This window comes from Lolium rigidum, chromosome 1 (genome assembly GCF_022539505.1).
Source record: "Lolium rigidum isolate FL_2022 chromosome 1, APGP_CSIRO_Lrig_0.1, whole genome shotgun sequence".
Taxonomy (NCBI): Eukaryota; Viridiplantae; Streptophyta; class Magnoliopsida; order Poales; family Poaceae; genus Lolium; species Lolium rigidum.
In genome coordinates, this window is record NC_061508.1 from 301,940,165 (window position 1) to 302,012,253 (window position 72,089).

The 72,089-nt window shown below is 41.6% G+C and overlaps 1 protein-coding gene across 2 annotated transcripts; it reads right to left on the minus strand.

Annotated features, from left to right (window-relative positions):
• Window positions 1-26,614: 26,614 nt before the first annotated feature.
• Window positions 26,615-33,821, minus strand: LOC124696969 (BRISC and BRCA1-A complex member 2). 2 transcript variants are annotated; one of them, XM_047229628.1, is made up of 14 exons: window positions 33,686-33,821; window positions 33,528-33,615; window positions 33,260-33,440; window positions 31,735-31,825; window positions 31,455-31,490; window positions 31,272-31,370; window positions 29,912-30,042; window positions 29,673-29,721; window positions 29,078-29,167; window positions 28,951-29,004; window positions 27,568-27,633; window positions 27,292-27,389; window positions 27,141-27,206; window positions 26,615-27,066 (listed from the first exon to the last, which is right to left on the minus strand). In XM_047229628.1, the coding sequence occupies exons 1-14, from the start codon at window positions 33,797-33,799 to the stop codon at window positions 27,027-27,029; spliced, it is 1,203 nt and encodes a 400-aa protein (XP_047085584.1). In that variant the 5' UTR covers window positions 33,800-33,821; the 3' UTR covers window positions 26,615-27,026. The 2 variants fall into 2 exon arrangements, with proteins under 2 accessions (XP_047085584.1, XP_047085590.1); XM_047229634.1 differs by having other exon boundaries at window positions 26,615-27,026; window positions 27,129-27,206; window positions 33,686-33,818.
• Between the last annotated feature and the right edge of the window lie 38,268 nt (window positions 33,822-72,089).

The following is a 72,089-nucleotide window of genomic DNA, read 5'->3' on the forward strand; positions in this document are numbered from 1 at the left end:
ACCGCTTGCCCCGACGGATACAAGTGTCTACGGTAAAGCGCATCCGTTGATGAACGAGAGGTGGAAACACTTTTGACTATTCCGTCCCACTCCGGATCTTATGGTTAACACGGGTATTACGGCACAAGAATCACTTGGCGACATTTGTTGTTTAATCCTAGATGGATATAACCCGTGCAATGGAACCTCCACCATATCAACACAATCCATGGTTCCATTGCCCACCACATAGTCATATTCATAATTATGAAAGTAGTGGTTTTGATTTTTGTGCAATAGTGATAACCATAATACTTTGCAAGTAATTTGATAAAAATACTTCAAATGACATGAGCAAGTGATGAACTTGCCTGAACACTGCAAAGTGCTGCAGTTGGATGGTGTGGACTGACCCTTGTCCTCTTGTTCTGAAAAATAGCATCATTGTCCGATAAGGGCAATGGTTAAAGAAGCAATTATGCATGATTCAGCTTTTAGGGTTTGTTTTCCCCCCTTCCGATGTCGTTATTATTTCATGTAAGAGGTTATTACTAAGAATAATTTGGAGATACTATATTTAGTGTAAATACAACCTTGAAATATTGTCAAGGTGTTTTGAAGTCCAAATGCATTAATGGACTTATTTTTATTATTGAAAATTATATGTGTGATTTAAATGATTATTTAAATCCTCAAATTAAGACTTATTCTTAATTGTCTTAAAAATTCTCTTTGATATTTTATTTAGATAGAGAATTTTATGCTGATCTATTTTCATATTTTTAATTATTTTTTTAGAGCTTTGAATCATTTTCTATTTATTTTCAAAGTTTCTTGTTTATTTAAAATGTGAAATGACACATTTACTCCTGGGCCCACCTGTCAGGGTGGCCCAGTGGGGTTAATCCTAACCCGAGCCACACTTGGGCTCGGTCGGCCCACTCGCCCCTTTCTGCCCCGCGTAGAACCCTAATCCCCCTCATCCTCTCGCGATGCTGCGGTCGCCTCGCCGCCGCCGCCCCTAATCCGACCGCCACCGGCCTTTCCCGTCGGCGAGGTCGGTATCAATCGAGCCTCCGCTCGACGGCGCATCTCTGGGTCCGCGTCGATTTGGCGTTCGCCGCCGTTCCTACTCGCCCCCAACCCTACTGCGCCTCCGTCGCCTGGATCCGTGGAGATCCGCTGTTCACCGGCGTCCCTGGTGCCGTGACGCCGCTGTGATGAAGCAGACGTTGCGGCGGGGTGATGGCCTGGCCTGGCTTGGCCTGGCGCCGCCGCTAGCCCGGCGTGTGCCGCCGTGCCGCCATGGTTGCGCGTCTGCTCGCCGCCTGGCTTGTAAGTTCTTACCGCCTCCTTCTCTCTCTCCTTCTGTTCCTGTTCGACTAGCTCCGCCACCGGCCTACTCTCCCTGTAGAGAAGCTTGCCGTGCAGAAGCGCTGCTGTTGCGCCTTGCTAGCCTGCGCCTATGCTGCTGTGTCTTTGTGTTGCTTTGTCTTGCTGCTTGCGCTCTTCTTGCTTGTGCTAGCCATGGATGCGCGTGTCTTGCTTCTTTGTGATGCTGCTTCTGTGTATCTTGCTGCCATTATTCCTAGCTTCTGCGTTGTGTCTGTTCTTCTTTATCGATTCTCTGTTGCAATTCATGAGCCCTAGCTCATGAGCTTACTGTGGTGTTGTGCTCAATTTTTACTTGTTACTGTTGCTGCTATCTTGCTCCTGCCTCTCCTGTGGATACCTCCACTTGCCTCTGGTTTGTGCATGATCCTTGCCTTTGGCAAGTGCCAGTGCCTGCGGTGTGCTATATCTTGTGCTTGATTTCATGAACATGCTCAATTGAGCATGGTTATTGGCTTAACAACACTATCCCGTGCTGAGTGATGTGTGCTCTCTTTGGGTAACTTGATTTAGTGGTACATCATGCCTTTGATGTGCTTCTGGATACAATTGTAAATGATTTATGTAATTGTCTGTGATATAACTGTTGCTTAACTGTGGCTATTTTATTTATATGATTCATGGATTGCTGCCAGGCTTGCCCTTGTCAAGTTTTTGTATGCTAAGGTAAGCCCTGATGATCATATAATCATCAGTGCTTGATGATTTTCTGCTGTCCTATGGCTTGTGTTTCACTGATGCTTTTACTTGACCTGTGTGGCACTCAAGCATGTGCTGGTGCATGCTCTTGCTTACCCCCAGCACCTGCTGTGGCTTGCAGTGATCTTCTAGATCATGAGCAAGTGTATGTATTACTTGGTTGCTTGTGTATTTCAATTATCTGTCTAGTTTGGCTTAATCACATGGATAATTGATGTGAAGCTGCTCTGCGAGTTATGATCATTTCATTGAGTTTGGTAGGGTTAGATGGATGCCAACACTTGGTTGTGTACCCTAGCCCTCCTTTTGAACCCTACTGGGTGATGATATCTGTGCATGGTTTCTTTGTTGGAATTGGTTAAGTGGTTGAGGTGATCCTGGCAGTATTCATGTGCTGCCCTGGGATGGCTCCCACCTATGTTGGCTTTCTGTGATGGATAGATGCTCACTGGCTAGTCACTTGGTGAATTTCCAGTAGCTTTGATGATGATACACAAAATAGGCACATGTTGCCTATCAATCTGATGGTTTAGCTAGGCTAATGGGTGCTTTGTGACTACGAATGGCTGCAAGGAGTAAATCCATGCTGGATTTCTCCGGTGGTGACATCTGTGTTGTCACAACCGAGTGTTCCCTGGTTTGATTTCCTTCGGCTATTCATTCTTTTTGCTTGCACCACATGGCTTGGTAGCCGGATGATGATACAAATTGGGTTTCTCCCCTTTTACGTTCGTTGTGATGAATGCATGTGCTTATGATTTGAGCAAAGCTGTGGCTTGCTCATGATTATCTGTGTATACCTCACTCCAGCTCCTAGAAAGTTTGTTGGTTTAGAGGGTTTGCTTCTGTGATGATCTTATGCCTGCCCTGCTCCTCCTGACTTGCTGGTGATGCTTGATTGATTTCTGGTGATGGGGAATAGGTGAGACAGCTCTAGTTGTTCACCTGTTCTTGGTGTTCTTGGCTGTTCTTGGTGCCTGGTGACTTACCACTGCTGCTTGGTCGATGAATGAGCTAGGGTTTGTTGTGGAAAAGTTTTTATATGGCTGGCCCTAGCTTCTATGGTCGACAGCTCTTGCTTGTCACTTTGGTGACTCCTCCCTGTGTTGTGTGTGTGTGCTGCATGCACACAGCCTTGTGAGCAGGCTGTGTGTGTGTGTACACCAGGTACTATGCACTTGGACTTTGGGTGGATTGGCTCGGCAGAAACTTGATCATATCCTCTTCATTTCCATTATTTGCTAACCTGCCAAGTGGCAATGCCACTTGGCATAATTTCTTTCTTTGTTGTGCTTGTGTGCAGGAACAAAGTGATGACCAAGATGATCTTCAAGATCATCAGGATCAATGAATTCATGAAAATCACAATGTAGTTTAGGTCATTTAGATATCTTGTAATTTTCCTTTTTCTGTTTCTATTTATCCCATTCTTGTAATGTGTTGTAATTTCTTAATTCAAATCTGAATATTGTAAATGACATTGTATCTTGTGTGATTATTAATAAAGCTCAAAGTTTCCCTAATGAGCTTTACTAAATAAATGTAATGTTTATATCCTTTGATTATTCATATTTGTTTAATGAATTACCTCAATTTTGAATTATGGGATATTCATATTATGTTTAAATTTGAAATTCAAAAGTTCTTGTGTTTGAATTCAATCATGCAACTTAAGTTGTAATGCAATACTCTCCTCTCTTCTCAAAACCCTAGTTCAATTAGGTGAGTTACAAGTTTGTCGCACTCTCGAAACCCTAACCCTGTAAGGTGTCGAGAGAGAAACTTGTCCCCCTTCGATGCAGTTTTTGTTTAAAAGCGCGAAATTTCCCCAGAATTTACTATGCAATGCACATCCCTTTCTAAAATCTACCCCTCGATCGTCTCTAAACCTGGGACATTACACTATTTAAGCAAATTGGAGCTTGTTTGACCAAACATGCCACATAGGAGAGAGATAATTTACGATATCAATTCTATGTGACACAACCTCAAATGTTCACATTTTATAGGCTTGTAATATGCACAAAGCTTATTACTCCCCCATAATGTGATAAGGAATTTATTTTCACAAGAGGCAAATAAGATCCAACTAGAGATATTAATGGACAATAGAATTTGAATTTCTCATGAATATGACATACCACATAGAGACTAGATAATCTTGCAATATCAATTCTAAGTGATATTCCTCATGTACACACATTGTTAGGATCATGAAATTCCGAAAGGAATATCACTTCCCCGAAACGGGATAGTCCATTAATTGCTCATAAGAGCCATATAAGATACAACAAGATGCAAAGAGGCTCCAACACAAACACAAATACATGGTGTGCAACCCAACGTGCATAGACTTGATTTCTCAAGAAAAACAAGTAGGAAGCACAACATATACAAACACATGTTAGGAACAAAACTAACACATGCAAAGGGGCGAGTAACTTTCAATATAAATGAGTTGAGCACATGTTACCGCAAGGAGGAACATTGAATATATGATAGAAGCAAGATAACCAAGACTTGTCTTGAGATAATATAAATGATGAAGATCCCTTAATTCTTCATGATGTAGCCAAGTCTCCAATGCCCTCCAAAAAGCACCTATTGATCAAGTTTTGGATTGTTGGTCCCCAACTAAGTTGGGTCCTAAGAGGTTAGTGACAATAGGCTTGGCAACCCAAATGGTTCTTTTCTTGACACCACTTTGAGCACCAACAAATTTGGCAAACACATTGCCACCCTCATCCTTACGAAGAGAATAAACATCATCAATGGAGATAGAGTTGGATGAGGTACCAGTAGTGCAAAAGAAGGAGATGTGGCCCTTCTCGCGGCATATGTAGCAAGTTCTTTTCTTCTCCTTCTTCTCACTAGATTTCTCCACAATGGGAGCATTGGCTTGATTCTTCTTAGGAAGTGACATTTCTTCAACTTGAGGTTGAATATGAGTTTGAGCTTGAGGCCGCTCCCCTTTTTTGCTTCTTCTTCAAAGGGCAAGATCTAACATGATGCCCTTCAATTTTGCACTTGAAGCAAACAATCTTGGCCGGGTCTTTGACTTGTAATTGGCCCTTCTTAATCTTGTTGTTCTTGGACTTGATCTTGTTGTTGGAGTTGAATCCAAGTCCACTCTTGTCATTGGGGGATTGTTGCACACTTAACATCTTATCAAGTTTGCATTTCCCTTCATGACCCTTTACCAAGTCGTTCTTCAAAGAAGAGACTTGAGCCTTGAGCTCTTTGATTTCCTCTACATGGTTAGTAACAACACAAGTACTAGAGGAAGTAGAACCTTCATTGTTTGAGCAACAAGGCAAGGAAGATAATTCATCACAAGATTTAGCAATATTATGAGTGGATGAATTACTAGGACTAGCACATGGCAATATAACATTTTGAGTAGTAGTGCTAGTACCCACATGAGGCTCACAAGGTGTTGCCTTAGATATTATAGCCTCATGATCTAACTTTAGCCTATCATGAGAGGCTAGAAGATCCTCATATGAGCTAGAAAGCTTTCCATGATTTTCTTCCAATTTCCCATAATTGCTAGTTAGCAATTTAAGTTGAGCCCTTAGCTCATCATTCTCCTTCAAGATAGATGCTTCACAAGAATTAGAGTTAGTAGCACAAGCATCATTATTAATAGAAACGGGAGAAGGCAAGTTGTCATGCTCTTTTAGATAAGAAGCTTTAAGTTGCTCATGCGACTCGGTGAGTTTGGTGAGCGCACTCTCAATAACCCTTGAGCCCTTTTTGAGTTGCTCAAAATCCTCAAGGAGTTTAGCATTAACAAACACAAGCTTATCATTTTTTAGCTTTAGTTCATTTGCCACCTCAAGAGCTCTATCATGGTTTTCCTTTTCTCTAGACAATTCTAGAGCAAAGGTTTCCTCAAGAGCTTCCTTGGTGGTTTGTTCTTCTTCAAGTTCATCCTTTAGAGATGCCACATCATTGGCATACTCTCGTTCAAGAGCAACCATTTTATCAATGGTGTTCTCATGCATCCAAATAAGTTTTTGGCTCTCAATAGCGGTAGTCAAGATTTCAAAGAAGTGAGTGCTAGCAATTTTATCTTTGCAAATAACCTTGAATAAGCTCTTAACCTTATCGCGTAGAGAGACAACCCAATCCTCTTCTTCATATTCATCCTCATCCTTATCACCACGAGACATATTAGGTTCCATGGTAGGAGGTACCGTGGAACCCTTGGCCATAAGGCATATATGAGGACCGTGAGATAAAGATGAGGAGTTACTTGAGGCTCCTTTCAAGATCTTGTCTTGACCAATAGCATCTTTGGTTTCCTCTACATTGTTAGACACACAACAACTAGAGGAAATAGAAGCATTTTTATCATGGCCACAAGACAATGCAAGCATATCATCATTAGATTTATTCAAGCAACTTACACATGATATGCAAGGACTATCAACACAAGCATGTAAATCATTTCTAGTGCTAGATGTGTTTGAGTCCGTAGATGAAGCATTGCAATGAGATAGAGATGAAGAATCATCAATAGTAAGCTCAATATCAACATTGCAATTTTCATCACCACTCACCATATCATTACCTTGTGTCTTGACACACTTTGGTGAAGTGGATGAAGATGAGAACTCATCACGGCCGGAAGTGGAAGCAATACAATCATCCTCAATAATATTGGACACATCATATTTATCTTGAAGCTTAGTCCATAATTCATGAGAGCTCCCAAAAGGCATGATTGACGAAGTAACTACATTGCTCACAACAATGGAAAACACATGAGAAGCAAGAGCATCGAGGCAAGAGTTTTTGTCCTCCTCAAGAGATAAATTTTGAGGATCCTTAGGAGAAGAAAAACCCATGCCAAGAAATCGCTCCATGTCCGGGGACATACCCCGTAAGATTTTAAGCACATAAATTTTCCATATGTCATAATTTGTGCCATCAAATATAAACAAGTTATTGTGCGCTAATCCCCTAACCGACATCTTTACTCTCAAGGCAGTGAAGCCTAAGAATGAGAGACCTTGCTCTGATACCAATTGAAAGGACACGGATGTCGCCTAGAGGGGGGTGAATAGGCGGTTTAAAACTTTTACGAGATGGGCTTAACAAATGCGGAATAAAACTAGCATTTACTTTGTCAAGCCCAAAGCCTATATACTATGGTTCACCTATGTGCACCAACAACTTATTCTAAGCAAAGGTTCACCTATGTGCACCAACAACTTAAGCTAAGCAATACAAGCAAGTAAGTGATAGCAAGATATATATATATATAACTTCAAGCACGATGGCTATCACAAGGTAAAGTGCATAAGTAAAGAGCTCGGGTATCGAGATAACCGAGGCACGCGGGAGACGATGATTTATCCCGGAGTTCACACTCTTGCGAGTGCTAATCTCCGGTGGAGAGGTGCGGTTGCTTAGTGCTCCCGAACGCCACAAGAGGCTCACCTTGAGGTGTGGTTGCTCGATGCACACCAACGCCACAAAGGCCTCACCCCAAGATGCGGTACTCACACCACACACCGAACGCCACGAAGGCGCCTCACCTAAATCTCCGGTGACCCTCGCCACAAAGGCCTAGGTCACGGTTCCACTAAGGGATTTCCTCCGAGGCGGAAACCGGGCCTTAAACAAAGATTGGGGCACACATCCACAACTTAATTGGAGGCTCCCAACAAACCGCCACAAAGGCATAGAATCCGTCTAGGGTTCCAAGAACCCAAGAGTAACAACCTTCTTGTTTTCACCACCACGAATCACCGTGGAGAACTCAAACCGATGCACCAAATGCAATGGCAAGAACACCACAAAGATGCTCAAGTCCTTCTCTCTCAAATTCCAACAAAGCTACAAAAGCTATTGGGGAATAAGAGAGGAAGAACAAAGGAATTCACAAAGAACACCAAGATCAAGATCTAGAGAGTTCCACTCACAAAGAGATGGATTTGATTGGTAGAAATGTAGATCTAGATCTCCTCTCTCTTTTCCCTCAAATGGGGGCAAGAATCATGGAGGGATTGAGAGAAAGTGCAAGCTTCTCTAGTTCAACAATGGAGGAGAGAGAGAGAGAGAGAGAGAGAGAGAGAGGGAGAGAAGCCCCTTGTTCCAATGGGGAAGAAAGGTATTTATATGAGAAGGTGCTCCAGATCTGACCGTTATGCACATTTCTGAGTAACACCGGAAGTTCCGGCCAGGAGGGCCGGAAGTTCCGGCTGGCACCGGAAGTACCGGCCGGGAGGGCCAGAACTTCCGCCAAGAAGATTCTGCGTCAGACGACCTGGTCAAAAAAGATTGGGGCGGAACTAGGGCGGAACTTCCGGCGACCGCAAGTTCCGGCCAAGTTCCGGAATTGCGAGAAAACCATACTGGAACTATCTGCGAGTAAAAACGACGTTTCCGGAACTTGCCCGGAAGTTGGGCGGAAGTTCCGCTGACCGGAACTTCCGGCCAACAGCACCGGAACTTCCGACCAACGAACGACGAGCTTCAACGTAATAGTGGGGGTGATTTTCTATTATTTTTAGAGGTTCAATACCTCAACATGAGAAACCGAGAAAATCACCAAACTCGAAAACGCAACAAGTGATCTATGCAAAATCCGTTTTCGATGAACTAGGGCTTGTCATGAGAATAAGCACAAGCTCTAAGACATCCCATGGATAAGATCCAAATAACAACCAAGAAATATGATGCAAGGATGCAAAGGTTTGAGCTCTCTCTGAACGATACGCTCGAGTTACTCACTCGAGAGCCCTCTTGATAGTACGACAACTAAACTATAAACCGGTCTCCAACTACACTATGAGACAGGTAGAAAGAAACCCTATCAAGAGCAAACCTTATACTTGCGCATTCCACTTGAGCTCGATGATGACGATCTTGACCTCAACAAGATGGAACGCCTTTCTTGATTGTGCTTGCTTGATGAAGTCTTGTGGATTGCTCCCCCATAATCCACCATGGGAGAGCTTCTTCTTTGACGCCACTTCACATATCCATGATCACCATATGGATGGCAAGCTTCAAGCATATTATCTCTTCGAGATGGCTCATCTTGAACTTGCACTTCATTTCGTTGATGTCTTGAAGTAACTTGAGGGCTCACTTCATCTTCATCTTCAAGACATACTTGACACTTGATATCTTTCATCAATTTCTTCTTATTGCAACCTTGAAGCCAACAAATGGTTCAAGCATTGCCTATGGAAAACACCTACAAATATAACTCAATGCAAACATTAGTCCATAGGGATTGTCATTAATTACCAAAACCACACATGGGGGCTCCATGCACTTTCAACTGGCAGCGGGTCAAGGTGGTGTTCGACGAGCGCAAACTCGTTGACCCGTACTTCAACAGGACGGTGATGGATCACGTCGACAAGGCAATGGGCACCAATTGGGGGATCGTCCAGGCGGCGTGCAACAAGTGGTACGGCGTACAGGAGGAGATCGACAAACATGCCATGAGCGGCGAGGACTTTGAAGCAAAGGTATACTCACTCGCCGTGGTTCCTCCGTCGACCCTACATCGCCTAATTGTCGGCCTGTTTTTGCAGATGCGGCGGGCGCTCGACTTGTACGCGGCAGACAACGGCGGCCAGATGTTCAAGTACCTCAACGTATTCGCCCGCATCTCGGAGTGCGACAAGTGGAAGGTGGTGCGCAAGAATCTCGCCAACAACAAGGGCGAGCAGTAAAACCCCGACACTCCAGCCCCTGCCGCGTCGGCGGGCCACCCCGAGCTTGGATAGAAGAAGCTCAAAGAGCAGAAGAAGGCCGGCCATCCAGCCGACATGTTGCAGGCGTCCTTCGACAAGTGCTGGGTCGACGCCAGGGCGCACGCCGCCGGGAGGGACGAATAGCAGGCCGTGCGGTGGAAGGCGATGCTCGCCAACCAGGGCGTCCGGATTGCCTTGCTCAAGGAAACAGCCGCGGCGAAGAAGAGGAACACCGACCTGGCGTTCCTGATCGGCGGTAACAACGCCAACATGGACGAGGAGACGAGGGCTTGGTACGACGCCCATCGCCAAGACATCCTCTGGCCACCGTCGGCTCCTTCGTCCTCCGCAACGACGTCTACTCCCGCCGCTTCGATAACTGCAGACGCCGATGCTTCGCCTGACAATGCCGATGCGATGCCTGACGCCGATGCTTCGCCTGACGGGACCGCCGATGAGCCTGTAGTCATCTAGTTTCGATCCCCGGAATGTGACTAATCCGATCGCCGGACAAAGGCGATTCTTTTGTGTAGCGGGAAGACAATGTTTTGAATCTATCACTGATGAGCGAAAGCTAGGGATGCGACTGGTAAAATGTTGCCCCCCACGCCCTTTTTACATCCAATCCAGCGTTTGTTAAATCCGGATTTACACCCAGGGCTCAAACGACTGGGATGCTCTTAGGCCAAATGAATGGTCAGAAAAGGAGCACAAATGAGCTCGGGACCAGAAACGCTCTTCCCTCTTATATTTTGTTAATCAAGTTGAACGTTTTCTACAAACTACACAGATTTTTGACATCCTATGAGTTTGAGGATGTTCCCCCGTTTTGCAATCCGGACATGGTAACTTCTTTTTGACAGATCGGACATGGCAGACATTTTGGGTGTGTTTGGTATCCAGAGCTCCCTTTGGCGCAATTTTTGGTCCATTCGATTTTCTAAGCTACCCACGTTGTAACATGGTTCTTAAAGCACCCTCAGGCCATGCTTAGGAGAAGCACCCTCAGGCCATGCCTAGGAGGAACACTCGAATCATCCGTTTCCAGCGAGCTACCCTCATCTCCGTAAAAAGCGACAACACCGCGTTCCACAGAGTCACCGAGGGGAGATGGCGCGAGCTTGAGCGGAACTGCGAAAAATTGGCGGGATGAACTGTCACCGCCCTCAAAATGGGCAACTCTCTCATCGTCAATTCCAAATCCCCCACCCCCTCCTCCATTTCGAACTCATCCAGATCTAGCGACAAGCCAGCTCGTCCTCGCCCGCAAGGTCGGCGAGGCTGCCGGCGGCGACTTTGGCTGTAGCGGCGGCGACTGGCCACTGCTTGTCGTCTTCTTCCTCTGCGTCGATCCCTCCGGTTATTGTAAGCTTTTGAAACCCTAGCCTTAGATCTGTTAGAACTTGTAGGTACACAGGGAGATCTGAGAGGCTCCATTGTAAGCAATTCCTTCGTCGTCGGTCCCCCTGACAGGATCTTCGTCTCACACTTTCATGGTTGTCGTGGTTGGATCTGACTCTAGCACGGAGACGGTTGTCGTGGTTGGATTTGACTCTAGCACGGGGACAATTGTGCTGCCTGCTTGTGAGCTAGGATCACTTTCTTCCCCGATCTGGTGCTGCGTGTGGATCCTCTGATTATAAGGAGGCTCATTATTTTGTGGTTGTAGCTTATGGTGGTTCATTGATGTGCAAATGCTTCCGGATGTTCATGTGGTAATTCATTCATGTGCTAATGCTTAGCTATGTTCGTCTGGTACTTGTCATGTAGGCGATCATACCACTGGGCTCTCCTGATCTTTCTACTCCATCCGCCAACCGTTATGATTCTCTGTTTGCACACAAACGTGCCATGGTTTGACAACCAAATTTGTGTTTAACCGCTTGGTTGAGCTCGTCAATATAAGCATCTGCTTTAACCTAGGATTCAAAGAGGCACAGATGTAGAAGGTAGCTGATGATGTTCTTGCATTCACTGGCATATATGTGAGCACTCTTCAAGTCGACAACCACATCAGAAAGTGAAGTACCAAGTGGAGCGTCATAAGCAAGATCAAATCTGATCGCAATATCCAATGGAGCGAACATGGTTGCTGCTTCTATCTTGGAGATGAAGAAATGCTGCAAGAGTATCTGAAGATAATAAGCTTCATGGAGTTCCTTTCTTGATCTTACATTAGGTCATTGTCATCCGCCCTTACACTTGTTCCTTGTGAATTGCAGTGCTACCCGAGGCATCGTGAGTACGTCAACAACCTAATCATGAACTATGCTCAACTGAAGACAATCTTCACGCCCCGGTTTGTCTACAAGGCGCAGTTGTACCAACCTCAATCACTTGTTGGTCACGACACTCAACTTCATTGCATACAACAAAGAAAAGTATGCCGAGTACCGTGAGCCGCAGCCATCAGAGAGGAGGACCCGGCTACACAAGCAGTTTCCTGCTTAGTGCTTCTACTTCGTTCTTCATCATCCTCTCGATGATGGTCATGATGTGCTGAAGAGTTCATGCATATTTTGGAAGATGGTCTCATATCTCTCCATTAGCTATGACTTATTTGAATCTGATCCCCGGTCTGTAATGATGAACTTGTTCGAGGTGGTATATACTAACCCATTGCATGATGAACCTGTGATGCATCACGAAGTATAGTTGTTTTACTCGTGATGCATCGCCCAGTAAGATAACTACTTATTGTGTATTACCATCATATTTTGATGAACTGAATGTTGCTAAATGTGTTATTATTCAGTTAGCACTAGTGGGTAACCTCACCACTGAAATGGAAGGTGTTACCACATCACGCTAATGACTACAACAATACAAAGTGTGCGTTGCACCACCACGGCAGAAAGATGTATGTGCAGGCACCCAAACAACGAGGATTGTCTTCCCTCTTCCTGGCCAGGAACCTCTTCCTGGCCAGGAACTATGAGCATAAAGCCTTCTTCCCTTTTAAGTCCCTTTTATTTAAGTTTTTGCTCCTGTCTCTTATGCTTTATTGTTGACCTTTGAAAGATTGAAATTCCCAATTTGTTCCTAGCAAACTTGATCATTTTGTAGGAAAACAAAACAAGATCCAGATCTACTTTTTCACCAAAATCGTATTTGATTTTTTAAAGAGTGCTTCTTACTTGATATTTTTGTTTAGAAAACTCTAGGCGGTTAGGAATCATCCGTAAGCTTCCAAATCGTTGTTTGTTGATAGAAGGATTGAAGAATTGGAGATCACCGATAGATTCACCGGCAATGAAAGGGATCTCACTTTGATGTGTGACACCTAAGTGAAAAAAGTTAAATCTAAGAGATGTTATTGTGGATTTCTATTTGGCACGGCCTCTATGTAAATTAGAGGGCTTCAAAGGGCTTGAATTTTTGGGATACATAGCAGAATTCATATTCTCTTTCCACCTTTGTTTACCCCATTTTCTTTTTTACCTGTGCTTGCTTTCTTCACAAAATTATTGTGAATATAAATATACTATTGGGATCTAAGGGCTTGTTTGATTCAAACAATTTCAAAATTATAGAAATAGAAAAAACACAGAAACAATTGTTATGTCCTGTGAAATACTACAAGAATGCAAAAACCAGAAATTAGGTAAAGAAGTTTGGTTGCACCATATAAAAAACACAGAAAATTTCTATTGAGTATATGTCATAGTAGTCATAAACACATAAAAAAACTACAATAGATTTAATCTCTGCTAGAAATACTATAAAATTGTAGTGTAGCAAAACAAACCATAGAAAATTTGAAGGGTTCAATCCTTCAAATCAAATATACTCTATAATGAAAATTTGATGGGACTCAAAATCCTATATTTCTTTTAAAATCCTTTGTAGAATTAATATCCAAAGGAAAACCTCCTTGAGGTTACTACCACCGTCCCATAGGACTTGTACACATTTTTAGTTTGTTATTTAGTCAACATAATATCAATTATACATGTAAATTTAATTTGGTACATGAAAGCATATACTGCCACCAAAAAAAATATTTTGAAATATCAAAAAATTACGAATAAAAATATCGTCTTTACATGGCACCCTATGTGCACACCAGGTTTCGTGAAAAAACAACATATTTTGTGCCTTGTGTACTACTACCTCTGCTTCAAGAAATAAAACACACACGTATTCCAAGACAAACTTTAACCATAAAAATGGTGCAACAAATTTTTAATTATATTATATAAAATTAGTATCATTAAACTCGTATTGAAGACACATGTTTAATGATACTAGTTTCATACAAAAAACATTTATCTATTTGAAGTAATTCTTAGTCAAACAAATAACTCATAAAACAAGGACGCTTTACAAAACATGTCAATTTCCCGTGGAACTTTGCGAGTCAAACGCTAAATTCGTTATCATTTATTGACAAAAAATATATTTAAAACAAATTTTTAAAACAGGAAGCATATGCCCCTGGATAAACAGCACTTGCAATTGTATAACACAAAAATAATGTATTATCTGATTAAATTTACACTTACAATATATATCATGTATTATGTTGGTCAAATTTACAACCATAGGGATATGTGCAAACCCGATGAACACGATGAACCGATACAGAGGGGTAAGGCCCTGTTATTGGTTAGGATAGAAGTACTCATACATTTTAGTTCAGATTCACGGATCCTGAGATACATCCACACAAACAATTGGCCATAGCGTGACGATTCTTCTTGTAACTATATTAAGATAAAAAAAATCAGGCAAACAATATAAAACTCAAAAAACGCATAAAGAAAAATCAAAAAACACGCAGATCCAGGACCCTGGAACTCAAAAACACGAAGAATAATGTGACTGCACAAAATTTCAGTTACAGATAGACGATTTATTCACAAGCCAAGACAGAAAGATTCCAAGATATTGGAGGGAGATAATAAGTATGATGCATCAGAGTCATGGAAGTAGAGCAACACGGCTTGCTTCGCAAAGCCAGCTTCTGCTCCTTAAGCAGGATATGTGTGTCGTCATCTGCACCAACTCCTCCCAATAAACTCACAAAACACAAATCATAGAAAACACGCAAGTTGATCCAGAGAGTAAATAAACGCAAGTGGATGCAAGCAAGTTGATTCTTTAGATCAACAATTCTTCTTCAATCTTCAAGAAGAGAGATAAAGTACTGGTAAAGAAAGATTAGAGAGAGGGCACAGGGATGGTTGGGGAAACAAACAGCGGCGGCGGCCGTGAGGAATTCCATGGATGGGGTGTGGTATTTATTGACAGGAGTGTCAGCTAGGGTTAAGAGGGTGGCCTCTCTCAGCCGTCCGATCATAGATGTTTTGCGGTTGAAATTAACTCTGTATCGGCCACACTCGCCCGCACTCACGCAGCACGTGACCGATCGTGTCCCGCGAGCTCCTATTTTCCAAAATATACCTACAAGCTCCTAAATATTCTCAACAGTCAAAGCACTAGGATAGGATGGGAAAATACATAAATGCTCATCCCATGCACCCTGTAAGTTCAAAAAAATGTTAATTATTTTTGAATCTTTTTGGAAACCAAAAATGGTCAAGCATTGTACTTGTATACAAATATTTCACGAGGAAATTATTATCATTATATCCTACGTAAAAGAGACAAAGTCAAACAATCTCCATGTGCGTAAACTTGTCTTTTTGCCCAACATACCATGGGAATTATTTCGAATCTAAACATTTTTATACGAGTACAATACTTAATCATATCTTTTGTTTTTCAGGAGGATTCAATTTTTTGTCAGTATTTAAATTTAGCACGAATTTTGGAATTTATGGGTGCATAGCACCGCTGAAAATCTGCGTCCGATAGGATGGAGCTAATCTATATGGTCTCACTAGTTTTGTGTGATATTATGAATGTTGGAAAAGAAAAACGGCTAGTAGAATTTAGAGTTTATGAAATGTAAATCCTCCATGAATTAAATTAAAACACATGAAATGTAAATACTGTTTCAATCGAGTGTTTATCTTTTCGGTTTTGCTAATTCTCATTCTGAGTGAGAGTAGAGCTCATTCAACTCTAGAACCATAAGCATATGAATTGCACTTGATTGTAGGCGTGATTTTCCAAATTGCAATTGTAATTAGGTAACATTAATTCTTATTGAACGTTGGGTGCAAGTTTCTCGGTGCGACCGAATCATGTCTCTAGCACCTATAATAGTGTATCGCATAATTTTTTTTTAATCTTTTTTAAACAAGGGAGATGCCTTGCAAGGCCTCGATGATGCATTAAACGATGGGATTTACAAAGAGGAACAGAAATAAAAAGGAAATTAAACTCGGTCCTCCAGTTTTGCACAGAAGACCCTGGAATTAAAACTGAAAAGGCAAACGGGTCCTAGTAAGAATCCTCCACCATAACAAAGAAACGGATCACATCGCCGGTCTTGTTCTCCATCACCGGGGAGCATGCCAATTGGGATGGGGATAAAGAGAAGCTCCATCACCGATCTGTTGGTAAAGAGCGCCCAAAGGAGGTTGAACATGCGCCTCAACGACGCCGAGGAGAGGCCGCTCTGATGACCGAAGATCATGGCGGCAAGCAAGGCCCCCATGTAGGTATCTCCAAGTTGCAGTAGATTTCTTCGCTCACCTCCATATCTGTTGATCCTCTCGCTACATCCCAACCTCCCCTCGCCTCCATGGCCATCCGGGGAGAGAAGTAGCAGAAGACCACCAACTCAAGAAGAGAGCAATGTAGGCCATATTTATGGAGATTCCAGCAGTCCCCAACCCCGTTGCCTCTAGCTCCCACCATGAGAGCGCCGCTAAGAGGTGAAGCACCGCTGGCCCTACCACCTTCGGCCCAGGGGAGCCGACACCAGTCTCCCGGCATAAGGGCATCTCCAACGCGGCCACCCAAATCCAAAAACGGACGTCAGATTGGTCCGTTTGGGTAAAATCTGCTCCCAACTGGCAGACCCGTATTAAAAACGGACTGCTGTGGTGTCCGGCGCGACCCAAAGCTGGCCCAAATTTGAGAGCAATTTGGGGCGAGCCGGACGCGTGCGGACGTCTCTGGTCATCCGCGCGTGTCCTCCCATACCCCACATGGCAGCCACACTATTAATCCATCCAAACTCCCACAACCTTCTCTCTCCTCTGTCTTTCTCTTTTTTTTCCTGCCATAGATGTTGGCTTCGCTTCCCACCGGAATAGGGCTCGCCGGCCAACCGCCGCCGTCGAGCTCGCGTGGAGGCTCCCCGCTAAAAACGACCCCTTTTTTTCGTCCATGCCGGAGGTCGGCACGGCCGAAACGGAGCACACTAAGCCTGGCGGTGGTGCTGGGCATGGCCGGCGATGCAGGCCTCGCTGATGGCGCGAGGAAGCTCCGTCCGCTGCAGCTTCTCCCGTGCTGTGCCTTGCCGCCGCGGGCACCGGCCGAGCACGGGTCGCTCCTCCTCGCCGGCGGCTTCGTCGCCCCGCTGCCTGCCCAGGCCGAGCCCCTCCCCGCACCGCCCGCCACGGCCGAGCCCCTCCCCGCACCGCCCGCCACGGCCGAGCCCCGCGCCGCCGTCGCCCGCCCACCACGGCCGCGCCCGCGCCGCCCTCGCCCACCCGGGCCGAGCCCCACGACGCCCGCCCGGGCCGTGCCTCGCGCCGCCCCGTGCCCTGCCTCGCCGCACCGCCGCGCGCCGCCCCGTCCCCTGCCTCGCCGCCCTCGCCGCGCGCCGCCCCGTCCCCTGCAAGGCCGCACCGCCGAGCGCCGCCCCACCATGCCCCGCGCCTCGCCTCGCGCGCCCAGGGTCGCGCCTCGCCTGGACGCCGGCCGCTGCAGCTGCAGCCTGATACGTCTCCGACGTATCGATAATTTCTTATGTTCCATGCCACATTATTGATGATTTCTACATGTTATATGCACACTTTATGTCATATTCGTGCATTTTCTGGAACTAACCTATTAACAAGATGCCGAAGTGTCGATTCTTTGTTTCTCGCTGTTTTTGGTTTCAGAAATCCTAGTAACGAAATATTCTCGGAATTGGACGAAATCAAGTCCCAGGGTCCTATTTTGCCACGAAACTTCCAGAAGACCGAAGAGCATACGAAGTGGGGCCACGAGGTGGCGACACCACAAGGCGGCGCGACCAAGGGGGGCCCGCGCTGCCCTATGGTGTGGGCCCCTCGTCAGCCCCCCGACTCTGCCCTTCCGCCTACTTAAAGCCTCCGTCGCGGAACCCCTGAGGCGAGAAAAACCACGATACGGAAAACCTTCCAGAGACGCCGCCGCCACCGATCCCATCTCGGGGGATTCTGGAGATCTTCTCCGGCACCCTGCCGGAGAGGGGATTCATCTCCCGGAGGACTCTACACCGCCATGGTCGCCTCCGGAGTGATGAGTGAGTAGTTCACCCCTGGACTATGGGTCCATAGCGGTAGCTAGATGGTTTTCTTCTCCTCATTGTGCTTCATTGTTGGATCTTGTGAGCTGCCTAACATGATCAAGATCATCTATCCGTAATGCTATATGTTGTGTTTGTCGGGATCCGATGGATAGAGAATACCATGTTATGTTAATTATCAAGTTATTACATATGTGTTGTTTATGATCTTGCATGCTTTCCGTTATTAGTAGAGGCTCTGGCCAAGTTTTTGCTCTTAACTCCAAGAGGGAGTATTTATGCTCGATAGTGGGTTCATGCCTGCATTGACACCTGGACGGTGATAGAAAGTTCTAAGGTTGTGTTGTGTTGTTGCCACTAGGGATAAAACATTGATGCTATGTCCGAGGATGTAGTTATTGATTACATTACGCACCATACTTAATGCAATTGTCTCGTTGCTTTTCAACTTAATACTGGAAGGGGTTCGGATGATAACCTGAAGGTGGACTTTTTAGGCATAGATGCAGTTGGATGGCGGTCTATATACTTTGTCGTAATGCCCAATTAAATCTCACTATATTTATCATGACATGTATGTGCATTGTTATGCCATCTCTATTTGTCAATTGCCCGACTGTAATTTGTTCACCCAACATGCTTTTATCTTATGGGAGAGACACCTCTAGTGAACTGTGGACCCCGGTCCATTCTTTTAATACTGAAATACAAATCTGCTGCAATACTTGTTTTACTGGTTTTCTCTGCAAACAATCATCTTCCACACAATATGGTTAATCCTTTGTTACAGCAAGCCGGTGAGATTGACAACCTCACTTGTTTCGTTGGGGCAAAGTACTTTGGTTGTGTTGTGCAGGTTCCACGTTGGCGCCGGAATCCCTGGTGTTGCGCCGCACTACATCCCGCCGCCATCAACCTTCAACGTGCTTCTTGGCTCCTACTGGTTCGATAAACCTTGGTTTCTTACTGAGGGAAACTTGCTGATGTACGCATCACACCTTCCACTTGGGGTTCCCAACGGGCGTGTGCTTTACGCGTCATCAAGCTAAATTGCTGGCGCCGTTGCCGGGGAGATCAAGACACGCTGCAAGGGGAGTCTCCACTTCTCAATCTCTTTACTTTGTTTTTGTCTTGCTTTATTTTATTTACTACTTTGTTTGCTGCATTATATCAAAATACAAAAAAAATAGTTGCTAGCTTTACTTTATTTACTGTCTTGTTTGCTATATCAAAAACACAAAAAAATTAGTTTACTTGCATTTACTTTATCTAGTTTGCTTTATTTACTACTGCTAAAATGGCTACCCCTGAAAATACTAAGTTGTGTGACTTCACAACCACAAATAATAATGATTTCTTATGCACACCTATTGCTCCACCTGCTACTACAGCAGAATTCTTTGAAATTAACCTGCTTTACTTAATCTTGTTATGCGAGAGCAATTTTCTGGTGTTAGTTCTGATGATGCTCGCTGCCCATCTTAATAATTTTGTTGAACTATGTGAAATGCAAAAATATAAAGATGTAGATGGTGACATTATAAAATTGAAATTGTTTCCTTTCTCCTTAAGAGGAAGAGCTAAAGATTGGTTGTCTGTCTACGCCTAAGAATAGTATTGATTCCTGGACTAAATGCAAGGATGCTTTTATTGGTAGATATTATCTCCTCGCTAAAATTATATCTTTGAGGAGTAGCATAATGAATTTTAAACAATTGGATAATGAACATGTTGCTCAAGCTTGGGAAAGAATGAAATCTCTCGGTTAAAAATTGCCCAACCCATGGATCGACTACTTGGATGATCATCCAAACCTTCTATGCAGGACTAAATTTTTCTTCGCGGAATTTATTGGATTCAGCTGCTGGAGGTACCTTTATGTCCATCACTCTTTGTGAAGCAACAAAGCTTCTTGATAATATGATGATTAATTACTCTGAATGGCACACGGAAAGAGCTCCACAAGGTAAGAAGGTAAATTCTGTTGAAGAATCCTCTTCCTTGAATGATAAGATTGATGCTATTATGTCTATGCTTGTGAATGATAGGACTAATGTTGATCCTAATAATTTTCCATTAGCTTCATTGGTTGCTCAAGAAGAACATGTTGATGTAAACTTCATTAAAAATAATAATTTCAACAACAATGCTTATCGGAACAATTCTAGTAATAACTATAGGCCATATCCTTATAATAATGGTAACGGTTATGCTAATTCTTATGGGAATTCTTACAACAATAATAGGAATACACCCCCTGGACTTGAAGCTATGCTTAAAGAATTTATTAGTACACAAACTGCCTTTAACAAATTTGTTGAGGAAAAGCTCGATAAAATTGATATTCTTGCTTCTAGAGTTGATAGTCTTGCCTCTGATGTTGATCTTTTGAAATCGAAAGTTATGCCTAATAGGGATATTGAAAATAAAATTGTTACTACAGCAAATGTCATCCAAGTTAGAATTAATGAGAATATAAGATTAATGGCTGAACTGCGTGCTAGGTGGGATAGAGAAAAAAATGAAAAACTAGCTAAAGAGAAAAATGTAGCTAAAGTTTGGACTATTACCACCACTAGCAATACTAATGATTCACAAGTTGCTGCACCTCCTACTATCACTGATAAAATAATTGGTGTTGGCAATGTTTCTACTCCTAGTGCAAAGCGCGCAAAATTACCTGAAACTGCTAAAACTGCTGAAACTGCCTGTGATAAAACTGCTGAAATTTTTTCCAACCTTGGGGATGATAATCCCATTGCTTTAAATTGTAATGAATTAGATTTTGATGATTGCCACATCTCTGAAGTTATAAAGTTCTTAAAAAAACTTGCTAAAAGTCCTAATGCTAGTGCTATAAATTTGGCTTTCACAAAACATATTACCAATGCTCTCATAAAAGCTAGAGAAGAGAAACTAAAACTTGAAACTTCTATTCCTAGAAAGCTAGAGGATGGTTGGGAGCCCATCATTAAAATGAGAGTCAAAGATTTTGATTGTAATGCTTTATGTGATCTTGGTGCAAGTATTTCGTTATGCCTAAGAAAGTCTATGATATGCTTGACTTGCCACCATTGAAAAACTCGTTATTTGGATGTTAATCTCGCTGATAATGCTAAAAAGAAACCTTTGGGGAGAGTTGATAATGTTCATATTATGGTTAACAATAACCTTGTCCCCGTTGATTTTGTTGTCTTGGATATTGAATGCAATGCATCTTGCCCCATTATATTGGGAAGACCTTTTCTTCGAACCGTTGGTGCTACTATTGATATGAAGGAAGGTAATATTAAATATCAATTTCCTCTCAAGAAAGGTATGGAACACTTCCCTAGAAAGAGAATGAAATTACCTTATGATTCTATAATTAGAGCAAATTATGATGTTGATGCTTCATCTCTTGATGTTACTTGATACACACTTTCTGCGCCTAGCTGAAAGGCGTTAAAGAAAAGCGCTTATGGGAGACAACCCAAGTTTTTACTACAGTATTTTTGTTTTATATTTATGTCTTGGAAGTTTTTTTCTACTGTAGCAACCTCTACTTATTTTAGTTTTGAGTTTTGTTGTGCCAAGTAAAGTCTTTGATAGTAAAGTAAGTACTAGATTTGGATTACTGCGCAGTTCCAGATTTCTTTGCTGTCACGAATCTGGGTCTATCTCCCTGTAGGTAGCTCAGAAAATTAAGCCAATTTACGTGCATGATCCTCAGATATGTACGCAACTTTCATTCAATTTGGGCATTTTCATTTGAGCAAGTCTGGTGGCCTAATAAAATCCATCTTTACGGACTGTTCTGTTTTGACAGATTCTGCCTTTTTATTTCGCATTGCCTCTTTTGCTATGTTGGATGAATTTCTTTGATCCATTAATGTCCAGTAGCTTTATGCAATGTCCAGAAGTGTGAAGAATGATTGTGTCACCTCTGAATATGTGAATTTTTATTATGCACTAACCCTCTAATGAGTTGTTTCGAGTTTGGTGTGGAGGAAGTTTTCAAGGATCAAGAGAGGAGTATGATGCAATATGATCAAGGAGAGTGAAAGCTCTAAGCTTGGGGATGCCCCGGTGGTTCACCCCTGCATATTATAAGAAGACTCAAGCGTCTAAGCTTGGGGATGCCTAAGGCATCCCCTTCTTCATCGACAACATTATCAGGTTCCTCCCCTGAAACTATATTTTTATTCCGTCACATCTTATGCACTTTGCTTGGAGCGTCGGTTTGTTTTTGTTTTTTTTTGTTTTGTTTGAATAAAATGGATCCTAGCATTCACTTTGTGGGAGAGAGACACGCTCCGCTGTAGCATATGGACAAGTATGTCCTTAGGCTCTACTCATAGTATTCATGGCGAAGTTTCTTCTTCGTTAAATTGTTATATGGTTGGAATTGGAAAATACTACATGTAGTAATTCTAAAATGTCTTGAATAATTTGATACTTGGCAATTGTTGTGCTCATGTTTAAGCTCTTGCATCATATACTTTGCACCCATTAATGAATAAACACTTAGAGATTGCTAATTTGGTTTGCATATTTGGTTTCTCTAGAGTCTAGATAATATCTAGTATTGAGTTTTGAACAACAAGGAAGACGGTGTGGAGTCTTATAATGTTTACAATATGTCTTTTATGTGAGTTTTGCTGCACCGTTCATCCTTGTGGTTGTTTCAAATAACCTTGCTAGCCTAAGCCTTGTATCGAGAGGGAATACTTCTCATGCATCCAAAATCCTTGAGCCAACCACTATGCCATTTGTGTCCACCATACCTACCTACTACATGGTATTTCTCCGCCATTCCAAAGTAAATTGCTTGAGTGCTACCTTTAAATTCCATCATTCACCTTTGCAATATATAGCTCATGGGACAAATAGCTTAAAAACTATTGTGTATTGAATATGTACTTATGCACTTTATCTCTTATTAAGTTGCTTGTTGTGCGATAACCATGCTTCGGGGACGCCATCAACTATTCTTTGTTGAATATCATGTGAGTTGCTATGCATGTCCGTCTTGTCCGAAGTAAGAGAGATCTACCACCGTAATGGTTGGAGCATGCATATTGTTAGAGAAGAACATTGGGCCGCTAACTAAAGCCATGAATCATGGTGGAAGTTTCAGTTTTGGACATATATCCTCAATCTCATATGAGAATAATAATTGTTGTCACATGCTTATGCATTAAAGAGGAGTCCATTATCTATTGTCCATGTTGTCTCGGTATGGATGTCTAAGTTGAGAATAATCAAAAGCGAGAAATCCAAAATGCGAGCTTTCTCCTTAGACCTTTGTACAGGCGGCATGGAGGTACCCCATTGTGACACTTGGTTAAAACATGTGCATTGCAAAGATCCGGTAGTCCAAGCTAATTAGGACAAGGTGCGGGCACTACTAGTATACTATGCATGAGGCTTGCAACTTGTAAGATATAATTTTCATAACTCATATGCTTTATTACTACCGTTGTCAAAATTGTTTCATGTTTTCAAAATAAAAGCTCTAGCACAAATATAGCAATCGATGCTTTCCTCTTTGAAGGACCATTCTTTTTACTTTTATGTTGAGTCGGTTCACCTATCTCTCTCCACCTCAAGAAGCAAACACTTGTGTGAACTGTGCATTGATTCCTACATACTTGCATATTGCACTTGTTATATTACTCTATGTTGACAATTATCTATGAGATATACATGTTACAAGTTGAAAGCAACCGCTGAAACTTAATCTTCCTTTGGGTTGCTTCAATACCTTTACTTTAATTTATTGCTTTATGAGTTAACTCTTATGCAAGACTTATTGATGCTTGTCTTGAAGTACTATTCATGAAAAGTCTTTGCTTTATGATTCACTTGTTTACTCATGTCATTACCATTGTTTTGATCGCTGCATTCATTACATATGTTTACAAATAGTATGATCAAGGTTATGATGGCATGTCACTTCAGAAATTATCTTTGTTATCGTTTTACCTGCTCGGGACGAGCAGGAACTAAGCTTGGGGATGCTGATACGTCTCCGACGTATCGATAATTTCTTATGTTCCATGCCACATTATTGATGATTTCTACATGTTATATGCACACTTTATGTCATATTCGTGCATTTTCCGGAACTAACCTATTAACAAGATGCCGAAGTGCCGATTCTTGTTTCTCGCTTGTTTTTGGTTTCGAAATCCTAGTAACGAAATATTCTCGGAATTGGACGAAATCAAGTCCCGGGGTCCTATTTTGCCACGAACCTTCCGGAAGACCGAAGAGCATACGAAGTGGGGCCACGAGGTGGCGACACCACAAGGCGGCGCGGCCAAGGGGGGGCCGCGCCGCCCTATGGTGTGGGCCCCTCGTCAGCCCCCCGACTCTGTCCTTCCGCCTACTTAAAGCCTCCGTCGCGAAACCCCTGAGGCGAGAAAAACCACGATACGGAAAACCTTCCAGAGACGCTGCCGCCGCCGATCCCATCTCGGGGGATTCTGGAGATCTTCTCCGGCACCCTGCCGGAGAGGGGATTCTGGAGATCTTCTCCGGCACCCTGCCGGAGAGGGGATTCATCTCCCGGAGGACTCTACACCGCCATGGTCGCCTCCGGAGTGATGAGTGAGTAGTTCACCCCTGGACTATGGGTCCATAGCAGTAGCTAGATGGTTGTCTTCTCCTCATTGTGCTTCATTGTTGGATCTTGTGAGCTGCCTAACATGATCAAGATCATCTATCTGTAATGCTATATGTTGTGTTTGTCGGGATCCGATGAATAGAGAATACCATGTTATGTTAATTATCAAGTTATTACATATGTGTTGTTTATGATCTTGCATGATCTCCGTTATTAGTAGAGGCTCTGCCAAGTTTTTGCTCTTAACTCCAAGAGGGAGTATTTATGCTCGATAGTGGGTTAATGCTCGCATTGACACCTAGGACGAGTGACGAAAGTTCTAAGGTTGTGTTGTGCTCGTTGCCACTAGGGATAAAACATTGATGCTATGTCCGAGGATGTAGTTATTGATTACATTACGCACCATACTTAATGCAATTGTCCGTTGCTTTGCAACTTAATACCGGAAGGGGTTCGGATGATAACCTGAAGGTGGACTTTTTAGGCATAGATGCAGTTGGATGGCGGTCTATGTACTTTGTCGTAATTCCCAATTAAATCTCACTATATTTATCATGACATGTATGTGCATTGTTATGCCCTCTCTATTTGTCAATTGCCCGACTGTAATTTGTTCACCCAACATGCTTTTATCTTATGGGAGAGACACCTCTAGTGAACTATGGACCCCGGTCCATTCTTTTAATACTGAAATACAAATCTGTCTGCAATACTTGTTTTACTCGTTTTCTCTGCAAACAATCATCTTCCACATAATACGGTTAATCCTTTGTTACGGCAAGCCGGTGAGATTGACAACCTCACTGTTTCGTTGGGGCAAAGTACTTTGGTTGTGTTGTGCGGGTTCCACGTTGGCGCCGGAATCCCTGGTGTTGCGCCGCACTACATCCCGCCGCCATCAACCTTCAACGTGCTTCTTGGCTCCTACTGGTTCGATAAACCTTGGTTTCTTACTGAGGGAAACTTGCTGATGTACGCATCACACCTTCCACTTGGGGTTCCCAACGGGCGTGTGCTTTACGCGTCATCACAGCCTGGCCGAGGCGGGGGCCGCGGGGGAGGGCAGGGAGCTCGCATGCCGCACCTCGACGACCGCGCCCGCGCCACCATCGCCTGGTCGCCGCCCCACGCCGCCCCGCCTGGTCGCCGCCTCGCGCCACACCGCCCTGCCCCGCCTGTACGCTGCTCGATGTCGAGGTCCTGGAGCGCGGCGCGGGTCGGCCTCTTCGCCTTCCGCGGTGGGTGCTGGAACAGGGCGCGCACGGCGGCCTCCTCCGGCGACGGGGCCGGCACTGCAGCCTCCTCCGGCGACGGGGCCGGCACTACGGCTTCCTCCGGCGTTGGCTACAGAGTAGTACTACTAGAGAATTTTTACCAAGAAAAAAAAGGAGAAAGAAATAGGAGATGGATCACACCGTTGGGGAGCAAAAGGAGTCACGACCGTCCGTGCGTGTCTGCATGTCCAGAGCCTGACCCAAACGACCAAAATCCGATGTCCAGCCGTGTCCGTTTGGATCGTAGGGTTGGAGATGCCCTAAAGCCAACACATGGCATTTCGTCATCAAAACAAGCTACTAGCTCTAGTACTACTACTGCTACTATAAACTAAAAAGTAATAAACACTAGAAGAACCGGTGCCTCACCTCAGCTCCCTCCGGCCGGCAACGCCGCAAGGAAAGCTTCGGGTCAGCACAGGGAGCGACTCTCAAGGTACTTCTTTTTTTAATTTTCACACAATGGCAACCTAATTCGCAATTTAACCAGGAAAACACTAAACATAAGGCACTTGCTATTTTACCTAGTCAAAAAGGATACAAACTATCTCCAAATGAAGAGAAGAACTTTTATGAAGACAACTTGAGAAACCAGGCAAGGTGGACAACAAGCAAGATCAGATCTTTGGACGAGATTGCACCCAAATTGTCATAGATGCCAACGAACAAAACAGTTCCTACTTATTGTCATCTTGCAACAAAATTTACACTGGAGTTATTTCGACGACCGTTACCATATGTACAACTACATGACAGGGATAACTGGGATTGCCATTTATCCCCCAAAAACATCATGGCCAACAGGGGAGCCAACAACCAACAATGCTCCTTTGCTTCGCTCTATTGTACACAATTTACTTGCCCAACAGAAGCACTACTACCCTATGGATTGTACTGCCTGATCAGGCTGCTTCCTTGCTCCTCAGTTTGTCACATAAATAGTTGAGGACATACAGGTAAACAGAGTGTGCAAACCAAAAGAGTGGAGATGCTCCCTAAACAGAGATGACAGCAACTCGATCAGTGGATGAGCGTCTGCTGCTCAAAAAGCATTAATCAAAATCATTAAGAGAAAAGTTTGCACATAAGAACATTACCTCATTAATTACCTCGTTGGAGGGACACCATCACTGCAGAACTTCTTGAAATTCTGGCACTCATCAGCCAGGAAGTCGCTGTAATTTTTTTGAGGAAATATTGAATTAGATTCTGAAAAGGAAAAATCATTCCAGATGCAACACAGGTAGAATGCAGACTTACTAGATGCGTTCCACCATTTCCGTTGGATCCCATCTAGGACTCCAGGGATAGTCATTTATTTGAGATGAGGAAATAGGTATCCCTTGGGAATTACAATGCTGTGAGGAATTAGGAATGAGAATGTTATTTGCACAAACAGCAAAAATAACAGACTAAGTCACTTCCACCACCAATCCAAGTATATATATGCAAAAACAACAAAAGCATACAAGCAAGACCTTTGATCAAGCATCTACATCACAAATAACCATAAGCTGTGAGTAGCAAAATAAATACCTGAGAGCTCTGCAAAGTAAGGATAGGTTGTTGCCTAGGGAACTGAAGGGGGATAATAAAATGAACCTGCAATATCACATTGCATTACAAGTCACTGTTTAGTGGTCAATCCACGGAAATAAGTATATGAGATGAGAGAATCGAAATATGTGATGCCAAATGCCAAAATAATAATTTGTAGAAAGCAATATTAATAAGAACCAAAGTCTACTTTTCAACCATGAAGTCTAAAAACGTTCACTTTACAACCTTAAATCTAAAACTGTTTGAATTGCGGTCTACAAAAAACTTAAACTCCCCCATTCGGACAAAAAGCTAAAATGTTAGCGATGGAAGAAAATTTGGTAGAAACAGATGAATAAAAGACTCAATGGCATCGCAGTAGTGCAGTGGACACCTGAGGACAAAATTTAATCGTTTCCATAGTTCGAGGTAGCGAACCAAATGGTTTTAGAGTCTAGGGTTGAAAAGTGGACTTTGTTCTAATGCCGATGGTGACATAAACACTTATTGATAACCTAATGATAAAAATAGGAGGAAAGGTGCAAAAAGCATTCCATGTTCTACTGCATTTCACTGTTTTCAGTACAAGAAATGGCTGTGGCTGCCAAAAAAAATTCTAACGAAGAATTGAGTTAAAAGATAGCAATTTTCGACTTAAAAGTTCGTTGTGATCGAATTAAAAGTTTAGACGTGCAATATTCAAAGTTCTGATTTGATTCAAGGTTGGTGGTTTAGGCCAAGCTGGGATTTCACGAGTTCAAAGTTTTTGACCTATTAAAAAGTTGGTCATTGGGTCGGTCAAAAGATAAATTGCTTGATTTAAATGTACTACCTCTGTCCATAAATAGACGTCTTAGATTTGTATAAATCTGGATGTATGTAGGCATTATTTAGTGTCTAGAATTCTAGATACATAAATATTTAGACAAATCTAAGACATCTATTTATGGACGGAGGGAGTAGGTTTTTTTAATGTTCGACGTTGCCTCCAGCAGGTCTCCCAGCGCACTCGTTTACTAGCAGGCCCCACACAATATTGCAGACAGCTACGTGAAAATGCAGACTAGGTATCCAGCACCAAAAAGAAGTCTAAAATTCATTTGCCATATACAAAATGAAAATAATGACAGACATGAGGGAAGCCCCTCAGCACTTTTAAATCAAGAGAGAACCTCTTTGTTACTAGTAGTTAATTAAGAAGGGAGAGGCACCAGACAATTTAACTATGGAGGGTCAATCCTTGGCTGTCAACCCACCTGTGTGGTTAACCACTCAAGCATTCACTATTCTCTTGGCAGAAAGGTAATGAATCTATTTCTTGATTAGCACAACGCAATGCAGAAAATGGAAAATGGTAGAGTTACACATTCATTGACATACCAGAAATGTGAAAATCCCTGAAATGGAAAGAACTGTAGCATTCCTACAAAGAATCTGATGAATAAAGAGGGCTGTTAGACAACATCGCAAAAACCACAATAACTTAATAAAAAAACAGGACAAGTACCGGATCAGCCTCTAATGGTCTCCCAAAAGCAGGAGCTAGGGCCTCAATAAAACGTCTTCTGGAACCAATTGAAGCTGATGCCTCAACAACCTTCAATATAGTTCAGAAACATAAGTTTGTACTCTAAGAACAAATTCAGCAGTGTCACTAATAGCATCCTACAAAAACAAACCCTGTTTAACCAATTAATGCTTCAACCATAGTAAAGTTTCGAGAATCCAGTGGATTTAACATGCTTGAATAACTGAAAAGTTCCACGTGTGATGTCTGTCCATGAAGGTTAAAAAGCAAATGGTACAATATGGCAGGTGGTCTCCGTCTTACAACTACCATGACACCAATATCGTAAAACCTACTGTCTCTTTTCCTGATTCCCTTTCTGCCCTTGCCCCATCCTTCGTATGTCATAGCCAGAATGAAATCTTGAGCACATAAGTACTCACAGTTATGACATGACAGAACTAGTAATCCCTGACTAACATATCGCATTCAATGTAAATGAAATTGACGTGACAACTGAAAGATAGAGAAAAATAACACCACCAATAACAAGAGTCAGATTAAGACAATTACTAGAAAATGCACAATAATTTACCTGGTTCTTAAGATCATCTTCTAAGGCAAGAATATATTCAGCCATGCACCTTTACATACATAAATAGACCAAGAAAGAGAGATCATCAGCGACAAAGAGATAATGCTTCTTTTTGGTGAAAATGTTACAACGAAGATGATATCACGGGTGCAGTCTGTATTGACATATAACACGCTACAAGAGACAATCTTCATATACCAATTTAGTCAGGAGTGTGGCTGTGTGGCAAGTTGACTTACATCCCATCAACCCATGCAGGTAGCTTGACAGCATCCACTGAGAAAAATGATTTCATTTCAGGGGTTGAGAATAGTTTCAGCCGTGGTGCAGAAGAAACAGAGGAGTAACTTCCGCTAACCGGAAATATGGCCTGCAAAATAACCCAGAAGTCCATTTTTAAATGCACAACAAAACTCCTAAATTCCATCAGATTATCCAAATTATAAAACACATAAAGTAGCACTTGTGTCTACTGCCAAACACTAAATATAATTGCTATATATGTGTACTGCAATTTGTTAGCCGCTATCTGGAGAACAAATGGCAATCATATCATATACTTCGAATTTACCACTTTACTGAAATCCCTCAACAAGGCAAGACACTCTCTGAAGAGAATATCTTTTCGCAAATAATGGGATTGTTGACTGCTGAAACTCCTGATGCTTTTCTTTTACAAGAAAACCTCCAGCCTATTTGCATGTCATATTATGATACAATGCACTGATAACCGTAAGATCAAATAGCTAGAACATTCTAAAGGAGTAAGTATTAGGGGTGGTTTGATTTGAATCCAAGGTTGCCCTACCCAAAATTTGGCTATCAGAAATAGAAATCAAGGTTTTCCTTGCCCATGAGTTGGCCAATATAGGCAATGAAGATCAACTAGAATTAGCAGATGGGCATTGGCATGCCAAAAAGTTGGCCGCCATCCAAACGAAGACCAATTTTTGGTCATATGACAACAAAAAAATTGGCAGGATTGTTTGGCGACAATTCAAACATATGCCCTAGGTAACAATAGCAGTAGCCTTCAAATGATTTTCTATGCAGTTATGTTAGTTGGAGAAGATGCAGACCGTCTTTGTTATAAAGATGTGGTAAACTGGTAAGTACTAATCAAAAATGAATTAGTGTTATGTACAATGCTTGTAAATGGAGTGGAATAAGAACTGCAACAAATTTAAACAAGGGAATAGAATTTTCAGTTGCACTTATGAGTTGCTGCTATCTTTTAGGATTAGTTGCCATATTTAGTTGATCCCTCCCTATCCTTCATATTTTGTAGCAAATCCTGCCCTACATAAGAAGCAAGGTGCATCTATTAAAATTAAGCAAGGGGTAGTTATTTATTCCTAGTCTCTTTCATTCCTGCCCTTGTGGTGCGGTTGCAACGGATCACCTGTGTCCCATGGTAACTTAATCAGGCCTTAGGGCTCCAGTCTTATCACGATTGCAGTGTTATGATTTCAAGGAGCAGCAGGGCATAACCAGCTGAAACTTTGCCGATATGAAATATTTCTCAATTATCATCACCCCTGCTACTGTTTTTACGTGTCTGAGCTCATATACATGTAAGGAGGGGCTTTAGAGGTTAACCTGTAGATGGATCTTTTGAGGAAATTTCCATGGACATCCAGGCACCAACTGTTTTAAGTCTAAATCCAGAAGTGGTACAGCAAACTTCACCTCATCTGGCTACAACAAATATGAAAAATACAAGATGAGAAAAAAAAACATCAATTTTAACAGAAGAAAAGGTTATGAACATTGTGAACTTACCCTATCAGTCAATGGTACCATGCAGACCTCAATCCCCTGTTTGAACACAAACATTTAGAAGGTTAATTCTCAGCCAAAAATTATTTTACAGTCAAGCTGATAAAAACAATTGGTAGTAAGAGTCAAATAGCTCAATCTTCGTCTCATTCTCATGACCATGTCTGTCTTTCACTATATTAAAACCACATTACATCAAGAAGACATTTCTAGTTACTTCAGACATTTGAATATGCAGCCAATGCAACAGAAAGGCCAAACATGGCAACAGTAGTGTGTTTACCTCCTTAGCAAGAACTGTGTCTACCTCAAACTTCAGTCTTGTATCATCTACCTCAGCAACCCGCTTCTTTTGGTATTCAATGTATAATAACCTGCAGCAAATGAAGCCCCACCAGCAAGTAATTTAGAAGCAAGTTAACCACAAAAACCAATAGGACAATCACCCGTATGCTTTGCACACCTACAAACTACTCAACTCATGACACCATTACATCATGTCAACAACGCCGCTAGCCCTCACAATTCCTCTTACCATAGAAGTACAGTATGTATCTTCACTATATGATGCATGCATTGCGTATTTGGTAATTTCTAGTCAATAATGACTAGCCCAACCCTGCAAGCTCAATCAACATAAATCGCTGGCTTTTATTTCAGCTTGTTTACGCTTCATTAAGTTAGTACCCTTCTTTAATTAAATACGGTAAAATGAGATAGGATGTTTTGTGAGTATGGTTATGGATAGATGCTTCAGAGAGAATGAAATATGGCAAAAGGGGTAACTAGCATGAAACGTACCATTAAAGTCTTATTAAATTACTTGACTACACAGAACACATTATCAGATCATATTTTTTTAACAGTAAACGGCAGGGCAGGCACCTACAGTATTTTGTTTAGGTATACAACAAGCATTACAAAATATAAACAAGGGACAAGCACTAAACAGAAATTATAGAAGGGAGCTAAGCCAGCCGAGGAGCTTGTTTTGCTTGTGGGTTGATTCTATAAGAGATAAGTAACGGCTCCCTCTTTAAGAAAAAAAAATTGCTATATGAAGAAACGGAGCAGGGCTTTCCATGACTATTAAGCATGTACAATGGGGGCACTTATGCAAGGCGCAAGGATATAATTCCCAGCAGTTATGGCCTCTTCCCGCCCAATCACAGGGAAAAAAGTTGCGTCGATGCCAAACCTATTATCAGGCGCCACCCCGATCTTCATTTCCGAACAAACCTGTTGTGGCCAGCATCGGACACTATCGGACGAGAATAAGGACACAAAACAAATCCAAGGGAATGGGATAGGAAATAAACTTAACATCCGTGATTAGCGCTTGTTGTTTTCTGCGTTGGAGAGATGAGCGCTTAGTTGGTTTCCTAGCCTGCACGTGGCCTCCGTAGTTAGCGTTAAGCATTGAGGATTGGGCACTTTCATGATTTTCTAAATTTGTTTTATGATATGCTTTTCTCTGAAAGAGTCCATATAAGCTCTAGCGCTGTAGATGCCCTTACATTCCCCATTCCCTTTACATGCTCTAGAGAAAAGAGGGTAAGCATCGCCAAAACAAAAGAACTTTACAATCACATGCACTGATTTGCTTAGTATGGCACTAGTTGCGCAACATTTTAATTCCTCAATTTGATTTGCTTTTATGACTTATTGCTAGGTCCAACCCTGCATATGCATACTGAACGTTGACAACTCCCAATCAATACTGTTCTCCAGTCTAATCGACATGCACGCAGGGCAACATGAATAATTGCGCAATACCATAGAGAAGGAGAGAAGCAAAGGAACCTCACCGGAGCTCTTCCACGAGGTTGAGTAGTCCCCGTGGGTCGCGGATATCCCATCGTGCCAAGCAGCTCTTGTCCCCATTCCCGGCGTCATCATAATCGACCAGCGGCTGGAAGTCTTCGTCACCCGGCCCGAACACCACGTCGGGCGCCACCTTCGGGTACAGCGCATTATAGAGGAAATCCCCTGCGAAACAGCAAATCAGAGACACGGAATCCGAAGGCGAACCCTAAACCATTACAGCGAAGGGAGCGAGGCGGTGAGGAGCGTTACAGTAGACGTAGTCGAGGCAGAAGGGGATGGCGAGGGTGAAGCGATCGGCGTAGCGGCCGTTCCGGCAGCCGGACCAGATCTGCCCTAGCTGCAAGCGGCCGCGGGGAGACGGGTGAGCGGAATGGTGTGGGGCAGAAGTGAGCGCGCCGTGCACGTACCTTGACGGGGAGAGTGGGGTTGGAGAGAAGGAACTTGAGCTGCGCGGAGATGAGGGGCGCGAGCGGCGGGCCGGATGTGGAGGCGGGCGCTGCGGCGTCGGCGGAAGGAGACATCGCCGGCGGCGGCGGTGGTTGGCTATGGATTCGGCAGCCCTCCTTTCGCTGCTTTTTTTTTTTTTGGTGTATAGAAGAAAAGGGTCAAACAAGGAGGTATAGGCCTGTTTGCTCCGACGCGGGCTTGTGGGCCATAGTGGGTGTTTCTTTTACTACTACCTCCCTTCTGAATATGAAAACTTCAAACCAAAATGTGTCGGTAATCCATCTAGCGGTCCGCATAGTGTTCGATTTGTCCGTTGAGACGCAAACGCGACAAAAAATGTGTGTTGTTTCCCTTTAGATTCTTTTTGCATTCTTCAGAGACCTGAGCAGATGAACATGCCGTGATTGGTGATTATTACTTGAGTTTAGAGAATTGGCTTAGAGGTGTCTCTTTTACTTTTCTTATAGCAATCATGTAAAGTATTGTCTTGTGTCTTCAACTTTATCGTGCAGTTGTCAAGTACAAGATTTGTATTAGTAATTATAGATAAAAGAAGTAGTAAAAATAAAATGAAATAAATAAACTAAGTAAACACATGTTTTCTAAGATGGTTTTAGCTTCGGGCACAGTTTTACTCATAAATGAACCCCCGCGGTAGAGTCTATCATGCTTTTTGACATTATTTAACCCAATATAAAAAGAGTGTACGATTGTTCATTCATTTGCTCCATATGATGGGCAAGTTCTAAGCATTTTTTTTAATTCTTTTCCAAGTTATTGCTACATGTTCATTATTATTTTGCCTAAATGATATGATGTTATTTATATTTTGTAGGATTTTAACAAGTGGGTAATACTTTTTAATAAAGGTTGCTTTAAGATCATCCCAAGAATTTATGCTGGCAGCAATGATAATAGACATTCTTTAACTTTTCCTCTAAGTAAAAATGGAAATAATTTAAGCTTGACAATATTATTTTTCACATTTTTAACCTTTTGCGTATCACAAATTTCTCAAAAATCATGCAAACTCATAGACACATCTTCACTAGAACTGCAAACAAATTGCTCTTTGGTTATTAGATTTAATAACCCAAGACTTACTTCAAAGTTTTCAGCAGTTATTTCAGGTGTTGTGATAGGCTTAGCAATAAAGTGATCATTAGGAGTGTTTGTGTAGTCACACAATTTAGTACCTCTTTCTCCCATAGCTTATAACAGAAAGTTACTACTATTTTTATGTATTTTTGTGTTTTAAATAGAACTAAAAAGAAAAGACTAAAAACAAGACAAATAAAATTACTTTAAAAAATCTAAAAGAGAAAGAAAAGCTCATAGTGGTGCAACCCCTAAAGCTTTGGTGTTTGCACAAAGTTAGGGATGATGTTGCCACAAGATGTGCTCACTTAGCTTGATGAAGATGATGGCGATGTCCTTGGCGCCGCTATGAGATGCTCTTACAACTCTTCGCCAACGGCGCCCGAAAATATGCTTGATGACGTTGAGACTCCAGAGCGGAGTGTTGTAGTCAGCGAAGCTTTTTCCCCACAAGGGTGACTCGAGGGTTGAAATCAAACTCTCGGAGAATTGGCTTAAAGGTGTCGCTTTTCCTCTTCTTCTAGCAATCCTGCAAAGTAAAGTATTGCCTTGTGTCCCCAACTCCACCCGGTGGTTGTCAAGCACAAGGTTTTGTATTAGTAATTGTAGATAAAAGAAGTAATAAAAGTAAAATAAAATAAATAAACAAACTAAACTGAGTAAAAGCACTAAAGAGATAGTTGTTTATGGATTTTGTGTGTGATTAAGTAAACAAAGTATTTTATATTTTCAAATTAAAATAGTGTTGCAAATAGAAAGTAAGATAAATGCAATGGAAATGTGTTTCTTATAATTAAAATTGGACGGGTATTCATGGCTTCACTTGTCTACTATCTTTTTTAAGTTGTAGTGGATAATAACAATTCATCAATGAGATAATATTGGTGGAACTTTAATATGTGTTTTATAAGAATTCATATGGACATCCCGTTCTAACATAGAGATGATGCAACACATCTCTCTTACACTCCACAAGAAAGAGAAAACTCCAAACAATCTTGTATTAAGAATTAACAGATCATAGCAATAAGTACTTCGACATGATGTTTGAATATCAAATATGCTACCTTGAGCAAACAAGATTATCACTTTTGTCACATGATAAACATAGCACATGCATTCACTTTATCCCTAGTGAGGTAGCAAAGGAAAAGGTAAAACCATAATAGATCATGAATTTGTTTTCACTATTCAATCATTAAAATCATGCTACTCCATCTAATACACACATCTCTCCACACATGTTCTTGCATACAAGTTGGATCATAACAAGCACTTAAGAACGGGTACATAATATCATAACACAATATCATAGAATAAAGATCCACCACATAGGAATTACATATATGACCATAATCATGTTGGGCAACTCATATGGTACTAAGATCTATGAAAAACAAGAGAGAAATAGATCAAGGTACTACCGCAAAACCATAGTCCAGAGGTGGGATACTCCCCCTTCATCATGGTGTTGATGTGGAAGACGTTGGAGAATGTGGAGATCCCTTCGACGGTGGCTCCGGCGGAGTTTCCCCCTCCAATCTTCGTTGTTGCAACCTCTGTTTTGGTGTTTCGGTGTTTCTGCGGCGCTCTCTTCGAGCAAACCCTGGGGTCATATATATATATGGGTTTTTAGGTCAAACGGAGTATGTGAGCGAAATAATTAGGCGAAACAGACGGTCGATGGCGAAACGAAGGTGGGTGGCGCGCCATTTCGCGCCACCACATCTCGTTTGGGCCTCAGACCCTCCCTCGTCAGGTCCAAGTGCTCCAGATGATTCTCGTGGTGAAATTTTGACGTCCCCAAAATGCTATCTCAATTTGACTCCGTATAGGTCCCTGAAGTGGAAAATACACAAAACAGGGTTTGCATGTTCTGCAGTGTTATAACCCAAATAAAGGGTATCATTGGTAAATCCCAATGTTAAGGAAATCGGTAATCGTTAACTGCTCGGCCGGCTTGGGAGTAGAGATTAATCGGAATTCGGACGATTATCTGATTTAATCGGTCGGCTATTAATCGGTGCAACCTACACAAATTAGCACTTAAAACAATTTTTATAATAAAATAATAGTATATGAGCCTTTGTATGTCTCTCCCTACTTCTCTAAAGCCTAAAATCCGAGAAAAACTTGTACGTTTCTCCTCCATGACCTAATCTTTAAGGTCAGGAGCGAATCAGGATCCACTAGCCGAAGCCGCGTTCCTTCCTTCCACTTCTTCTCCTCTCACCCCAAAGTTTATATTCTCCCACCACCTACCTAGGGTACGACCCCTCTTACACCTCAACCACCTAACCTATTGAAGGCGTCCTACAATTCCTGGACGAGCTCCTGTATCTGAGGTCTGTGAAACTATGAGTAACTGGTCTGGGAGGGCAAAAAACTATTTGGCAATAGTGGAAATGAAGCTACTCGAGGCTGCAATCAAGCGGGAGCTTCGCAAAATCTAATTTATTTGGGAGGGGTAGCACCTGTATTAGCGATATGCATTGAAAATCTTGTACTTTTTTTACCAAGTGTGGTAGTTAATTGGGAAAATACCTAGTAATCGGACTTTCGGACTGATTAATCGGGCTAAAGGATTAACACAAGAGTAATCGACACGGTCAAGCCCCTAGTAGCGATTAATCGGCCTAGTAATCGTTGAATCGGACTAGTTTTTGAACAGTGGTAAATCCCCATTAATATGTGGGAATATGTGTCAATAAAGTGGAAAGTTCATGTATGCATTTTACATGCATCAACGACTGACTACAACTTCATCATCAACACCTGGTGGTACATACGTGCATCACAAGGCTACTCGACAACCAACCGTAAACCAACAAAATGGCCGGGGGGCTGGGCGCCCTCGTGACATGGCGACATTGATCGCTTCATCCACTACACTGACATTCTCGTCCATGACCAATCTCTACAACAACTCGACCCTTGGGAACTGAACAACGACATTGCCCCTAATAATCCGCGGAATGGCAAACATGGCCATCTGTCCGCTATGCCAACTTTGCCACGTTCCACTCCGTCGAGTCAACTGCATTCGTCGCATCGAATGCCTCCGCCACACGACCTGCTTATGCGTCGACTTTGACGAACCCAATAAAGGTAAGTGTTCCTCTACCAAGAGCCGATTATTATTTACTTTTGCCGCACCTGACACTCCGGGGCTGCGTGATACGTCTCAAACGTATCTATAATTTTTAATGCTCCATGTTTTTTCACACCAATTTATATATGTTTTTCTCATACTTCGTTGCACTTTTATACATTTTTCGGCACTAACCTATTAACAAGATGCGACAGTGCAAGTTCCTTGTTTTTTGTTGTTTTGTATTTCAGAAAAGTTGTAAAAGAAATATTCTCGGAATTGGACAAAACAAAGGCCGAAGTCAATATTTTTCCGTAACGAAAACAGAGTCCAGAGGGGAGTCGAAGGGGGCAGCAGGGAGGCCACGCCAGCCCTAGGCGCGGGCCAGCCTAGCTCTGGCCTGCGCCTAGGGGTGGTGTGGGCCACCCTGGCATCCACCGATATCGCCCCTCCGCCTATTTATTCATGATCTTCGGGAAAACCCTGAATACCCGAGCCTCCATCCACGAAAAGTTCAGTCGGGGCCGCCATTGTAGATCCTAGCTCGGGAGGGTTCTGAAGCTCTTCCCGGCACCCTGACAGAGGGGGAAATCATCACCGGAGACATCTACATCGCCATGCCCGCCTCCGAAGTGATGCGTGAGTAGTTCATCTCTGGACTATGCGTCCATAGCAGTAGCTAGATAGTTGTCTTCTCCAATTTGTGCCTCATGTTTAGATCTTGTGAGATGTCCTACATGATCAAGATCATTCTTATGTAATGCTACATGTTGTGTTTGCTGGGATCCGATGAATATTGAATACTATGTTGAGATCAATTATATATACTTGTCATATGTTATTTGTGATCTTGCATGCTCTCCGTTACTAGTAGATACTCTAGCCAAGTAGATGCTTGTGACTCCAAGAGGGAGTATTTACGCTTGATAGTAGATTCATGTCTCTAGTTTTCTAGAAGAATGGCAATAACTTTTAAGATTGTAGATGTGATGTTGCTACTAGGGAGAAAACAACAATATTTTATCCAAGGGTAATTCTATTGTTTACTTTACACACATTGCTTAATGTGATAATCTGTTGCTTGCAACTTAATACTGAAAGTGGTTCGGACGATAACCGGAAGGTGGATTATTAGTCATAGACGCAGTTGGATTACGGTCTATGTATTATGTTGTAATGCTCAAACGAATCTAATAGTAATCATCTTGTCATGTATGGTCGATATTCTATCAATTGTCCAACTGTAGTTTGTTCACCCAGCTGGGCAATTGAAAGAATATCGACCATACATAATACGTCTCCCAGCCCAAGGCATCCCCTCTTCATCAACAAAGTAACACGTCATCTCTCTATGCGCTATATTTTTATTGCTCCATACGCTATGTGTTATTCTTGGAGCATCTTTATTTATTTTTAGTTCAGTTTAGTTTTGTTTGCTGTAGCATATGTTGGATCCCGACACATTTGTTTTGGAGAAAGATGATACGTCTCCGACATATCGATAATTTCTTATGTTCCATGCCACATTATTGATGATATCTACATGTTTTATACACATTATATGTCGTATTTATGCATTTTCCGGCACTAACCTATTAACGAGATGCCGAAGAGCCGATTCTCTGTTTTCTGCTGTTTTTGGTTTCGAAATCCTAGTAAAGAAATATTCTCGGAATTGGATGAAATCAACGCCCAGGGTCCTATTTTGCCACGAAGCTTCCAGAAGACCGAAGAGAAGACGAAGTGGGGCCACGGGGCGCCGCCACACTAGGGCGGCGCGGCCCAGGAGGGGCCCACGCGGCCCTGCTGTGTGGGGCCCCCGTGACCCCTCCGACTCCGCCCTTCCGCCTACTTAAGGTCTTCGTCGCGAAACCCCCAGTACCGAGAGCCACGATACGGAAAACCTTACTGAGACGCCGCCGCCGCCAATCCCATCTCGGGGATTCCGGAGATCACCTCCGGCACCCTGCCGGAGAGGGGATTCATCTCCCGGAGGACTCTTCACCGCCATGGTCGCCTCCGGAGTGATGAGTGAGTAGTTCACCCCTGGACTATGGGTCCATAGCAGTAGCTAGATGGTTGTCTTCTCCTCATGTGCTTCATTGTCGGATCTTGTGAGCTGCCTAACATGATCAAGATCATCTATCTCGTAATTCTATATGTTGTGTTTGTCGGGATCCGATGGATAGAGAATATTATGTTATGTTGATTATCAATCTATTACCTATGTGTTGTTTATGATCTTGCATGCTCTCCGTTATTAGTAGAGGCTCGGCCAAGTTTTTGCTCTTAACTCCAAGAGGGAGTATTTATGCTCGATAGTGGGTTCATGTCTCCGTGAATGCGGGGAGTGACAGAAACCTCTAAGGTTATGGATGTACTGTTGCCACTAGGGATAAAACATTGATGCTATGTCCTAGGATGTAGTTATTGATTACATTACGCACCATACTTAATGCAATTGTCTATTGTTTTACAACTTAATACTGGAAGGGGTTCGGATGATAACCTGAAGGTGGACTTTTTAGGCATAGATGCATGCTGGATAGCGGTCTATGTACTTTGTCGTAATGCCCAATTAAATCTCACAATATTCATCATGTCATGTATGTGCATTGTTATGCCCTCTCTATTTGTCAATTGCCCGACCGTAATTTGTTCACCCAACATGCTATCTTATGGGAGAGACACCTCTAGTGAACTGTGGACCCCGGTCCATTCTTTACATCCGAAATACAAATCTGTTGCTATTGTTCTTTACTCGTTCTTGCAAACAATCATCATCCACACTATACATCTAATCCTTTGTTACAGCAAGCCGGTGAGATTGACAACCTCGCTGTTTCGTTGGGGCAAAGTACTTTCGTTGTGTTGTGCAGGTTCCACGTTGGCGTTGGAATCTCTGGTGTTGCGCCGCACTACATCCCGCCGCCATCAACCTTCAACGTGCTTCTTGGCTCCTCCTGGTTCGATAAACCTTGGTTTCTTTCTGAGGGAAAACTTGCTGTTGTGTGCATCATACCTTCCTCTTGGGGTTCCCAACGAACGTGTGAGTTACACGCCATCAAGCATATTTTCTGGCGCCGTTGCCGGGGAGATCAAAACACGCTGCAAGGGGAGTCTCCACAATCCAATCTCTTTACTTTGTTTTTGTCTTGCTTTATTTTATTTACTTTCTTGTTTGCTTGCATTATATCAAAACACAAAAAAAATTAGTTGCTAGCTTTACTTTATTTACTCGTCTTGCACTCTATATCAAAAACACAAAAAAATTAGTTACTTATATTTGCTTTACTTATTTCAACATGTTTCCTTTTAATTTTACCGTAAAAGACATACCGGTAGGACGTGGGTCTATAGTTGGGAGAAACAATATAGAAGAATTTTTCAATCATGTTAGTACCGTTGAAGATTTTGAAGATAGACACTTGGTAGAACTTGCTCCTAATTATGAAATTGCTGCTCGTCGCTTTAGTTCGCATGTTGGAAACTAAATTTGTTAATCTCAATCCTATAATCCAACACATGTTTCTTACACTCGGTGATATGGAAGAAGGGGAAAAGAAAGATTTTGTTTTAGAAACCCTTCTTAGAGAATTTGGTGGTATAGCAAGAGAGGCTAGAAAGATCTTTATTGAATATAAGATGCTTGGTTCTTATACCAATTTTGTTAGTATCCTTGAAAATATGGACATGGAGAGAGTAAGGTACACTAATAATATTAATGATGGTGGGGAGATCAAAACACCAATACCATGTAAGCTCCTAGCGATGAATGAAGCGCTAGAAAATAACTATGCTTGGCTTATTCCTGAAAATTTGTTTGATGAGAGTAGCAAGCCCAAGACTAATGAAAAGGGAGCCGCTGAAACTTATGTATCCAATATACTATGCATGGTTGAGAAAACTCCAAACCCCGCTGAAGATGCATCACCTTTCGATAACACTTGATATACACTTTCTGCGCCTAGCTGAAAGGCGTTAAAGAAAAGCGCTTATGGGAGACAACCCATGTTTTTACTACAGTATTTTTGTTTTATATTTGAGTCTTGGAAGTTGTTTACTACTGTAGCAACCTCTTCTTATCTTAGTTTTGTGTTTTGTTGTGCCAAGTAAAGTCTTTGATAGTAAAGTGAATACTAGATTTGGATTACTGCGCAGTAACAAATTTCTTTGCTGTCACGAATTTCGACCTGCCCCTCTGTAGGTAGCTCAGAAAAATATGCCAATTTACGTGCGTGATCCTCAGATATGTACGCAACTTTCATTCAATTTGGGCATTTTCATTTGAGCAAGTCTGGTGCCTCAATAAAATCCATCTTTACGGACTGTTCTGTTTTGACAGATTCTGCCTTTTTATTTCGCATTGCCTCTTTTGCTATGATGGATGAATTTCTTTGTTCCATTAATGTCCAGTAGCTTTATGCAATGTCCAGAAGTGTTAAGAATGATTGTGTCACCTCTGAACATGTTAATTTTTATTGTACACTAACCCTCTAATGAGTTGTTTCGAGTTTGGTGTGGAGAAAGTTTTCAAGGATCAAGAGAGGAGAATGATGCAATATGATCAAGGAGAGTGAAAGCTCTAAGCTTGGGGATGCCCCGGTGGTTCACCCCTGCATATTCTAAGAAGACTCAAGCGTCTAAGCTTGGGGATGCCCAAGGCATCCCCTTCTTCATCGACAACATTATCAGGTTCCTCCCCTGAAACTATATTTTTATTCCGTCACATCTTATGTACTTTGCTTGGAGCGTCGGTTTGTTTTTGTTTTTTGTTTTGTTTGAATAAAATGGATCCTAGAATTCATTGTGTGGGAGAGAGACACTCTCCGTCTGTTGCATATGGACAAATATGTCCTTAGGCTTTACTCATAGTATTCATGGCGAAGGTTGAATCTTCTTCGTTAAATTGTTATATGGTTGGAATCGGGAAATGCTACATGTAGTAATTCTAAAATGTCTTGAATAATTTGATACTTGGCAATTGTTGTGCTCATGTTTAAGCTCTTGCATCATATACTTTGCACCCATTAATGAAGAAACACCTAGAGCTTGCTAATTTGGTTTGCATATTTGGTCTCTCTAAAGTCTAGATAATTTCTAGTATTGAGTTTTAAACAACAAGGAAGACGGTGTAGAGTCTTATAATGTTTATAATATGTCTTTCATGTGAGTTTTGCTGCACTGATTCATCCTTGTGTTTGTTTCAAATAACCTTGCTAGCCTAAACCTTGTATCGAGAGGGAATACTTCTCATGCATCCAAAATCCTTGAGCCAACCACTATGCCATTTGTGTCCACCATATCTACCTACCACATGGTATTTCTCCGCCATTCCAAAGTAAATTGCTTGAGTGCTACCTTTAAAATTGCTATTCTTCACCTTTACAATATATAGCTCATGGGACAAATAGCTTAAAAACTATCGTGGTATTGAATATGTACTTATGCACTTTATCTCTTATTAAGTTGCTTGTTGTGTGATAACCATGTTTCTGGGGACGCCATCAACTACCCTTTGTTGAATATCATGTGAGTTGCTATGCATGTCCGTCTTGTCTGAAGTAAGAGAGATCTACCACTTTAATGGTTAGAGCATGCATATTGTTAGAGAAGAACATTGGGCCGCTAACTAAAGCCATGAATCATGGTGGAAGTTTCAGTTTTGGACATACATCCTCAATCTCATATGAGAACACTAATTGTTGCTACATGCTTATGCATTAAAGAGGAGTCCATTATCTCGTTGTCCATGTTGTCCCGGTATGGATGTCTAAGTTGAGAATAATCAAAAGCGAGAAATCCAAAATGCGAGCTTTCTCCTTAGACCTTTGTACGAGCGGCATGGAGGTACCCCTTTGTGACACTTGGTTAAAACATGTGTATTGCGATGATCCCGGTAGTCCAAGCTAATTAGGACAAGGTGCGGGCACTATTAGTATACTATGCATGAGGCTTGCAACTTGTAAGATATAATTTACATGATACATGTGCTTTATTACTACCGTTGACAAAATTGTTTCTTGTTTTCAAAATAAAAGCTCTAGCACAAATATAGCAATCGATGCTTTCCTCTGCGAAGGACCTTTCTTTTACTTTTATGTTGAGTCAGTTCACCTATTTCTCTCCACCTCAAGAAGCAAACACTTGTGTGAACTGTGCATTGATTCCTACATACTTGCATATTGAACTTGTTATATTACTCTATGTTGACAATTATCCATGAGATATACATGTTACAAGTTGAAAGCAACCGCTGAAACTTAATCTTCTTTTGTGTTGCTTCAATACCTTTACTTTGATTTATTGCTTTATGAGTTAACTCTTATGCAAGACTTATTGATGCTTGTCTTTAAGTACTATTCATGAAAAGTCTTTGCTTTATGATTCGAGTTGTTTACTCATGTCATTACCATTGTTTTGATCGCTGCATTCATTACATATGTTTACAATAGTATGATCAAGGTTATGATGGCATGTCACTCCGAAATTATCTTTGTTATCGTTTACCTGCTCGGGACGAGCAGAACTAAGCTTGGGGATGCTGATACGTCTCCGACATATCGATAATTTCTTATGTTCCATGCCACATTATTGATGATATCTACATGTTTTATACACATTATATGTCGTATTTATGCATTTTCTGGCACTAACCTATTAGCGAGATGCCGAAGAGCCGATTGCTGTTTTCTGCTGTTTTTGGTTTCAGAAATCCTAGTAAAGAAATATTCTCGGAATTGGACGAAATCAACGCCCGGGGGCCTATTTTTCCACGAAGCTTCCGGAAGACCGAAGAGAAGACGAAGTGGGGCCACGGGGCGCCGCCACACTAGGGCGGCGCGGCCCGGAGGGGCCCGCGCGCCCTCGCTGTGTGGGGCCCCCGTGACCCCTCCGACTCCGCCCTTCCGCCTACTTAAGGTCTTCGTCGCGAAACCCCCAGTACCGAGAGCCACGATACGGAAAACCTTACTGAGACGCCGCCGCCGCCAATCCCATCTCGGGGGATTCTGGAGATCACCTCCGGCACCCTGCCGGAGAGGGGATTCATCTCCCGGAGGACTCTTCACCACCATGGTCGCCTCCGGAGTGATGAGTGAGTAGTTCACCCCTGGACTATGGGTCCATAGCAGTAGCTAGATGGTTGTCTTCTCCTCATGTGCTTCATTGTCGGATCTTGTGAGCTGCCTAACATGATCAAGATCATCTATCTGTAATTCTATATGTTGTGTTTGTCGGGATCCGATGGATAGAGAATACTATGCTATGTTGATTATCAATCTATTACATATGTGTTGTTTATGATCTTGCATGCTCTCCGTTATTAGTAGAGGCTCGGCCAAGTTTTTGCTCTTAACTCCAAGAGGGAGTATTTATGCTCGATAGTGGGTTCATGTCTCCGTGAATGCGGGGAGTGACAGAAACCTCTAAGGTTATGGATGTACTGTTGCCACTAGGGATAAAACATTGATGCTATGTCCTAGGATGTAGTTATTGATTACATTACGCACCATACTTAATGCAATTGTCTCGTTGTTTTACAACTTAATACCGGAAGGGGTTCGGATGATAACCTCGAAGGTGGACTTTTTAGGCATAGATGCATGCTGGATAGCGGTCTATGTACTTTGTCGTAATGCCCAATTAAATCTCACAATATTCATCATGTCATGTATGTGCATTGTTATGCCCTCTCTATTTGTCAATTGCCCGACCGTAATTTGTTCACCCAACATGCTATCTTATGGGAGAGACACCTCTAGTGAACTGTGGACCCCGGTCCATTCTTTACATCCGAAATACAAATCTGCTGCTATTGTTCTTTACTCGTTCTTGCAAACAATCATCATCCACACTATACATCTAATCCTTTGTTACAGCAAGTCGGTGAGATTGACAACCTCGTCGTTTCGTTGGGGAAAAATACTTTGGTTGTGTTGTGCGGGTTCCACGTTGGCGCCGGAATCTCCGGTGTTGCGCCGCACTACATCCCGTCGCCATCAACCTTCAACGTGCTTCTTGGCTCCTCCTGGTTCGATAAACCTTGGTTTCTTTCTGAGGGAAAACTTGCTGCTGTGCGCATCATACCTTCCTCTTGGGGTTCCCAACGAACGTGTGAGTTACACGCCATCAAAAGACCCGCTACGTTTTAATTGCAGAACGCTCTAGTTTTCGTTATTATTGTTCTGCGAGTGTTCTAGTTTGCTAGTACTGCGTTTAGCTCTTGTTATTTCACTTGAATTTTGTTCAGAGCTCGTTAGTATTCTTTATTTATGAATGATTAGCTCTCTATTTCATATTGATTTTCATCTCTGAGAGCTATTTCAAATAAGTTGATTGGTGTTGGATACGAGTATAATATTTCATGACTATAGTGATACAAAAGGAAGTTTGTCTAGATTGTGGCATAGACTTTGGCATGTCATGTTGGATGTTATTCTTGTCATATGCTTAGTATTTATTGTTGTAGCATGACTTGTCTAAAATGGCTGAGAGTGCATAATGTGTCATTGAAAGAATCATGTGTTGTTTCCATCATAAAAGCATAATATTGTGGTATTCTCATTTGATACTTTATTGGCTTGACTTGGCGCATGCTTATACCATGTTATGGCTATAACCAGTCAACTAAAGCCTCTATGATCATTTAGTTTTGACTTGTAATATTACTTTATGCTTTGATTGATAATGTTTTCGCTACTATGCATGATTATGGTCACTATTGCTCTCTTAGTTGGTCGCTTCCAGTCTTTTGCTAGCATTCGCCTGTACTGAGTATGAACTCTACTCATGCATCCAACCACCAATAAACCAGAGTTTTCCAATTGTGTCCACCATATCTACCTAGTAGCACTATTGATATTCCAAGTATACTCATCATGTTTTTATTTATCTTCCAAATTAAATTTTGGCATGAGAAAATCAGTCAGTAAATCTCTCACGAACTTGATGGCACATTTACTTTCTTGCACTTAATAAACTTGATCATTGTAACTATCTTATGAAATTTATATATTTGTAAATTGTAAGTTGGGAGTAGCATAATCATGCTTTCATGGGGAATGCTTTTGACATTGCACTTATTCATATTTAGTTGATGTCATGTTCTTTTGTTTATGGATGTCTAGCGGTGCGAAATAAAATGGAAACTTGTAAGTTCATGGCATTTGTATATGCGTTAGAGAAATATCTGAGCCGCTAATCTAAGCCATGCATCATTCATGGTGGAAATTTAGAGCAAACCACGGTGAGCATTCTATGAAGCATTTTCAATAAAAAACTATACCCATAGTAAATAAAAAATACTGAGATGCTTATTGTCTGTTTGTCTTGCCATTTTGGCATGGGATTGCTCCTATAAGAGTACTTCCATATCATTGGGCAAGAGGTACCCCGTTGGCGGTTCTCGATGATACATGTATATTTAGAATGACAAGAACTTATTTGGGACCTAAGTTGAGTAGCATGAGGTTTAGGTACTCGTATTCAAGGGGCATGAGATTTTTAACTTGTAATTTGACAAGCATATAGCTCATATTTGCCTCACATTAACTTTAACCATTCAAGATTCCTTATGATAGGGGCAATGAGAGCTCAAATCTAATAAGTATCATACTTTTTTGGAAGGTTTATAAAACTTGTTTATCTTGCTTACTCTGCAAAGAGTCTCTCTTTTACTATTATGTTGAGTCTTCATCTTCTATTTTATGCACCAATTAAGAGAGCATAGTTGTCATTCTTAGTTCAATGTGCATAGTCCCAAAATTATTATTGATTGATTCATGATTATGACTATTGCTTGTTCTTAAATTACTTGTATCTAGTCACCCTTTGAACTTTAAAGGTGTCCTAGTATTTATGTTTTGCTACTTCATAAAGGACATGTTGAGTACCACTTTGCTATGTTTTATCTATGCTCATAAACAAACAGTTGCTTTCAATGCACTATTATTCATGATCCTTTGTTTGAGTTACTCTTCATGTTATAACATAATTGCTAAGTTCTATTGAATTATATCTATCATGCCTATGTTTAGAGTATTTTGGTCCCAGCTCACAATGCTTTACAATGCTTGATCAAAATTTTGTTGGCTTCATGTTGATGTCTACGGGAGCTTCTATTCTTGTAGACAGTGTTGGGCCTCCAAGAGCAGAGGTTTGTAGAACAGCAGCAAGTTTCCCTTAAGTGGATCACCCAAGGTTTATCGAACTCAGGGAGGAAGAGGTCAAAGATATCCCTCTCATGCAACCCTCGCAACCACAAAGCAAGAAGTCTCTTGTGTCCCCAACACACCTAATAGGTGCACTAGTTCGGCGAAGAGATAGTGAAATACAGGTGGTATAAATAAGTATGAGCAGTAGTAACGCAACAGATAGTAACGCAAGAAAACAGAGAAACAAGCAACGATAGCGATATTTAGGAACAAGGCCTAGGGATTACACTTTCACTAGTGGACACTCTCAACATTGATCACATAACGAATAGATAAATGCATACTCTACACTCTCTTGTTGGATGATGAACACATTGCGTAGGATTACACGAACCCTCAATGCCGGAGTTAACAAGCTCCACAATTCAATGTTCATATTTAAATAACCTTAGAGTGCATGAAAGATCAACATGACTAAACCAAGTACTAACATAGCATGCTGATGCGTGTAGTTGACACGTCCGTTGGGAACCCCAAGAGGAAGGTGTGATGCGCACAGCGGCAAGTTTCCCTCAGTTAGAAACCAAGGTTTAATCGAACCAGTAGGAGTCAAGAAGCACGTTGAAGGTTGATGGCGGCGGGATGTAGTGCGGCGCAACACCGGAGATTCCGGCGCCAACGTGGAACCCGCACAACACAACCAAAGTACTTTGCCCCAACGAAACAGTGAGGTTGTCAATCTCACCGGCTTGCTCGTAACAAAGGGTTAACCGTATTGTGTGGAAGATGATTGTTTGCAGAGAAAACGATAGAAACAAGTATTGCAGACAGATTTGTATTTCAGTATTAAAGAATGGACCGGGGTCCACAGTTCACTAGAGGTGTCTCTCCCATAAGATAAAAGCATGTTGGGTGAACAAATTACAGTCGGGCAATTGACAAATAGAGAGGGCATAACAATGCACATACATGACATGATAAGTATAGTGAGATTTAATTGGGCATTACGACAAAGTACATAGACCGCCATCCAACTGCATCTATGCCTAAAAAGTCCACCTTCAGGTTATCATCCGAACCCCCTCCAGTATTAAGTTGCAAAGCAACAGACAATTGCATTAAGTATGGTGCGTAATGTAATCAACAACTACATCCTCAGACATATAGCGCCAATGTTTTATCCCTAGTGGCAGCAGCACAACACAACCTTAGAACTTTCTCATCATCGTCCTAGTGTCAATGCGGGCATGAACCCACTATCGAGCATAAGTACTCCCTCTTGGAGTTAAAAGTAAAAACTTGGCCGGAGCCTCTACTAGAAACGGAGAGCATGCAAGATCATAAACAACACATGTATAATAACTTGATAATTAACATGACATGGTATTCTCTATCCATCGGATCCCGACAAACACAACATATAGAATTACGGATAGATGATCTTGATCATGTTAGGCAGCTCACAAGATCCAACAATGAAGCACAATGAGGAGAAGACAACCATCTAGCTACTGCTATGGACCCATAGTCCAGGGGTGAACTACTCACTCATCACTCCGGAGGCGACCATGGCGGTGTAGAGTCCTCCGGGAGATGAATCCTCTCTCCGGCAGGGTGCCGGAGGAGATCTCCGGAATCCCCCGAGATGGGATCGGCGGCGGCGGCGTCTCTGGAAGGTTTTCCGTATCGTGGTTTTTTCGCATCAGGGGTTTCGCGACGGAGGCTTTAAGTAGGCGGAAGGGCGAGTCGGGGGCCGGACGAGGGGCCCACACCACAGGCGGCGCGGGCCCCCTTGGCCGCGCCGCCATGTGGTTTGGCCACCTCGTGGCCCCACTTCGTATGTTCTTCGGTCTTCCGGAAGCTCCGTGGAAAAATAGGCCCCCGGGTCTTCGTTTCGTCCAATTCCGAGAATATTTCGTTACTAGGATTTCTGAAACCAAAAACAGCAGAAAACGGAACCGGCACTTCGGCATCTTGTTAATAGGTTAGTTCCGAGAAAATGCACGAATATGACATAAAGTGTGCATAAAACATGTAGGTATCATCAATAATATGGCATAGAACATAAGAAATTATCGATACGTCGGAGACGTATCAAGCATCCCCAAGCTTAGTTCTCGCTCGTCCCGAAGCGGGTAAAACGATAACAAAGATAATTTCTGAAGTGATATGCCATCATAACCTTGATCATACTATTTGTAAACATATGTAGTGAATGCAGCGATCAAAACAATGGTAATGACATGAGAAAACAAGTGAATCATATAGCAAAGACTTTTCATGAATAGTACTTCAAGACAAGTATTAATAAGTCTTGCATAAGAGTTAACTCATAAAGCAATAAATCAAAGTAAAGGCATTGAAGCAACACGAAGGAAGATTAGGTTTCAGCGGTTGCTTTCAACTTGTAACATGTATATCTCATGGATAATTGTCAACATAGAGTAATATAACAAGTACAATATGCAAGTATGTAGGAATCAATGCACGGTTCACACAAGTGTTTGCTTCTTGAGGTGGAGAGAAATAGGTGAACTGACTCAACATAAAAGTAAAAAGAATGGTCCTTCAAAGAGGAAAGCATCGATTGCTATATTTGTGCTAGAGCTTTTATTTTGAAAACATGAAACAATTTTGTCAACGGTAGTAATAAAGCATATGAGTTATGTACATTATATCTTACAAGTTGCAAGTCTCATGCATAGTATACTAATAGTGCCCGCACCTTGTCCTAATTAACTTGGACTACCGGATCTTTGCAATGCACATGTTTTGACCAAGTGTCACAATGGGGTACCTCCATGCCGCTCGTACAAAGGTCTAAGGAGAAAGCTCGCATTTTGGATTTCTCGCTTTTGATTATTCTCAACTTAGACATCCATACGGGACAACATGGACAACGAGATAATGGACTCCTCTTTAATGCATAAGCATGTGGCAACAATTATTATTCTCATATGAGATTGAGGATATATGTCCAAACTGAAACTTCCACCATGAATCATGGCTTTAGTTAGCGGCCCAAAGTTCTTCTCTAACAATATGCATGCTCCAACCATGAAGGTGGTAGATCTCTCTTGCTTCGGACAAGACGGACATGCATAGCAACTCACATGATATCCAACAAAGAATAGTTGATGGCGTCCCCGAAACATGGTTATCGCTCAACAAGCAACTTAATAAGAGATAAAGTGCATAAGTACATATTCAATACTACAATAGTTTTTAAGCTATTTGTCCCATGAGCTATATATTGCAAAGGTGAATGATGGAATTTTAAAGGTAGCACTCAAGCAATTTACTTTGGAATGGCGGATAAATACCATGTAGTAGGTAGGTATGGTGGACACAAATGGCATAGTGGTTGGCTCAAGTATTTTGGATGCATGAGAAGTATTCCCTCTCGATACAAGGTTTAGGCTAGCAAGGTTATTTGAAACAAACACAAGGATGAACGGTACAGCAAAACTCACATAAAAGACATATGGTAAACATTATAAGACTCCATACCGTCTTCCTTGTTGTTCAAAACTCAATACTAGATGTTATCTAGACTCTAGAGAAACCAAATATGCAAACCAAATTAGCAAGCTCTAAGTATTTCTTCATTAATGGGTGCAAAGTATATGATGCAAGAGCTTAAACATGAGCACAACAATTGCCAAGTATCAAATTATCCAAGACATTATAGCAATTTACTACATGTATCATTTTCCAATTCCAACCATATAACAATTTAACGAAGAAGAAACTTCGCCATGAATACTATGAGTAGAGCCTAAGGACATATTTGTCCATATGCAACAGAGGGAGCGTGTCTCTCTCCCATAAAGTGAATGCTAGGATCCATTTTATTCAAACAAAACAAAAAACAAAAACAAACCGACGCTCCAAGCAAAGTGCATAAGATGTGACGGAATAAAAATATAGTTTCAGGGGAGGAACCTGATAATGTTGTCGATGAAGAAGGGGATGCCTTGGGCATCCCCAAGCTTAGACGCTTGAGTCTTCTTAATATATGCAGGGGTGAACCACCAGGGCATCCCCATAGAGCTTTCACTCTCCTTGATCATATTGCATCATACTCCTCTCTTGATCCTTGAAAACTTCCTCCACACCAAACTCGAAACAACTCATTAGAGGGTTAGTGCATAATAAAAATTAACATGTTCAGAGGTGACACAATCATTCTTAACACTTCCGGACATTGCATAAAGCTACTTGGACATTAGTGGATCAAAGAAATTCATCCAACATAGCAAAAGAGGCAATGCGAAATAAAAGACAGAATCTGTCAAAACAGAACAGTCCGTAAAGATGGATTTTATTAGGCCACCAGACTTGCTCAAACGAAAATGCTCAAATTGAATGAAAGTTGCGTACATATCCGAGGATCATGCTCGTAAATTGGCGTAATTTTCTGAGCTACCTACAGGGAGATAGACCCAGATTCGTGACAGCAAAGAAATGCTGGAACTGCGCGAGTAATCCAAATCTAGTACTTACTTTTCTATCAAAGACTTTACTTGGCACAACAAAACTTAAAACTAAGATAAGGAGAGGTTGCTACAGTAGTAAACAACTTCCAAGACACAAATATAAAACAAAAATACTGGAGTAAAAACATGGGTTGTCTCCCATAAGCGCTTTTCTTTAACGCCTTTCAGCTAGGCGCAGAAAGTGTAACTCAAGTATTATCGAAGGGTGGTGCACCTACAGCGGGGTTTGGGGTTTGGAGTTTTCTCAACCATGCATAGCATAAAATTTCAGCAGTTTTATCACAAGCAGTTTCAGCAGTTTTAGCAGTTTCAGGTAATTTTGCGCGCTTTGCACTAGGAGTAGAAACATCGCCAACACCAATTATTTTACCATTGATAGTATATTGGATACATAAGTTTCAGCGTCTCCCTTTTCATTAGTCTTGGGCTTGCTACTCTCATCAAACAAATTTTCAGGAACAAGCCAAGCATAGTTATTTTCTAGTGCATCATTCATAGCTAGGAGTTTACATGGTATTGGTGCTTTGATCTCCCCACCATCATCAATATTATTAGTGTATCTTATTCTATCCATGTCCATCTTTTCAAGGAGACTAACAAAATTAGTATGAGAACCAAGCATATTAAATTTAGCGAAGACCTTTCTAGCCTCTCTTGCTAGACCACCAAATTCTCTAAGGAGGGTTTCTAAAACAAAATCTTTCTTTTCCCCCTCTTCCAAATCACCAAGTGTAAGAAACATGTGTTGGATTATAGGATTAAGATTAACAAATTTAGTTTCCAACGAGCAAACTAAAGCAACGAGCGAACAATTTCATAAGTAGGAGCAAGTTCTACCAAGTGTCTATCTTCAAAATCTTCAACGGTACTAACATGGGTGAAAAATTCTTCTATATTGTTCCTCCCAATTATAGACCCTTGTCCTACTGGTATGTTCTTTGCGGTAAAATTAAAAGGAAACATGATGAAATAAGTAAAGTAAATGCAAGTAACTAATTTTTTTGTGTTTTTGATATAGCAAACAAGATAGCAAATAAAGTAAAGCTAGCAACTAATTTTTTTGTGTTTTGATATAAGTGCAGCAAACAAAGTAGTAAATAAAATAAAGCAAGACAAAAACAAAGTAAAGAGATTGAGAAGTGGAGACTCCCCTTGCGGCGTGTCTTGATCTCCCCGGCAACGGCGCCGGAAATTTGCTTGATGCGTGTAGTTGACACGTCCGTTGGGAACCCCAAGAGGAAGGTGTGATGCGCACGGCGGCAAGTTTCCCTCGGTTAGAAACCAAGGTTTAATCGAACCGGTAGGAGTCAAGAAGCACGTTGAAGGTTGATGGCGTCGGGATGTAGTGCGGCGCAACACCGGAGATTCCGGCGCCAACGTGGAACCTGCACAACACAACCAAAGTACTTTTCCCCAACGAAACGGTGAGGTTGTCAATCTCACCGAGCTTGTCAGTAACAAAGGGTTAACCGTATTGTGTGGAAGATGATTGTTTGCAGAGAAAACGATAAAACAAGTATTGCAGCAGATTTGTATTTCGAGTATTAAAGAATGGACCGGGGTCCACAGTTCACTAGAGGTGTCTCTCCCATAAGATAAAAGCATGTTGGGTGAACAAATTACGGTCGGGCAATTGACAAATAGAGAGGGCATAACAATGCACATACATGACATGATAAGTATAGTGAGATTTAATTGGGCATTACGACAAAGTACATAGACCGCCATCCAAGCTGCATCTATGCCTAAAAAGTCCACCTTCGAGGTTATCATCCGAACCCCCTCCGGTATTAAGTTGCAAAGCAACGAGACAATTGCATTAAGTATGGTGCGTAATGTAATCAACAACTACATCCTCGGACATAGCGCCAATGTTTTATCCCTAGTGGCAACGAGCACAACACAACCTTAGAACTTTTACGTCATCTGTCCCGAGTGTCAATGCAGGCATGAACCCACTATCGAGCATAAGTACTCCCTCTTGGAGTTAAAAGTAAAAACTTGGCCGAGCCTCTACTAGAAACGGAGAGCATGCAAGATCATAAACAACACATGTATAATAACTTGATAATTAACATGACATGGTATTCTCTATCCATCGGATCCCGACAAACACAACATATAGAATTACGAGATAGATGATCTTGATCATGTTAGGCAGCTCACAAGATCCAACAATGAAGCACAATGAGGAGAAGACAACCATCTAGCTACTGCTATGGACCCATAGTCCAGGGGTGAACTACTCACTCATCACTCCGGAGGCGACCATGGCGGTGTAGAGTCCTCCGGGAGATGAATCCCCTCTCCGGCGAGGTGCGGAGGAGATCTCCGGAATCCCCGAGATGGGATCGGCGGCGGCGGCGTCTCCGGAAGGTTTTCCGTATCGTGGTTTTTCGCATCGGGGTTTCGCGACGGAGGCTTTAAGTAGGCGGAAGAGCGAGTCGGGGGCCGGACGAGGGGCCCACACCACGGGGCGGCGCGGGCCCCCTTGGCCGCGCCGCCATGTGGTTTGGCCACCTCGTGGCCCCACTTCGTATGTTCTTCGGTCTTCGGAAGCTCCGTGGAAAAATAGGCCCCTGGGTCTTCGTTTCGTCCAATTCCGAGAATATTTCGTTACTAGGATTTACGAAACCAAAAACAGCGAGAAAACGAGAGCGGCACTTCGGCATCTTGTTAATAGGTTAGTTCCAGAAAATGCACGAATATGACATAAAGTGTGCATAAAACATGTAGGTATCATCAATAATATGGCATAGAACATAAGAAATTATCGATACGTCGGAGACGTATCACATGCACACTGTCACCTTCACACCATGTAGGAGGAATAGACCACATCAATACCATCATAGCAATAGTTAACTTCATAATCTACAAGTGATCATAATCATAGCCTACGCCAAGTACTAACACGGATGCACACACTGTCACCATTACACCGTGCAGGAGGAATAAAACTACTTTAATAACATCACTAGAGTAGCACATGGATAAATTGTGATACAAAACACATTGCAATCATAAAGAGATATAAATAAGCACTTCACTATGCCATTCATAACAGTGAATAAGTATTCTGTGAAATATAGCCTAAGAGACCCACACGGTGCACACACTCGTCACCTTTACACACGTGGGACAAGGAGTCTCCGGAGATCACATAAGTAAAACCCACTTGACTAGCATAATGACATCTAGATTACAAGCAACATCATATGAATCTCAATCATGTAAGGCAGCTCATGAGATTATTGTATTGAAGTACATAGGAGAGAGATGAACCACATAGCTACCGGTACAGCCCCGAGCCTCGATGGAGAACTACTCCCTCCTCATGGGAGACAAGCAGCGTTGATGAAGATGGTGGTGGTGTCGATGGAGAAGCCTTCGGGGGACTTCCCCGTCCCGGCGGCGTGCCGGAACAGAGACTCCTGTCCCCCAGATCTTGGCTTCGCGATGGCGACGGCTCTGGAAGGTTTCTCGTACCGTGGCTTTTTCGTATCGTGTTTTAGGTCTGGGACCTTTTTATAGGCGAAGAGGCGGCGTCAGAAGGTCGAAGGGGCGACGACACCATAAGGCGGCGCGGCCAGGGGGTGGGCCGTGCCACCCTATCATCTGGGGGCCCTGTGGCCCCCCCCGGCGGCTCTCGGGTGTTCCGGATGCTTCCGGTGAAAATAGGAACCCGGGCGTTGATTTCGTCCGATTCCGAGAATATTTCGTTACTAGGATTTCGAAACCAAAAACAGCTAGAACAGAACCGGCACTTCGGCATCTTGTTAATAGGTTAGTTCCGGAAAATGCACGAATATGACATAAAATGTGCATATAACATGTAGATATCATCAATAATGTGGCATGGAACATAAGAAATTATCGATACGTTGGAGACGTATCGGCATCCCCAAGCTTAGTTTCTGCTCGTCCGAGCGAGGTAAACGATAAACAAAGATAATTTCCGGAGTGACATGCCATCATAAACTTGATCATATTGTAAACATATGTAATGAATGCAGCAATCAAAACAATGGTAATGACATGAGTAAACAACTGAATCATAAAGCAATGACTTTTCATGAATAGCACTTTTAAGACAGGCATCAATAAGTCTTGCATAAGAGTTAACTCATAAAGCAATAATTCAAAGTAGAGGTATTGAAGCAACACCATGGAAGATTAAGTTTCAGCGGTTGCTTTCAACTTATAACATGTATATCTCATGGATAATTGTCAACATAGAGTAATATAACAAATGCAATATGCAAGTATGTAAGAATCAATGCACAGTTCACACAAGTGTTTGCTTCTTGAGGTGGAGAGAAATAGGTGAACTGACTTAACATTAAAAGTAAAAGAAAGGTCCTTCAAAGAGGAAAGCATCGATTGCTATATTTGTGCTAGAGCTTTGGTTTTAAAAACATGTAGAGAGCAATAAAAGTAAAATTTTGAGAGGTGTTTGTTGTTGTCAACGAATGGCAGTGGGCACTCTAACTACCTTATCAACCAGACTTTCAAGAGCGGCTCCCATGAAGAACGTTATCTCTACCAGCAAGGTAGATCATCCCTCTTCTCTTTTGTTTACACATGTACTTTAGTTTCATTATTTACGGATGTGTTGCGGTCAGAAACCCACCGGCGGGCAGCGACTGGCAACACCGTAGAGCCGGGAACAACTCAGGGCTGCGGCTGGCCCTGGTCCCTCAGAGCGACGGCCCGCAAAGCCTTCTGGTCACACGTCCGATGTCGTCGCAAGGGCGTGCCACCTGACCTATACACAGTCGGGAAGGTGTTGGATGATGCCTCGCTTAGTTTCCTGCATGGCATACACGTAAACATTAAATACGAGCCTCGATCGGCTCTCGGGTTATCCCGTGAATCGGCTCAAAGAGCCGATCCACCCATGATTCGTACGAGGTGTACGAATATATGGTGGTCCCGCTTGATCAAGATAAAGTTAAAACGATCTACGACGATTTAGGGTTTTCACCGCATAATCGGATCATCCTACTCACGATTGGGCCTCGCGCTCGCGTACGGTGATCGTAAGACGATCCTAGACAGGGCCTAAAAACCAACACGAGGTTGATCCCCGGAACATCCTGTCTAGGGCTAGCGAACTACACCCTACACGCCGCTGGATCCTCCAACCCTTTGTAAGGCCTAACTATTGCGGATATTAAACTAATTGTGGTGACCCGGCATACCACTGCATGGTGTAGTATGCAAGTCTGATATAACACCAATGAAACACCGTTCCACTAGTATTATATCGCTCAGAGTGGTACAACAGAAACATATGCGGGTCCAAGGCATGTCTATAGAATTACAACATTGACTCTATTACATAAGATCAAGCCATGACCTCCTACTTTACAATGAGGTAAATCCGCAAATAAACTCCAGAAGAACGACTCGTAGTCTAATTCTATCACGAACTCTATTTGTCGAGTATTTAACTAGCTACAGAGGCTATGAATAGATTCTAGCTAAATAGGAGCTAGTTTTAGGAAGCTAGTTCCCTCCTACTACTTAATCTAGATTTTCTCCATGGTAATTGTGGTGTTTGACTCTTTCGGCAGATTCCTGTTCCCTTGAAGTATTTGTAGACTCCTCGGTCTTCGAGTTGCACGGTAGATCCTCCTTAGATGCCTCCATATCTAAGCAGGGGATTTAAGAGTGGGATGAGTACGAGCGTACTCAACAAGTTCATTATAGGAAAGAGGTGTTTAATGCACTAGCTACGACATTAGACCAGAAAGTCTAATACCAATGCAGGTTTTCATAATCATTTCTTCAAGAGGTTGCTTTTATTCAGAAGAGCTATGTCCAGTCGGCCTTCACCGGTTTACTAGAACTTCATGGAGCTCCTTTCCGGCCGCGTTCGCAGTTCCATATCCCGGAACAGGGAGTGACAGGTCACGGTTCTTTACACTCTGCAGAGGTGTGTTGCTTTACCCATAAGAGATCTTAACCTTGGTGCCAACTGGGTGCGCAACCCGTCCACACTTCCTATGGTGTGAGGCCCGGTATAAGGTCTAGCCAATCATGTTCCTCCGCTACCTCGAACACCCACCCTTTTGTAAGATTGTCCTCCCCTATATCCATGATGAGACCGTTCCGGGCATTCATATGCCTTCCCCTATCATCATGGATAGACCGTTCCGGACACCTTACAATCCCTCATAGACCGCAATACCGTGGGGACTTAAGGCTTCCCCAGCCAACCGCTTGCACTTCAAGCGACAAGTGTCTACGGACTATGCCGTGGGGACTTAAGGCTTCCCGACCAACCGCTTGCCCCGACGGATACAAGTGTCTACGGTAAAGCGCATCCGTTGATGAACGAGAGGTGGAAACACTTTTGACTATTCCGTCCCACTCCGGATCTTATGGTTAACACGGGTATTACGGCACAAGAATCACTGGCGACATTTGTTGTTTAATCCTAGATGGATATAAACCCGTGCAATGGAACCTCCACCATATCAACACAATCCATGGTTCCATTGCCCACCACTTAGTCATATTCATAGTTATGAAAGTAGTGGTTTTGATTTTTGTGCAATAGTGATAACCATAATACTTTGCAAGTAATTTGATAGAAATACTCAAATGACATGAGCAAGTGATGAACTTGCCTTTCTTGACTGCAAGATTATGCAGGCAAGGTCTTCGATACGCAATAACTCCAAATTCTGAAATAACATCATCGTCCGGTAAGGACGATGTTTAAAGGATTGGCAAGGATGCAATAATGCATAATAATGAGATGCAATCGCTTTAAGCGTGACCTAACCCCGATGATTTAGGATTAGTGAGTGGTAATGAGTAGTTCAGAGTGTGTTGCACTTTTAGAGTGATTCACAAACAAGGTTCTTATTCAGGTGTGATTACTTGGTATTATCAATAGGTAGACAATAAAGTATAATAATCAATTGAGCACACAAAGAATGATAATTGGCATAATGGTCTCAAGTAAAGAACAGTGGTCAGTTTTAGTACTAGATGGCATGGTTAATGATTAATTATCATATACTTTTAAAAGAATAACTTTTGAAGAACATGTTCTTTAATAAAGAACAAGTATGATAATTAGGTTGGTGGAGTTCTATAATTTATTATGGTTCCAAATAGTTTTTGGAGTAGGTGTTAGATGGATCACAACCTAGTTGGATTCATCAGCTACTAGTCTTGTATTGTTGAATTAAGCTCTAAACATCTTAATTACCAATAGTTGCTATCAAGGTGGCATACCTTGTTGGTGATCGTTGGCTAGGGTTTATAGGTCCTTATAAGCAGGGTTGATGATGATTTCCTTATTTTCTTCAAAAGAATAACTTTTGAAGAACATACTTCTTAAATAATAAGAAGTATATCAATTAGGGTTGAGGTGGTTTAGGTTTTACTATTGGTTCTATCAAGAAAGGAATATTTGGCTCCTAAATAGGATGGTGGATAAGTATCCAACACTAATAAGATTTAGTGGAGTATGGTTATGGAATGCTCAAGATTTGGTATGATTGCTCCTAAGGTTCATCACATTGGTGTGATGGTAAATATGGATATTTAAAGTTGTTGCCTCTAAGTATAGGAATTAGGGTTGGTCCTATTTGATCATCTAGGTTGGATAGGTATGCCTACATGGACTACCAATTATTGATAATAGGCTCCTACAATTTTATGTGGCATGGCAAGTATGTAATTGCTATTATGGTTCTATGTATGAAAATTAGAACACCATGATTATATGAGAGGATCTAGGGTTTAGGTTTTAGAATTAAATTAGGGTTCAAAAGAATTAGTGGAGCTAGGGTTCCAATTTGGATTAGGGTTTTAGAATTACACATGAAATGATAGGGTTGTACTATCATTCCATATGGAATTAGGGTTTGCTATTTACCATGTAGTTCTATGATTAATAACTTCAATTTAAAGTTGAAGTTATTAATAACTAGGGAATAAAAATAATATTGAATTAGGCATTTTATTATTTTTAAACAATTAATAATTAAGGTAATTATTAATTAGGGTTTAAACCTTTCTAATAATGATTTAACAAAATAACAAATAAAGAAAAATAGCTTTAATGTTTTCTTTATTTTTCTTACTGGTTTGTATTTATTTTAAAGGGTTTTACTATTTATTGAATTTTAATTCAATTTAGAATTAAAGAAGAGGCTTAAATAACAAGTATTAAATAAGTGAATTTTTATTAAAAATAAAAATTTCATTTTATATTTTTATTGGATAGAGTTTTCTTTTCTAAGAATTTTGATATCTTATTTATATTTTTCTGACTTTATTTGAATTTTCTAAATTATTTCAAAGTTTCTGGAATTAATGAAATTGAAATAAAACAAAAACTACTAAACTTACCGGTTGGGTTGTTACCCCAGGAGACGGACGAGTGGGCCTCGGTCCATGTTGGCGTCCACGCGGACGGAGACCAAGTCAAAGGGATAACAGGCCCACGGCCACGTAGATCATGCCGGCGGCTCAACGCCGGCGGACAGCTCGATGACGGCGCCGCCGATTTAAGGCACCCCCGGACGCGAAATGAACGTCTACGCACTCCCCGTGACGCACTGAGTTCCTTGGTGGTGTTGGTTTATCGAGTGGGGCACCGGAGCATCGTCGGAGAACCAACCCGCGGCGGAGCAAATCCGGCGAGGTCTCAAAATTGGCCTACTGCATGCTAAACAATGCAATTAAGGGAGCCCTGGACGCGTATTCTTACCCTGAGGCTGATGGTGTAGTCGGCCGGTGAGGATTGGGGACGGATTCGAGCTGAGTTTCGCCGATACCGGCGATCACCGGCGCGAGGAAGATCTTCAAATTGGCTCGATAGGGAATGTTTCGGCTCGATTCCTTGTACTTGGAATGCTCTCCTCATCTTGGCGAAGCTCAGAGCCACACCATGGACCTTCGGTTCGTCTTCATCGACGACTAGCCGGAGAAGGATCCGACAGCGACCCCGGTGTGTGGAGAAATCGGAGAGAGATTGAGGGTCTGAGAGAGATTGTGGTGAGGTGTCGAAGATCAAGCACTCCACGACGCTCCTCTCGGTGGTTTTATAGCCCGTGGCGTGCTCTGAGACGACGGCACGTCGCCGGTGACGGCCGGGATGCATGGCGATGTCGGCGAGCTTGGTTTGGGCACGAATCGTGGCGCGCGAGGGTAGTTTCGGACTCGTAGGGATAAGATGGAGTCGATGGGCTAGTCATCGCCTTCCAAAACGGTCCACAACGGCGGCGCGGGACGTGGCTCGCCGCGGTGTCGACCGGACAGAGGTGGACGACGACCTCGTCCCTCCTCCAAAATATCTGAGACGAAGGGGTACGGGCTGTGTTGATTTCGGGCTGCCGGACCGGGCTCGGGCTGCTCACGGGCTTTCCTAGGCTCGGGCTGCTGCGGCTGCAGACTGGGCTAGCAGGTAAGCTACTCCTCTCTCCATTTTCTGTTTTGTTTTCTATTTCTGTTTTTATTTTCTGATTTACAATTCTGTTTTTGGTTTCTAATTGAATTCCATATTTGAATTTAGTTATTTTTGCAGGTTTCTCAATTGTTAATTTTATCAAGATTTAATATACTGACTATTATGTTGTTGTTCTACTTGAACAAGCATTTTATATGAGATTCTATTGCACACTTGTGATTTTTATTCTAAATGTTAAATAGACATGAATTGATACTCTTATTTTGGTTTTCTTGTGAAGTATATCCATTTGATATTATTAGAGTTGGGTACTTCTACTATGAGTGTGCTAGAAGTTATTGGTTGGGTTTGATCTCATAGCTGAGGATTTAACTCTATGCATATAGTTTCATGTAAGCACTTGCTTGTTAAGGTCTTGTAGTTTTTATTATAACCATTTCCCCAAAGGTAGTACTAGGGTTATAATGTTATTTTCCTAATGACACATGGGTTGAATCTTAATTGTGGTTTAGGTTTCATTTGTGATCACCCATGTGATATACAATCTAGGTTGAGATATAATTCTAGGTTGTAGTTATGGGATGACACCATAGTGCATTGGCTAGGTTTTAATCTCCACTAACCATGCTAATATGGTTAATTACTTAACATGTTATGTTCTCCTCTAGTTACTAAGATGTGGAGTATCAGTTTTATATTCTATCAATTGGCTTCTATTATTAACCTCAATTTATCCTTTAAGTAACTACATTGGTTATAATTCTTTTTATAGTTAACTTTGGTCATGGTGATGGATGGTTTCTCACCATATTAAGTATGGAGTTTTACTCTAAGGTTTTCTTAGGTTGTTTAATTTCTGAAGTATGGATATGGTATGGCTTTTACTTATGATCACCAAGTGGTTCACAAGTAAAGGTTGGGATAGAAGTCTAGGTTTGCTTACTAGTTATCTCCCTATGATTTCATGTGGTAAATAACATCTACTAATCCTAGTAGGGTTTAACTTATCCTCACATACCTCAAGAGCATGATCATGGATTAAGCATGATCAACTAGTTCTTAATAACTCTACCTCAAGTTCTTAGGGTTTATAATCATTACTCAATTTATAATGATCAATGTTTGGCTTCCTAAGGTATCTCTTATTAAATAGGTTTCTCACTTCCATGATCAAGTATTGTCTTGATCAACTAGGGTACAATATCTCAGTTATAGTTTCTTGGGTGGACATGGCTAGGGTTGTCTCAATAGATTATATCCCAGGCAAATGCCTGAGATATTTACTTAAAGTTCTCTCAAGATCTGATGGTTTAACCATTTGGGATATTTGAATAGATTGAACTGAAATTAGCATGGATGGTCTCTCTCATTTGGGATTGTGCTGGAATAATATCTTAGAGCTTCTCTTAAAGATGATGGTTTGAATACTTGGATGTATCTCCAAGGTTTAGCTCAAGGTTTGTTATTGCTTAGCTAATAATTATAATAGAACTCTCACCTCTCTAGGTTTGATGCTTAATAATTTGGACTAGAGAAGAATATATACTTCTTGAGTGGATCTCCTTGTTATAGTTCCAATGTTGAAGTGGAATGAGTACCATGAGGTTTCATGGTAGGATCAGGGATAGTTTTATTACATGGAGAAGATAGTCAAGAATGGTTCCTCCATTTTATTGTTACTTGATTTCCAATTACAGGGATGTTCATATGTTATGGCAAGGTTTACCATATTATGATCTGTTATCAGGTCAAGCAATTGATCATTGATTAAAGTGTTGTTGTGTTGATTATTAGTTCCATTTGATCTAACCCCTTAGATCAAATCATTTCTGCCCAAAACAAGATTTTAGCAAAGTCACATTGAGGTTTATAGCGCTTGACTTGATGAGCTACTTCAATTCCACCAAGGTCAAGTGAAACTTCGATTCATTGTGACTATTTTACTTTAAAGCGCGAAAATTCCCCAGATTTTCTATGCATGAATGCAATGCACACATCTGTTTCCTCTATTTTGTAACCCCCAATACCTGGGATATTACAGTCTCTACCCCTTAAACTAAACTTCGTCCTCGAAGTTTGATATCTCTCACGTTTCGGAGTGTGGATCTGACTTGTGCAGACTACATCTTTCTCAAACTCCTTGGTGATCTCACTGGATATAATTGAATATATCCCTTGTCCAGATTCTTCCTGGAATCCATTAGTGTTTGACATCAAACAACTATTACTTCCTTTACTTCCATGATTTCCTCCAATATTATAAGCTTGTTTCCTTTCTCATTGAATATTCAATGATTGAGACTTCTTCTTGTCTTAACAGTCTTAATTGAGGACTAATTGGATAACATTTTTCCTATTTGATAAAATAGGTCTTTGTTTTTCCCTTACTACCAAAATTGCGGTAATGGTACTTAATGAGGTCCTAACTATGGAATTGGTCGTGATGGTTTATTTTTCCTAAGAATGGATTAGACTCATTTAGTCCATCCAATCATGGTTTATAGTTGATACCTCTAACTATTTTGGGTTATTTAGGTTCCATGAAAGGAATCTTTCATGTTGTCTCCGATTCCGGTATGGTCAAATCCCTTCGGTCTTTGAATTCCTTAAGCTATATCCGGTCTCCGATATTTCCTTCGTCCAACTTCTTTATCTTTGACTTACTTGAGCTTAAGTACTTCGAGTAGATATTACTCACTTGCTCAAGTTATAATCCACTTCTTACGTCCTCGAGGTATGAACCTCGGCTTACGGTCCGACATCCTTCGAAAGTAGTGTTCAACGAGTCTTATGAAAATAAGATTGAACTTCCTCTCAGTTCAGACCTTCTTCTTCTATCTTGCTTTAAAGTATTGAGTCATTGTACATCCAACTCAATCTTTACTCTACCCCTTAGAGTTTTCTTATGGTCTTCAACTCCTTTTCTTCCAACTATTGGATTTATGGTTGGAATATTGGTCTAGTTCTAACTTATGGGTTTTACTTCTTCTAAGGTCTCGCGAAGAATGTTTGTGGTGTATCCACTCAATTGTGGACATCCAATGTGAATCCTTCGACTAAATGTTTATAGATCTAGCTATTTGGCTGACAAGATTTTTATTTGTTCACAAACTTTTGTTATAAATAATTAAATCGTGGACTATTTGTATTACCAGCTGATACCGGCTGTGGTTATTATACCTACTGTGGCTATTTGATATCTAAAAATGGATTCTATTATAGGTTCTTATAAACTGGTCGAGACATCTTCTATTTTATCTCGCAGTATTGATATTATACCAATTGTGGTCTTCGATATCGACTATGGTCTTCTTATGTCTGCTATGATTTCATATATCACCTTCCTTCATTCGGGGTTTATTTTGCAAGAAAACCACTAGCTGACACTATGATTATAGTATCCTAAATGATTTCCCATGCATTCCCTCTTCCATGATGACTAGGGATCTGCTTGAGCTTCACCATAATCATCATATTTCTCACCTTCATGCTTCTTCTGTACTAAAGTACTCCTTTATTGAGGTAAAGCATAAGTTTAGGTTGGTACTTCCTTCGAGTATTGTGGTTGCTTCCCACAACTTTTCTTCCTTTGTGTGATGTACCTTCATCTTGTCTTCAAGATCTTCGAATTCGTCACTTCCTCACACGTTTACCATTACCCTCTAGATCTATAGCATCAAGTAAGAACTTGATATTGCAACATGCATTTGCATATCAAAGTCAAACTTCATGTATGGATCTAGTCAATCAATGAAAATCCAATAAAATCCAAGAAGATTCAGCTTTGTGCTTATAATACACATCATCATAAGCCTCGAATATGATAGTTGAGTAAGACATCTCTAAACATCGGGCTCGATGTGTAGTATAGAACACCACATAATATAGGTTTATATCGTGATACTTAGGACGAATATAGGGAATTCTACTATTTGTCTCAACCTTTACCTTAATTGCACATTTGCAATGAGATAAACTTGAAACAAAGTGGTCTAGGATAGTTGTGGTTAACCTAATTTTCTTTGGAAGTACTAACTTAGCTTCCATTTTGTTGAGGACTACTTTAATGATATGTCTGGTTCTAAATTTATTATCCTAGACACATAACTATTGGAATATAGCTCCTATACTTCCTAGTTATTGTACCATAAGGCTATGGTTCTGATGTGCTTGGCACTCTTCCCGTGGTTTTGGAATACAATTCTTGCACTATTATTGAACAACTGACTTCTTATTATTCTCCTCCTACGTATTTATGATGTTCTAGTCAATCACATAACGATTCTCAGGTGAATCATATATGATTACTACCTCTAATCTGTAAGTAGACATGTTTTATTTCTATCCCTCTTCCTTACTTCCCATGATTGACTCATCATGGTCTATACTACCTTATATCACTTATTTTTATCACTTACTATAAATTGTTTCACATGTCTAGATAATTTTACTTACTTATTACTTGTATTGGTTTAGACCTTCTAATAGGATATCCTGCTTATCTTTGTCACTAATATTACTCCTATTACAGTTATGGATAACTCTTACTTAATTATATCATATGTTGGTACACATCTTCCAATAGGATATCTTCCTTATGGTTGTATCCTCTCTTTGGACTACCATGTATTGTATACCAACTGTGGTCTACTCATCTATTGTTTTAAGGACTTATTTGTGTAGTACATGTTTGGGATTAGCTGACTAACTTTACTTTATCTTTGTAAGTTGAGTAAGAAATGTTGACTCAAGTGTGTCAGGATTATTCTCAAGTGAATATCCATCTCAAGTCATAAGAAGTATTTGGTTTACCTAGGACAACTTCCTATAGACACTACCAATCCTATAGGTCTCCTTTAAAGGGTTTTAATCCTAGGGTCAAAGCATTTGCTCGATACCAAGCTGTGGTGACCCGGCATACCACTCGCATGGTGTAGTATGCAAGTCCGATATAACACCAATGAAACACCGTTCCACTAGTATTATATCGCTCGAGTGGTACAACGAAACATATGCGGGTCCAAGGCATGTCTATAGAATTACAACATTGACTCTATTACATAAGATCAGCACATGACCTCCTACTTTACAATGAGGTAAATCCGCAAATAAACTCCGGAAGAACGACTCGTAGTCTAATTCTATCACGAACTCTATTTGTCGAGTATTTAACTAGCTACGAGAGGCTATGAATAGATTCTAGCTAAATAGGAGCTAGTTTTAGGAAGCTAGTTCCCTCCTACTACTTAATCTAGATTTTCTCCATGGTAATTGTGGTGTTTGACTCTTTCGGCGATTCTCTGTTCCCTTGAAGTATTTGTAGACTCCTCGGTCTTCGAGTTGCACGGTAGATCCTCCTTAGATGCCTCCATATCTAAGCGGGGATTTAAGAGTGGGATGAGTACGAGCGTACTCAACAAGTTCATTATAGGAAAGAGGTGTTTAATGCACTAGCTACGGCATTAGACCGGAAAGTCTAATACCAATGCAGAGTTTTCATAATCATTTCTTCAAGAGGTTGCTTTTATTCGGAAGAGCTATGTCCAGTCGGCCTTCACCGGTTTACTAGAACTTCATGGAGCTCCTTTCCGACCGCGTTCGCAGTTCCATATCCCGGAACGGGGAGTGACAGGTCACGGTTCTTTACACTCTGCAGAGGTGTGTTGCTTTACCCATAAGAGATCTTAACCTTGGTGCCAACCGGGCGCGCAACCCGTCCACACTTCCTATGGTGTGAGGCCCGGTATAAGGTCTAGCCAATCATGTTCCTCCGCTACCTCGAACACCCACCCTTTTGTAAGATTGTCATCCCCTATATCCATGATGAGACCGTTCCGGGCATTCATATGCCTTCCCCTATCATCATGGATAGACCGTTCCGGACACCTTACAATCCCTCATAGACCGCAATACCGTGGGGACTTAAGGCTTCCCCAGCCAACCGCTTGCACTTCAAGCGACAAGTGTCTACGGACTATGCCGTGGGGACTTAAGGCTTCCCCAGCCAACCGCTTGCCCTGACAGATACACGTGTCTACGGTAAAGCGCATCCGTTGATGAACGAGAGGTGGAAACACTTTTGACTATTTCGTCCCACTCCGGATCTTATGGTTAACACGGGTATTACGGCACAAGAATCACTGGCGACATTTGTTGTTTAATCCTAGATGGATATAAACCCGTGCAATGGAACCTCCACCATATCAACACAATCCATGGTTCCATTGCCCACCACTTAGTCATATTCATAGTTATGAAAGTAGTGGTTTTGATTTTTGTGCAATAGTGATAACCATAATACTTTGCAAGTAATTTGATAGAAATACTCAAATGACATGAGCAAGTGATGAACTTGCCTTTCTTGACTGCAAGATTATGCAGGCAAGGTCTTCGATACGCAATAACTCCAAATTCTGAAATAACATCATCGTCCGTGAGGACGATGTTTAAAGGATTGGCAAGGATGCAATAATGCATAATAATGAGATGCAATCGCTTTAAGCGTGACCTAACCCCGATGATTTAGGATTAGTGAGTGGTAATGAGTAGTTCAGAGTGTGTTGCACTTTTAGAGTGATTCACAAACAAGGTTCTTATTCAGGTGTGATTACTTGGTATTATCAATAGGTAGACAATAAAGTATAATAATCAATTGAGCACACAAAGAATGATAATTGGCATAATGGTCTCAAGTAAAGAACAGGTGGTCAGTTTTAGTACTAGATGGCATGGTTAATGATTAATTATCATATACTTTTAAAAGAATAACTTTTGAAGAACATGTTCTTTAATAAAGAACAAGTATGATAATTAGGTTGGTGGAGTTCTATAATTTATTATGGTTCCAAATAGTTTTTGGAGTAGGTGTTAGATGGATCACAACCTAGTTGGATTCATCAGCTACTAGTCTTGTATTGTTGAATTAAGCCTAAACATCTTAATTACCAATAGTTGCTATCAAGGTGGCATACCTTGTTGGTGATCGTTGGCTAGGGTTTATAGGTCCTTATAAGCAGGGTTGATGATGATTTCCTTATTTTCTTCAAAAGAATAACTTTTGAAGAACATACTTCTTAAATAATAAGAAGTATATCAATTAGGGTTGAGGTGGTTTAGGTTTTACTATTGGTTCTATCAAGAAAGGAATATTTGGCTCCTAAATAGGATGGTGGATAAGTATCCAACACTAATAAGATTTAGTGGAGTATGGTTATGGAATGCTCAAGATTTGGTATGATTGCTCCTAAGGTTCATCACATTGGTGTGATGGTAAATATGGATATTTAAAGTTGTTGCCTCTAAGTATAGGAATTAGGGTTGGTCCTATTTGATCATCTAGGTTGGATAGGTATGCCTACATGGACTACCAATTATTGATAATAGGCTCCTACAATTTTATGTGGCATGGCAAGTATGTAATTGCTATTATGGTTCTATGTATGAAAATTAGAACACCATGATTATATGAGAGGATCTAGGGTTTAGGTTTTAGAATTAAATTAGGGTTCAAAAGAATTAGTGGAGCTAGGGTTCCAATTTGGATTAGGGTTTTAGAATTACACATGAAATGATAGGGTTGTACTATCATTCCATATGGAATTAGGGTTTGCTATTTACCATGTAGTTCTATGATTAATAACTTCAATTTAAAGTTGAAGTTATTAATAACTAGGGAATAAAAATAATATTGAATTAGGCATTTTATTATTTTTAAACAATTAATAATTAAGGTAATTATTAATTAGGGTTTAAACCTTTCTAATAATGATTTAACAAAATAACAAATAAAGAAAAATAGCTTTAATGTTTTCTTTATTTTTCTTACTTGGTTTGTATTTATTTTAAAGGGTTTTACTATTTATTGAATTTTAATTCAATTTAGAATTAAAGAAGAGGCTTAAATAACAAGTATTAAATAAGTGAATTTTTATTAAAAATAAAATTTTCATTTTATATTTTTATTGGATAGAGTTTTCTTTTCTAAGAATTTTGATATCTTATTTATATTTTTCTGACTTTATTTGAATTTTCTAAATTATTTCAAAGTTTACGGAATTAATGAAATTGAAATAAAACAAAAACTACTAAACTTACCGGTTGGGTTGTTACCCCCAGGGACAGACAGGTGGGCCTCGGTCCATGTTGGCGTCCACGCGGACGGAGACCAAGTCAAAGGGATAACAGGCCCACGGCCACGTAGATCATGCCGGCGGCTCAACGCCGGCGGACAGCCGATGACGGCGCCGCCGATTTAAGGCACCCCCGGATGCGAAATGAACGTCTACGCACTCCCCGTGACGCACTGAGTTCCTTGGTGGTGTTGGTTTATCGAGTGGGGCACCGGAGCATCGCTGGAGAACCAACCCGCGGCGGAGCAAATCCGGCGAGGTCTCAAAATTGGCCTACTGCATGCTAAACAATGCAATTAAGGGAGCCCTGGACGCGTATTCTTACCCTGAGGCTGATGGTGTAGTCGCCGGTGAGGATTGGGGACGGATTCGAGCTGAGTTTCGCCGATACCGGCGATCACCGGCGCAGGAAGATCTTCAAATTGGCTCGATAGGGAATGTTTCGGCTCGATTCCTTGTACTGGAATGCTCTCCTCATCTTGGCGAAGCTCCAGAGCCACACCATGGACCTTCGGTTCGTCTTCATCGACGGCTAGCCGGAGAAGGATCCGACAGCGACCCCGGTGTGTGGAGAAATCGGAGAGAGATTGAGGGTCTGAGAGAGATTGTGGTGAGGTGTCGAAGATCAAGCACTCCACGACGCTCCTCTCGGTGGTTTTATAGCCCGTGGCGTGCTCTGAGATGACGGCACGTCGCCGGTGACGGCCGGGATGCATGGCGATGTCGGCGAGCTTGGTTTGGGCACGAATCGTGGCGCGCGAGGGTAGTTTCGGACTCGTAGGGATAAGATGGAGTCGATGGGCTAGTCATCGCCGTCCAAAACGGTCCACAACGGCGGCGCGGGACGTGGCTCGCCGCGGTGTCGACCGGACAGAGGTGGACGACGACCTCGTCCCTCCTCCAAAATATCTGAGACGAAGGGGTACGGGCTGTGTTGATTTCGGCTGCTGGACTGGGCCTGGGCTGCTTCTGGGCTTTCCTAGCTGGGCTGCTGCGGCTGCAGACTGGGCTAGCAGGTAAGCTACTCCTCTCTCCATTTTCTGTTTTGTTTTCTATTTCTGTTTTTATTTTCTGATTTACAATTCTGTTTTTGGTTTCTAATTGAATTCCATATTTGAATTCAGTTATTTTTGCAGGTTTCTCAATTGTTAATTTTATCAAGATTTAATATACTGACTATTATGTTGTTGTTCTACTTGAATAAGCATTTTATATGAGATTCTATTGCACACTTGTGATTTTTATTCTAAATGTTAAATAGACATGAATTGATACTCTTATTTTGGTTTTCTTGTGAAGTATATCCATTTGATATTATTAGAGTTGGGTACTTCTACTATGAGTGTGCTAGAAGTTATTGGTTGGGTTTGATCTCATAACTGAGGATTTAACTCTATGCATATAGTTTCATGTAAGCACTTGCTTGTTATGGTCTTGTAGTTTTTATTATAACCATTTCCCCAAAGGTAGTACTAGGGTTATAATGTTATTTTCCTAATGACACATGGGTTGAATCTTAATTGTGGTTTAGGTTTCATTTGTGATCACCCATGTGATATACAATCTAGGTTGAGATATAATTCTAGGTTGTAGTTATGGGATGACACCATAGTGCATTGGCTAGGTTTTAATCTCCACTAACCATGCTAATATGGTTAATTACTTAACATGTTATGTTCTCCTCTAGTTACTAAGATGTGGAGTATCAGTTTTATATTCTATCAATTGGCTTCTATTATTAACCTCAATTTATCCTTTAAGTAACTACATTGGTTATAATTCTTTTTATAGTTAACTTTGGTCATGGTGATGGATGGTTTCTCACCATATTAAGTATGGAGTTTTCCTCTAAGGTTTTCTTAGGTTGTTTAATTTCTGAAGTATGGATATGGTATGGCTTTTACTTATGATCACCAAGTGGTTCACAAGTAAAGGTTGGGATAGAAGTCTAGGTTTT

Excerpts from the sequence above, each read along its gene's own strand:
- LOC124696969 (XM_047229628.1), bottom strand. The coding sequence starts at position 33,799 with ATGTCTCCTTCCGCCGACGCCGCAGCGCCCGCCTCCACATCCGGCCCG. Across the intron at positions 33,616-33,685 it reads ACCCCACTCTCCCCGTCAAG|CTAGGGCAGATCTGGTCCGG; the intron begins GTACGTGCACGG and ends GGCCGCTTGCAG. Across the intron at positions 27,067-27,140 it reads GATGGTGTCCCTCCAACGAG|ACGCTCATCCACTGATCGAG; the intron begins GTAATTAATGAG and ends TTTGAGCAGCAG.